At 44.8% G+C, this 67,281-nt stretch overlaps 1 protein-coding gene across 1 annotated transcript; it reads left to right on the forward strand.

Moving 5' to 3' along the window:
* Positions 1-55,375: 55,375 nt before the first annotated feature.
* MYORG (myogenesis regulating glycosidase) lies at positions 55,376-60,674 on the forward strand. Its single transcript, XM_069745848.1, has 2 exons — positions 55,376-55,483; positions 57,867-60,674. Exon 2 carries the CDS (start codon positions 57,917-57,919, stop codon positions 59,936-59,938), a length of 2,022 nt encoding a protein of 673 aa, XP_069601949.1. The 5' UTR covers positions 55,376-55,483; positions 57,867-57,916; the 3' UTR covers positions 59,939-60,674.
* The last annotated feature ends 6,607 nt before the right edge of the window (positions 60,675-67,281 follow it).

Genomic DNA, 67,281 nt, shown 5'->3' on the forward strand with positions numbered 1-67,281 from the left:
AAATAGATGTAATGAGATAGATAGATAGATAAATAGATAGATGTAATGAGATAGATATAAGGAAACAGATGGAATGAGATAAAATAAATAATTGATATTGAATGAGATAGAAGAAATCAGAAAGATACATAGATAGAAAAAAGGCTTCAGATAGATAGATATAGAATGAAAAAAAATGTAAAACATAGAATGAATCTTAGAGATAGATGGATAGATAGAAGGAATGTTCGGGTATGTTTTTCACCGTACGTAATAAAGGCACTTTGGACGGAGGGGAAAACTTGATCCGCCAAAAGCGCCGGCACCTTATGTACACGCGCTGATTCAGGATGTATTCATTGGTCGCGGCCTCTGTCTGTCAAGGAAATCCAAGTCGCTGATTGGTCGCGTCAAAACAGCCACGACCAATCAGCGACTGGCACAGTCCGGAAGGAAATGGCCGCTCCTTACTCCCAGCAGTCAGTGCCCGGCGCCCGCATAATCCCGTCCAGCCACCGCTAACACAGGGTTAATGCCAGCGGTAACGGACCGCGTTATGCCACGGGGAACGCACTCCGTTACCGCCGCTATTAACCCTGTGTCCCCAACTTTTTACTATTGATGATGCCTATGCGGCATCAATAGTAAAAAAATGTAATGTTAACAATAATTTCAGCTGGTGATCTGACTTTCCGTGGCTTTTCGCACCTCTCTTCATGTGTTTAGTCCTTTGTCCGCGCCATTGATTGATTGCATTAGTCATGACTTCACCTCTGCAGCCAGTAAACAAAGACTGGAGCAGCGGCAGAGAGGCAGCACTGGACCTGTGAGGGCAAGTAGAGCGGTCTGCAGTGCTAGGGGGAAATAATGTTCAAGGGGCTGCCTGAGATTTCGTTTTAAGGTTTATGAATAATGTTGACCACAACTGTCCTATATCATGTGTGACGACAGATAAACCATACCAGACTGAACGATTGGACGCATAATATTATGACAGGGAACAAGAAAAAATTAGAGGACAAAAAAAGGATATAAAAATTTTCTGATATATTCTTCGTCTTTTTTTTCCGTAGGATTCCAAATGGGTAGAAGAGAAGCAGCATCTTCTGAGGAAAAACCAAGAATTGTGTGATAAGGTATTGCCTTATCTTCTGTAACACTGATGTAGTGCTCAGTATAGTTAAAGGGGTATTCCCATCTTTCCATGCAGGTTTTCATTTTCTCCCCCGATTTCTTCCATTTCCCTGACAAGAAAAGAACCACTAGGCCCAAGAGCAATATAAATGGAAATAACCAATGAGCTCTGCTCTAACATGCAGCAAAGGCGAGACCTCAGCAGGAAAACTTCCAGTAGCAGAATCCTCTGAGGAACCGTCAGAAACATCTCAAGCTCAGCCCTGAAGCTATCACACCTTGGCCTAGTGCTTCTGCTGCAGTTCAGCTTCCCATGAAGTCACCAAGGACAAGTACGGCATCGATGGGTAACGCTTCTGTGCCCATAGAGGATGAGCTGGATGAGATGAGATGGGAAATTTATGATGATGATGATGAGCTTGATACAGAGTTGGGTCTGGATTCAAATAAAGATGAAGATGCTCTTCTTCTGGAACTGTCCAAGATGATTGACAGCTGATCCTGCAGTGATTTTGGATCTAAGCAATGTAAACCGTATATGATGTATTAAATGTACAACTGCCACGGTTTTGCACAGCGAATTGCTTGCTCAGTTTTAATCCTGAACCATTTGAAGCATCAGACTGAGGGCGTGATATATTACGCAACATGCCCGTGTGACCTTCTTTACGTTGGTCTTACCTCACGACAACTTTGCGTGAGCGTTGGAGAGCATGTCCGTGACATTAAAGGCGCCTTGGAATCATCAGCTGATGACATTTTGAAGCCTATTCCTAGGCAGTTCATGGAAAAGCATGGATGTAACAGCAGTTTACTACGGGTACGAGGTATCGACCGTGTCCTGATGGACAGACGTGGAGGTGACATTAAAAAGAGACTTGCGCAACTGGAAACACGGTGGATTATTCGCAAGCAAGTGTGCGAAACGTACGTTGGGGTCTCTCTTTCCGCACTCAGGTACAGGATGACTCTTTATAGCTCTTTTGTATTACTATTTGAATACATTGCCTATTATGTTAGGTGACATTAAAAAGAGACTTGCGCAACTGGAAACACAGTGGATTATTCGCATTGACTGTATTCGCCCTAAGGGTCTAAATGAGGTCCTTAGCTTTGTCCCATTTCTGTAATATTTTTATTATGTTGTGTTCCTGACTTTTTATGCTTTTATATTTGTGTTTCATGTTTGTACTTATTCTCACTTTTTCTTTCTTTCTTTCTGCAGGCTTGTTTATTATTATCCCTTTTATCTTTACTTCACATTGAGATTCTAGGATGTGTGGATGGACCTCCGGGATTGATATGACTTCACATGAAGAATAGATTGCACAAATTGAATCTAGTACACCTTTGGATACATATTTTATGCCTTCATGTGTATTTCTTATATTCATGTATTTCTGTCATTATTATTTATCTTTATTGCTGTTTTTGTTCAGCCTTATCCCACTTTCTTGGATCAATTCATCATTCTCTTTTGCACACATCACTATACATATATGTTTAGTCACATTAATGTGTATTTACAGTCCGGCATGTGTTTGTATGTCCATAGTGTATGTGTGAATATATGTAGTCCAGTACCAACTATGTGCTTATGCACATATATTTATATGTATTTATCCATTTTTTATCCTTTATTTATCTCTTTAATTATATTCACTATTTTCCTTACCTTTTATTGATCTATTTTTCCTTCACTCTTATATTGTCTTTAATACTCGCTTTTCCCTTTTCTTTTTATTTTATATACAGTGGGGCAAAAAAGTATTTAGTCAGTCAGCAATAGTGCAAGTTCCACCACTTAAAAAGATGAGAGGCGTCTGTAATTTACATCATAGGTAGACCTCAACTATGGGAGACAAACTGAGAAAAAAAAATCCAGAAAATCACATTGTCTGTTTTTTTAACATTTTATTTGCATATTATGGTGGAAAATAAGTATTTGGTCAGAAACAAAATTTAATCTCAATACTTTGTAATATATCCTTTGTTGGCAATGACAGAGGTCAAACGTTTTCTGTAAGTCTTCACAAGGTTGCCACACACTGTTGTTGGTATGTTGGCCCATTCCTCCATGCAGATCTCCTCTAGAGCAGTGATGTTTTTGGCTTTTCGCTTGGCAACACGGACTTTCAACTCCCTCCAAAGGTTTTCTATAGGGTTGAGAACTGGAGACTGGCTAGGCCACTCCAGGACCTTGAAATGCTTCTTACGAAGCCACTCCTTCGTTGCCCTGGTGGTGTGCATTGGATCACTGTCATGTTGAAAGACCCAGCCACGTTTCATCTTCAATGCCCTTGCTGATGGAAGGAGGTTTGCACTCAAAATCTCACGATACATAGCCCCATTCATTCTTTCATGTACCCGGATCAGTCGTCCTGGCCCCTTTGCAGAGAAACAGCCCCAAAGCATGATGTTTCCACCACCATGCTTTACAGTAGGTATGGTGTTTGATGGATGCAACTCAGTATTCTTTTTCCTCCAAACACGAAAAGTTGTGTTTCTACCAAACAGTTCCAGTTTGGTTTCACCAGACCATAGGACATTCTCCCAAAACTCCTCTGGATCATCCAAATGCTCTCTAGCAAACTTCAGATGGGCCCGGACATGTACTGGCTTAAGCAGTGGGACACGTCTGGCACTGCAGGATCTGAGTCCATGGTGGCGTAGTGTGTTACTTATGGTAGGCCTTGTTACATTGATCCCAGCTCTCTGCAGTTCATTCACTAGGTGCCCCCGCATGGTTCTGGGATTTTTGCTCACCGTTCTGGTTATCATTCTGACCCCACGGGGTGGGATTTTGCGTGGAGCCCCAGATCGAGGGAGATTATCAGTTGTCTTGTATGTCTTCCATTTTCTAATTATTGCTCCCACTGTTGATTTCTTCACTCCAAGCTGGTTGGCTATTGCAGATTCAGTCTTCCCAGCCTGGTGCAGGGCTACAATTTTGTTTCTGGTGTCCTTTGACAGCTCTTTGGTCTTCACCATAGTGGAGTTTGGAGTCAGACTGTTTGAGGGTGTGCACAGGTGTCTTTTTATACTGATAACAAGTTTAAACAGGTGCCATTACTACAGGTAATAAGTGGAGGAAAGAGGAGACTCTTAAAGAAGAAGTTACAGGTCTGTGAGAGCCAGAAATCTTGATTGTTTGTTTCTGACCAAATACTTATTTTCCACCATAAAATGCAAAAAAAATGATAAAAAAACAGACAATGTGATTTTCTGTTTTTTTTTTTCTCAGTTTGTCTCCCATAGTTGAGGTCTACCTATGATGTAAATTACAGACGCCTCTCATCTTTTTAAGTGGTGGAACTTGCACTATTGCTGACTGACTAAATACTTTTTTGCCCCACTGTATATACTATCTATTTCTTTTTATTTTAGTCACTTGGTGTCACAGCCCCATTCACTTCTTTAACCCTCTGCACGTATTCAGGTATGAGCACTCGCACCGTTCTTTCAATATGAGGAGTTCATGTTCCTTGATGTTCATTGGTCCTCCTACTTTGGCATCTTTGTGTATTTTAGCGGCGTGCGCTCCTGGTGGCTGTCGTGCCCTGGCTGCCTTGGACACGCGTCCCTGCAGCGTCGCACTCCAAGCCCTTCCGCTGACGCGTCAGTGATGGGCGGGGGCCTGTGACGTTGCACCCACAGCTCCTTCCATATGCAGCTTAGGGTATTTAAACCGGCCATTTCACGCCCGAGGAAGCAAGTGTGCGAAACGTACGTTGGGGTCTCTCTTTCCTCACTCTTTATATCTCTTTTGTATTACTATTTGAATACAGTGCCTATTATGTTAGGTAACCTTACTTCACTGTGTCTCCACTTTAACGGATTTGTCATGATCCCAATGGCAGGGGATCACAAAAGGACAAGATCTCTATTCCTGGCTGGTTACCCCTCTGCACCCCTGTGCACTTACTCTGGTGAGTCCATGTTGGTAGGGCATTATTATATTATCCTATTTACATGCAGAGGTAGCCCATTTGGGCTCTGCCTTATTGCAGATAGATCTATTACTCTGCCCTACCCTGGTCCTGCCGTGCCTTTATAGCGCTGCTGGGGAGTACATGGTGTACTTTACCCACTACATGTGGAATTCCCCCTGCAGCATTTTTCAGGGGTTATTTGGAGTAACTGTCCCCCTTCTCTTGCTGTTCATTGGTAAATATATATACTGTGATTTATTACTGACTTTGAATGATTTTTATGCACTAATAAAGATTTAATATTATATATATTGTCCATGGTATGCTCCTTTTTTCTCCTATTTTTGACGTATACATATATATATATATATACATACATATATATATATGTATATATATATATATATATATATTGGTCTATTGGGCACTCTTCTTAGCTCTTTACGTTGGGTCTTATTTCCACTTGGGATATGATTCTGCTTATATATTTTTGCACAGTTACTGATAGGTCATGCTAATTTTGTATTGTACTATGCACTTTAGATACCCTTATGGGATTATCTGAGTCTTGACTGGGTAATAATGTATATTGTATCTTCCATAGACATGTATTGAGCTTTATAGGTATTGACTTGTTTGATTACTGTATATTCCTCCAGTGGTCACCATTTTTGTGCAATATCCTGTCTCCATTTTTGTGGAACTAGTTTGTTGTCTTATCTCTTCTTAAATCGTTACATTAATTAATATTTTTATGCTGTTCTTTTACTAAAAATTTTGTAGAATAAAAATTATTTCTATTTATATTGCTCTTGGGCCTTGTCGGTATATTGAATTCTCTGTGTTGTTTTGCAGCACTTTTTTGGGCTATGGATCTTAAAGCACGGGATCAATCCTGGCTGGCTAATATTGACGCAATTTTCAAAAGTGAGGCGACATCTTGTGGCGATATTGAGAATGGGACTACTTTGGAAATTAAAAATTCTTTGAAATTTCTTTAAAAAAAAACGAATGCGGATTTGGTGGAACAAGGCCTCATTGGAAAGTTACTTATCTAACAACATGATTCCTAGAGGTTTGCGAGTAAAAATTGTGCCATCTTTTCCTGTTGAGGATCCTTTTTTTTCGTACGAGGTGGGAAGAGGCATGCAATCTTTGTTCCCGGTCCTTAATCGAGCTTCAAGTTGGCTTGAATAAGAAGAGCTTGGAAACCATGGAGGGTGAGATTGAGACAGTACAGAAAAAACTTATGGATTCACTAAGTACAGCAGATGTGGATGTTTTAAAAAAAGATTTGGATAAGCAGTTTGTATCTTGGAGAAAAAGAAATCCAAGAGGTAAAAACAAAAAATTTTTTACGTGATGTACAAGATTTCAAGACAAACTCTGTATATAAGTGGTATAAACCACGTACATCAGTGAGGTCATCATCCATCTCCTCCCTCTCTTCAGTTGAAAGTACATCTGTAAGCGAAGACAATCAGCGCTTCTCCAATGGTAGGAATAATCGTAAGGGAACTAATTACAATCGCAAATACAACTCATCCAAACGCACCTATATGGGCACTTCTGGATCGGCTAAATTACAGGCAGTGAATCTTTCATCAATAGTCTTGACTGATGTACAGAAGGAGGTGTTGAGCCTTGGGCTCTCTTTCTCCCCCCTCCTCATCATTTAATTTTTTTTACAGCAGTAAAAGACCTCCATTTATTTGCGAAGAAGTTGGTTTTACATAAACGACATCAAAAGAAGAATTCTGTGGACCCCCAGTGGACCACTGAGGAACAAGAGGCAATTGCAATCTTAAACGAACTGTGTGGTGAATCTGAATATGTGGCATCTAAGGTTAAGTTTACGTTACCCAAACCTAAACGGTTTCCCCCCTTGAATTTGTTTCCGTAAAAGTAAGTATGGGGTCATTACTGGGAGCTAAACACCAAACATAGGACATAAATACCATAGTATCAAATGCAGTCTCCACCATCCCATGGTTAGAAGTCATTGTGCTTTTGGCTTCAGAAGCCGCTGGTGATAACAGCCCATATCTGCGTATCTGTGGCCGGTCATGCATTTTTCATTCTGCCTACACTGTAGGGGAGATGTAGTATTACATGCCAGACATAGCCAGACATTCTTAATTCCGCTCCGATTTATAGAAAGTAGCGCTGAGCAGAAGACCTTCCCCACTATGGCAGTCATATGTCCTATTGGGCCAATTAGTCCATGTTCTTCTAGTGAGACAACCCCCTTTATACTATGTTTTCTTGTAATTTACATGTTTTTCTTCTTCGAAACAGGCAGAAAGAATCTGTCCGTGTATTTGACTATGACGCTATTACCATCTTGTCATCCTCGTCCCCACTCAACAATGGGAATGTTGACTTCAAGGCTCAAATATTTCCACATGGTTTTTCTGTAATACTTCTCCTATGTAATCTATGTTTCATGGATCCCAATTATGTTGCCCATGGGCCCTGTTATGATCCGGTGACCTTGGAGCTGCATGAGAACTTTCACTGGAGAAAGTGGCCACTATACTGACCGCAAACCTGAACTTAACACCGCAACTAGAAGTAGCCGTGGAGTGTACCTAACACCTAGACACCTCGTCACAGCCGGAGGACTAAATACCCCTAAAGATGGAAATCGGAATACTATCTTGCCTCAGAGAAAATCCCCAAAGGATAGACAGCCCCCCACAAATATTGGCGGTGAGTCGGAGAGGAAAAAACATACACAGGCAGAAAAAACAGGATTTAGCACAGGAGGCCACTCTAGCTGGATAGGACAGGATAGGACAGAGTTCTGTGCGGTCAGTATAAAACCCTTCAAAAATCCACAGCAGAATATACAAAAAACTTCCTACATCTAACTAAAGATGTAGGAGCATATATCTGCAACTCCAGTGAAACCAACCAGACTGAGAAAACACAGACACAGTCTAATCTGGACAAAAGACAAACAAACGAACAGTACTGAAAATAAGCACACTGCATGTGTGCCACAGGAAAAGAAACAGACACTTATCTTTGCTGAACTGGCAGATAAGCAGGAGAGGCCAGGCAGAGATCCAATAATTCCAAAGAAACATTGAAAACTGGCAAGGGCTAAAGGATCCTGCACACCTAAATATCCCAGTCAGAATTGTAATTATCCGATACACCTGGCCAGGACTGCGAGTCAGAGACAACTGCATTCCCACCAACAACCACTGGAGGGAACCCAAGAGCAGAATTCACAACAGGGCCCATACTGTACCTCTATTTCCCTAATTTTGTAGTTTTTTTTTATTGATTCTGTGAGATACGTTGTAGCGTCCAATAACCTCCATCAATAACCTCCATCATCATAAGGCGACATCGTCTCCTATAGTAGAATATCACTCATCAGTGATGCACCACATGGCGGCACACGGGGCCTTTACTGCTCTAGATCAGTGACACATCTAATGCCCCTCAGATGGGATTGTGTACATTATATAAGACTTATTCTGCCCTATTATGATATAATAGCAGATTATCAGGACTAGAACGGTTCCCTGAAAAATGCCCACAGGAAAATTGCCCACATGAAAATTGCCCACACGGAAAATTGCCCACACGGAAGATTGCCCACACGGAAAAATGCCCACATGGAAAATTGCCCACACGGAAAATTGTCCACATGGAAAATTGCCAATTGCAGTATCACACAGTTTCAGATCTATGATATTTGAGGTGAAAGGTGAGGATGTTCACATGATGTGTGATCAACTTGTAATTTACATCTGACCTAGTGCAAAACTGCAAACATGCTGAAGATCTGTGGTTTGTAGCAGTTTGCCACTATCAGCAATAGATAGATCTAGTCTGCTCTCATCTCTCACTGATTCTGCCTTACTCCTACCACCAGTCCAGAACAGCAGCACATGCAGAAACAGCAGCAGTATGATCCAGAGGAGCCATCTCTGCTATCAGTACCCATAAAAGAATCACTGTATTATCTGTGGAGTTACATGGGACTGCAGGTCAGATCTAATACATTATCATCTCAGTGGGAGCCCACAAAAAGCAGTGTGCTTCTGGCAGAGATGGATGGTCCTGGAAGCCCAGAAGGCACCGCAGAAAGGCGAGATTCTGTCAGAATCTGTCAGAGGAGCGAAAGTGCCATAGCAGCTCCGCTCTCCCATTGACTTCAGTGGCAATGAATCTGGGGCCTGCACTTCCTTCCCTGTCCACTTATGGCTACCAAGAGTAAGAGTGAACAGACCCTACCTAGTTATGTATCATACACATATACTGCAGGTGCAGGCAGGCATAGGATGAAAGGAAATGCAGAGTGGATTTGAATAAGGGTCTCTAGGCCCAGACACACCACAATGAGAGTGGAATAAGGGTCTCTAGGCCCAGACACACCACAATGAGAGTGGAATAAGGGTCTCTAGGCCCAGACACACCGCACTGAGAGGGGAATAAGGGTCTCTAGGCCCAGACACACCACAATGAGAGTGTAATAAGGGTCTCTAGGCCCAGACACACCACAATGAGAGTGTAATAAGGGTCTCTAGGCCCAGACCCACCACAATGAGAGTGGAATAAGGGTCTCTAGACCCAGACACACCACAATGAGAGTGGAATAAGGGTCTCTAGGCCCAGACACAACACAATGAGAGTGGAATAAGGGTCTCTAGGTCCAGACACACCACAATGAGAGTGGAATAAGGGTCTCTAGGCCCAGACACAACACAATGAGAGTGGAATAAGGGTCTCTAGGTCCAGACACACCACAATGAGAGTGGAATAAGGGTCTCTAGGCCCAGACACACCACAATGAGAGTGGAATAAGGGTCTCTAGGCCCAGACACACCACAATGAGAGTGGAATAAGGGTCTCTAGGCCCAGACACACCACAATGAGAGTGGAATAAGGGTCTCTAGGCCCAGACATACCACAATGAGAGTGGAATAAGGGTCTCTAGACCCAGACACACCACAATGAGAGTGGAATAAGGGTCTCTAGGCCCAGACACACCACAATGAGAGTGGAATAAGGGTCTCTAGGCCCAGACACACCACAATGAGAGTAGAATTATTGTTAGCACAGTGGAATGACAACTCCTAAGAACAGAATCCGTACTCTGGGACTAGTGATGAGTGACCTGAACCTGTAGAAGTAAACTGGGCCAGAGACCTTTGTTGAAATCCATTCTGCATTTTCTTTGCTGCCTGTGTTGTGCTGTATTGTATTTCAATGGAGCCCATGGAAGTCAAGGACAATCACCCGGCAGCTAATTATTTGCAGGTGTGCAATGATTGTTTAATAAACTTAAGTTATTGTTGTTATTAGAACTCCTCAATAAACTGTTCTTAATAAACTTGTCGGTAGTTTTTTATGTGGGCAATTTTCGCCGACATTATTCTGTGCTGCAGAGCATCTCACCTAAAATAATATACTATTCTCTGTTCTGCAGAGCATCTCACGTATACCTGCAAACTATCCCCATGTACTGCAGAGCATTTAACCTATCGATATTTGCTATTCTCAGACTATTCTCAGGTGCAGACTTTTCTAATATGGAAAAACATCTGGTCTCAGAGGATGAGAAGGGCATAAGTGAGGACAATGAGAGCCTTGTCTTCAAAAATTTTACATCATCTTCTGAAAGGCTTTCTAAAGTAAGTATGTGTTAATAAATCCAAAATATATATATATATATATATATATATATATATATATATATATATATATAGATTATAAAAGACCTATGAAGGTAGACATACAATTTCATATCTTATTGCTTCCGCATCTAGCTCTGTACCACCGTTAAAAGGATGAAGATTAATGACAATCCCAAGACTTCTCCAGATCGTACCCAAGAATTCAGCATAAATATCTAAAAACTGTGAGTAGATTATGGGGTCATTATTGGTAGGTCTAGAATGATATATGTGCACAAAACCAAATATAGGACATAAATACCATAATATCAAATGCAGCATCCACTATCCCATGGTTAGAGGTCACTGTGCTTTTGGCCTTAGTAACCGCTGGTGATAACAGCCCATAATTGTGGATGTTTATGCTTTTTTAGTGCTACTGTCACTATAGAAGAGAAGTAGTATAACATGCCGGAAATTCTTTGTAGTTGTTTTCCACTCTGCTCTATAGAAGTTAGTTTTGAGCAGAAGACCTTCCCCACTATGGCAGTCATATGTCCTATTAGGCCTTATAGTTGGTGTTCTTATAGTGAGGCAAACACTTTCATACTGTTTATTTGTGATTTATGTGTTTATCTTTGTCCAAACAGGCAAAAAGAATGTGTTTCTGTAGCTGACAGAGACGATGCTATTAGCATCTTACCATCCTCATCCCCACTGTCAGATATGTCCATGTCTACAGCACCCACAATGTGAATGTTGACTTCAAGGCTCAAATATATCCACATGGCTTTTCTGTAATGTAATATGTAATATGTTTTCCATGTTTCATGTATGAATCGTGAATGTGTTATACTGACAACCTGTAATATAAATTCATTACCTATGTCTTGTAGATCATTCTGAGATAAAGAAACATCTGGACTCAGAGGATGAGGAGGATCCCAAGTCCCCTCCAGAGTGTGCACCAAAATCCAGCACAAACGTCTCAGAAAAGTAAGTAGATTATGGGGTCATTACTGGAAGCTCAACACCAAACATAGGACATAAATACCATAGTATCAAATGCAGCCTCCACCATCCCATGGTTAGAGGTCATTGTGCTTTTGGCTTCAGAAGCCGCTGGTGATAACAGCCCATATCTGCGTATCTGTGGCCAGTCATGCATTTTTCGTGCTGCCTACACTGTAGGGCAGATGTAGTATTACATGCCAGTCATTCTTAATTCCGCTCCGATCTATAGAAAGTAGCGCTGAGCAGAAGACCTTCCCCACTATGGCAGTCATATGTCCTACTAGGCCAATTAGTCCATGTTCTTCTAGTGAGTCAACCCCCTTTATACTGTTTTTTTGTCATTTACATGTTTTTCTTCTTCGAAACAGGCAGAAAGAATCTGTCCGTGTATCTGACTATGACGCTATTACCATCTTGTCATCCTCGTCCCCACTCTCAGGTATGTCCATGTCTACAGCACCAACAATGGGAATGTTGACTCCAAGGCTCAAATATTTCCACATGGTTTTTCTGTAATACTTCTGCTATGTAATCTATGTTGCCCATGGGCCCATACTGTACCTCTATTTACCTAATTTTGTAGTTTTTTTTATTGATTCTATGAGATACGTTGTAGCGTCCAATAACCTCCATCATAAGGCAACATGGTCTCCTATAGTAGAATATCGCTCATCAGTGATGCACCACATGGCGGCACACAGGGCGCTGACTGCTCTAGATCAGTGACACATCTAATGCCCCTCAAATGGGACTATGTACATTATATAGGACTTATTCTGCCCTACTATGATATAATAGCAGATTATCAGGACTATAGGAGACAGGACTAGAACAACCCTACTATATACAGGAGACAAAGCAGATCCCATTAGGAGATGTCATTACTGAAGGTGTTTTTTTTTTACTTTCTAATTAGAATTTCCAGCTCAGGAGGAAAGAAAATCTCCCAATAAATCTGAGTGAAGAAGAAAAATCAGAAAATGGAAAAAAGGGGAAAAAGAGACGAGGTAAGTGTGAGAATCAGCTCCATGTTGTGTGATGTCAGTGAGAATAATTCATGAGGCGCAGATGTCACCTCGCAAGACAGCTACGTCATTATCTCGCGAGACCGCAATGCATGGACTGGTCACCGGAGCGTCGCGAGGAGCGGGAAAGGCGCCGGAAGGTGAGTATATAATGATTTTTTTTATTATTATTATTATTTTTAACATTAGATGTTTTTTTACTATTGATGCTGCATAGGAAGCATCAATAGTAAAAAGTTGGTCACACAGGGTTAATAACAGCGTTATTACCTATGGGCTAATAACACTTCATTACCTATGTCTTGCAGACCATTCTAATATGGAAAAACATCTGGTCTCAGAGGATGAGAAGAGCGTAAGTGAGGACAATGAGAGCTTTGTCTTCAAAAATTTTACATCATCTTCTGAAAGGCTTTCTAAAGTAAGTATGTGTTAATAAATCCGAAATATATATAAAAGACCTATGAAGGTAGACATACAATTATTTCATATCTTATTGCTTCCGCATGCAGTTCTGTACCACCGTTACCAGGATGAAGATTACTGAGAATCCCAAGTCTTCTCCAGATCATACCCAAGAATCCAGCAAATGTGAGTAGATTATGGGGTCATTACTGGGAGCTCTAGGCTGATATATGTGCACAACACCAAATTTAGGACATAAATACCATAATATCAAATACCACAACACAAGTCCCAAAGCCAGATTCTATCCTGGATTACAATCGGTGCATGGGGGGGGGGGGGGGGTACATCTCTCAGATCAGGTCCTCCAACCGTACAGTGCCATGTGAATAGCCAAAGTATGGGACAAAAAATTGGCCGTGCACTTTGTACAGATGGCACTGTACAATGCTTTTGTGGTGTTCAGATCTGCAGGCAATACGGGGACCTTCCTTCAGGTTCAGGAAGATGTCATCAAAGCCCTAATGTTTGGCACTCGGGGAGGTGAGGGCCCCAGTACTTCTGAATCTGGAAGAAGTCATCAAGGCCCTAATGTCTGGCACTCGGGGAGGTGAGGGCCCCAGTACTTCTGAATCTGGAAGAAGTCATCAAGGCCCTAATGTTTGGCACTCGGGGAGGTGAGGGCCCCAGTACTTCTGAATCTGGAAGAAGTCATCAAGGCCCTAATGTCTGGCACTCGGGGAGGTGAGGGCCCCAGTACTTCTGAATCTGATAGTGCCCGTAATGTCCCAGGTCAACATTTCCCAGGACAGGTTCCCCAAGCAGCGAGGACAGGACGATCACAAAAACAATGCAGAGTATGCTCAAAGAGGGGAATCCGAAAAGACACAACTTACCGTTGTGAAACCTGCCCTGAGAAATCTGGCCTCTGCATTAAGGATTGTTTCAAAGCGTACCACACTTCCACAAATTAATAAAATTTGTTTATACCCTGTTGACACAGCACACTTTTATAAATCTGATGTACCCCGCACATCTTACATATAGCACCACATTATAAATTCATACACTAGTAAAACAAAAAGCATTATAATCAATACTATAAAACTATGCCTCTAGATAAATTCCTTCAGGGGTGTAGATTCCAAAATGGGGTCACTTGTGAGGTGTTTCCACTGTTTAGGAACATCAGGGGCTCTGCAAAAGATGACGCCTGCAGACCATTCCATCAAAATCTGCAATCCAAAACGTCACTCCTTCCATTCCGAGCCCTGCCGTGCGCCCAAACAGTGGTTTTCCCCCACATATGGGGTATCGGCGTACTCAGGAGAAATTGCAAAACAACTTTTGTGGTCCATTTTCTCCTTTTACACTTGTAAAAATAAAAAAAATTGTTGCTGAAAAATCATTTTTGTGGAAAAAAATGTCATTTTTTTATTTTCACGGCTCAACGTTCTAAACTTTTGTGAAGCACCTGGGGGTTCAAAGTACTCACCGCACAGCTAGATAAGTTCCTTGAAGGGTCTAGTTTCTAAAATTGGGTCACCTGGTGGGGTTTTCCAATGGTTAGGCACATTAGGGGTTCTTTAAAAGCAACAATAGCGTCCGCTATCAATTCCAACGTGTATTTTTTTAAATGCAAAATAGTGCTGTATATAAATAGTCACAGACAGCAATAACAGTGTCAAAGCGGCCTAAAATTCCCAAACTTGGAGCACGCAGATATATGAGGCCTGTCCGGAAAAAACCACACTGTCAAATATGTGGCCTGTGTTTTTTTAAATTCAAAAAAGTGCTGTATATAACTAGAGGAACAGACAGAAAAAACTGTGTAAAAGCGGCCTAAAATGCACAAACTTGGAGCACACAGATATATGAGGCACGCAGATATATAATTTTCTTGATACTTTGGTGATGATGAAAGAGGGTGGGACACTAGACATTGATCTCTACACTAAACCTACAGACAGAAATAGTCTATTATATTTCTCCAGTTGTCATCCGGTTCATGTTAAACGATCATTACCGAAATCACAAATTGAACGTGTCAAACGTATTGTGACTACTCCTGACGTGAGGAAACAGCGTATTTCCGAGATGCAGACAAAATTTAGAGATCGCGGTTATCCATCTACCATCCTTGAGAGAGCCACTGTACAATCGGGTGTTCGGTCCCATAAGTCAAAGAGAGTAGCCTTTGTAACTACTTATCATCCTACTTATCATCCTTACACCAACTTTTTCAAGAGTTGCATTCTAGAACACTGGCCATTATTGGGTAAAGCCTATCCGGCCATTCCAGAGTTCTCAATACCCCCCCTTACTTTGTTATAAGAGACCACAGAATATCAAAAATATATTAGTAAGAGCAGATATTGGCTCAACTAGAAGGAAATTGAGACAGGCTACATTGACCACACAGAGACAGGGAACATTCCCTTATTTGCACTGCCCGCAATGCTCTAACGTCACCAAGGGGGAGACTTTTTCTCATCCACGATCAGGCAAACTTTTTCGGATAAAAATTTTTTTCACGTGTGACTCTACCTATGTGATCTATTTAATCAAGTGTCCTTGCGGTCTCGGATATGTGGGAGAAACTACCCAACATATCCAAGACCGCATATACGATACGATACGATACACTTTATTGATCCCGTGGGAAATTATGGATCCAAACATAAGTCCACGATTCGCTGTAGACGCACGCTATTACCGGTCCCCGCACACTTTATATCAGCAGGACACTCAGTATCTCAACTGAGGTTTCAGGTTTTGGAGAGTATCCCTCCACTGAGACGTGGTGGTAACAGGGTCAAGAGGTTAAAAGAGAGGGAGGCCTTTTGGATTTGTACACTTCAAACACTACACCCTCGTGGTATGAATAGGGAATATGAAGCTTTTCAAAATTAATGTGGAATTGATGTACGATGAATACTACGATGAATACTATTGTAATCATATTTTTCTGGTTCTCTTTTTAGATGCTAACTTGATTAGAACATTCTTCATCAAGTCCTTTTTCTTGCTGGGTGACACCCCTTTCTACTCTGTTCACTGGTGTTAGTATAAGTGGTTTATTATATTATTTCTTTCATCATTTATGGATATTACCCATATGGATTGTGTTATCTCATTGGATCCACTGTTCCGGTATTGTTTATCCATTCCCTTTTTTTCTTTCTTTTCTTTCCCCTCCTTTTTTCTTCTTTCCCACACATTTTATAATATACTTCTTTTTACTTATTTATCCCCTACCTTATACAGTACCCGTTCTCTTCCTGAATTCGTATGGCACTGGTGACACAGACGTTATTCTACTCCATCTCCTTTCCTCTCACTATTCGGCTCGGAAGGTGGGTACTAGATTGCGCATGCGCATATTTTTTCTACGTGCTCTCCTGTATTAGATACGAGCCTCGTAGCAGACATGATGCAGGCGCTGTTTTTTCTTTACACTCGGCTCGGAAGGCTGACACTGCATTGCACATGCGCGCACTTTCATTTTCGGCACTCTCCATATCTGACACGAGTCTCGGAGGGGACATGACGTCACGATCTTTTCAGCATTTATACCTGGCTTTCGGCACTGTTTTTCACATCATTACCTCAGGTCATTGAACGCACACCGGCACCACGCGGATACAGGTAATTTCCCACCAAACAGACATATTACCATCTTTAATCACTTGGCTACTTACTTGAGATTGTCCTTCCTATTCCAGCGCTACCTTAGGATATACTATACACTGCATTTTGCAGCATTATCTTGATACAGGTATTTTTATATTATCTAGTTGGATTACTACCTACATCTCTTTCTTTCTTTCTCTATAGGGTACTGAGCATATCTATATGTATTTCTTATATTTGGATTACACTATATATTCCTTACGGGTAATATTCTTGTGAAACATTTGGTTTCTTTTCTCTGAGCCCCTTTTTGATCTATATGGTATCATTAGTAGTATCTAGATCTATAAATGATCTGTTTGTCTGGATATCTCATATACTATCACTTTATATAGGTTCTTTTTGGTTTATATACACAATTTTTCTGGTGGTGTTCCATTTTAGGGATTTACACTATCACATTATATCTCGAAAATAATGGAGAGATTATAAACTTGAGATATCATATTATATGTTATGTTATATATTGATTTATTGTTATATGATTGTTTATTTACTATTCACTATAGACTTCCTTGAGAAAGGCAGGAAATGCTGAAACGTCGGATTATGTCTGTTAGTCTATGAATGTGACCGGTAGTGAATAAATTCGTTACTTCAAAGAAAACAATGTTGTGAATATTTTTTTTTGAGTGCCAGGGGTTATATATTTTTCCCATATATGAGGCCTGTCACGGAAATACCAAACTGCCAAATATGTGGCTTGCATTTTTTTTCCAATGCGAAATAGTGCTGTATATAGGTAGAAAAACCACACTGCTTCTTCCTGCCTATTGGGGAATATGCATCTTTCCCCATGTGTGCTGCTATCCTCGCTCTGCATGTCCTCCTGCCAGGTTGGGTCACTGTCATCCACCACCTTGCCTTCCACATCCGCACCCTGCTCTTCCTTCTGACTTTCTGGCAATTGTGTCTCATCTTCGTCTACCTCTTGTGACACTTTCCCACCATCGCCTTTGTGTGACCGTGGCTGGGCATCACTACATGTGATCTCATCTGGCCCCAATTCAAGTAAACCGGCCGAGTGTCCGGAATCTTGAAAGGGAAAACTGAACAGCTCTTCGGAGTGTCCAAGTGTGGGATCAGTTGTCTCAGGGCAATCGGCATGGTAGGAGGGAGGATCAGGGTGAGGAATATCCAGTTCACACTCACGGCTACTCAGACTTGACCGTGTGGAAGACGTGGTGGTGGTGGCTAAGTAACTGGAAGCATTATCAGTTATCCCACCAACAACCGATTCACACAGCTCTGGCTTCAATAGTGGTGTGCTGCGGTCACCTAGAAACTGGGACAGGAAGGTCGAGCGAGAAGATGTGGGTCTTTGTTGTGGCCCACTTTCAGTTTGGCCAAAGCCTTGTCCTCAGCATGCACCATCAGCATCACGTCCACTTCCCAGTTCCTTGCCCATTTTAAATGGACTACTGAACTATTTCAAAAGCTCAACACAAATGTATTTATTTGGAGCTAAATTATTTCTGATTAGTATGCCTTCAAAGCTACGATTTTTCCACCACAGATACAACAGGCCCCAGACAACAGAGTATAATTTTTTTTTTTCTCTTGTATGTGATATTTGGCAAAACATAAAAAATGAGTACAACAAAGCTAGCAGACAGAACTATGAAACTTATGCCTGCGAAGCTACGATTTTTCCACCACAGATACAACAGACCTCAGCCTGACATGACAGACTGTATTACATTTTTGGGGGGGGGGGTTGTAGAATTTTTAAAATAAAAAGAGTGGAACAAGGCTAGCATACAGAGCTATGAAACTTATGCCTGTGAAGATACGATTTTTCCATCACATATACAACAGGACTCAGCCTGACATAACAGACTGCATTAAATTTTTGGGGGGTTTTGGAGAATTTTTAAACTAAAAAAAAAAAGAACAAGACTAGCATATAGGACAATGAAAATTATGCTTGTGAAGCTACGATTTTTCCACCACAGATACAACACACCTCAGCCTGACATAACAGACAGTATTACATTTTTGGGGGGTTTTGGAGAATTTTTAAAATAAAAAAGAGTGGAACAAGGCTAGCAGATAGAACTATGAAACTTATGCCTATGATTTTTCCACCACAGATACAACAGGCCTCAGCCTGACATAACAGATTGTTTTAAATTTTGGGGGACGGAGGGTTGCAGAATTTAAAAAAAAAAAAATAGGCTTGTAGATAGAACTATGAAACTTATGCCTGCAAAGCTACGATTTTACCACCACAGATACACCTGCCGTCAGCCTCAGACAACAGACTGATATAAATGTGGCCTTGACTTTTTGGGGGGGCACAACTAAATTGTGTCAAGAAGTTGGCTATGACACACACAAAAAAAGATTTTTTTTGGTGCACTCACATCTGGTGTCTGGGACAAAAAAAAAGGTAGATTTGCACGTTCTTAGATTTAAATAACCTGGCTGTAGTAGGCAGCGTGAACAAGCAAAAAAATGTTAAAATAAGGGGGCTATGGAGGTATCAGGTAAGAAAAAAAAATGTCACAGAAAACTGCAGCTAGATATATATTAAGTAATGGAGCTTTTGGAGGGATGCAGTGAGAGCCATGTACTCACATACAGTGCCTGCAGGCCTTGCACTGATGTGGATATGAGCACATCGACTCCCCTGCCTACCTAGCGCTGCAATCTCTGGACCCCCGAATTAGCCCTAAAAAGGACTGTTCGTGTCTCAGGAGTTGTGGACTGAACAGTTGCAGACCTGCACTAACTCTTAAAAGCACGATTCTGTACCTATCTCAGCAGCAGCTCTCCCTACTCTCGCTATGTGCGGAGCAGAATGCGGCGAGCAGGGCGGCGCCAGGTCTCTTATAGACCTGATGACACAGTGCATGGCTGACAAGCCCTGCTCTTTAGAGCGCCAGAATTGCAGGGCAGAGACCCGAGCTCCCGCCGAATAATCCCAGAAATACTCGGTGCTCGCCGAGTACACTGAGCATAGTGATACTCGGGTGAGTATTGAGTAGTACGCGAGAACGTTTGCTCATCACTAGTAGTTAGTCCCTCCTGATTCCTCAGTGTGATTCTGATATGCCCTTTTAATGTGTTATAAATTAATCTGAAGAGAGATTCATTTCTTAGCACAATGAACAAAGGTTCAACCACAAGCCCTCAAAAAATAGTGGCCCTTTCTGACCACAGATTCAATGCTCAAACAATACGTTACAGATCAACCAGCAATTACGTATAGGAGAGCAAAGAATCTGAAGGACAACCTGGTCAAAAGACATTACACAGGAACAACTATGAACAATGCGCTTGGTTCCAAGGGGCCTAGGTGGCATGTCTGTACATGGAAAGAGATCATGTGTTATAGAAACAAACGTGTTATATCATGCAATATAAAATCATCCAATACGGAAAGCTGCCCGCACAATCTCATCTACGTGGGCCTAACATGCAGGAGAATACGACTGTGGACTAGGGAACATATTCTAGACATTGAGAATGCCAAAAAAAAGTCATTGAATTAACATCACTGAAACATGTCCCCAGGCACTTCAAGACATCACATGACTGAAACATAAGAAATCCATTTCCGAAAATGTTGGAACGATTCTACAGTGACTCATCATCCCCAATGGACCAAAAATATTCTGTTCCTAACGTCTATGATTTTGTTATTCAAAAATGAACATCCCGTACGGAGAAATATCACATGCAAACAAATTCAAATGGTCGAATGATCTTGGGACATAATCCATGGCTGTCGGTTTCACCCTATTGATGACTCCATTCATGGGAAAATTGGCTTTATTACAATAGAAATTATGCGTACTCATTTATTTTTATGGAATACATTATGTATTGCACTGTGCTGCAGGTTTGATATGCTCTTGTGAACATGCTGCACCAGCCGTCTGCCCTTTACAGCAACAGACTCTATGAGGATCTTTTTGCTTCACAATAAAATCACTTGCTTTTCACCTGTTTATAATTGTGGTTTATTTCACTGTCATCCATCATATTTTTTTTTAGCATTTTTAATATTCATTTATTCGCACACGGTAGCATTCACTTCATTTATCCTTTCTGTATTTTACACTGTCCACTCCACTTGACCATGTATTTGTTTTGTGTTCATTAACACATGTGCACTTCACCTTCACTGTCCTCTTTTTAAGTCTTCTTTTTCCTTCTTTTCTTTAATATAGGTCCCCTTTATTACTCCTTTTCATTTACCACTTTTACACAAATTTTATTTTTTTAAATTTTGCGACAATTCAATTTTTTTTGGGGGGGTATTTTGGGTTATTCACATTTTCATATAATTTTTACGCATAAAACTTTCTCCTCTTTTCTTATTTTGCACCTTCTTTCAGAATTTTTTTTTGCCTCATTTGGTCAACAATATTGTGAGATATGTGGGCCCGCACGTCTCCTTATGACCAAATGAAACTAGGTGCTTCTACTTATCGGTTTCTCTGACTTCTGAGATAGGCCATTTTACATTGTCCGTCAATTTCATTACTTATTCTTATCCTACTCCTTTTACCTCAAATTAATCTTTAGTTTGACCCATATAAGTGTCCTTGTCCTAAACCGTCATGAAATGATGGAGCAGACTACAACACAGGATAACTACGCGATCCTGCAGTGATCTCTCTTATCATTAATATCCCCGGGACGCGCCAGTGCGGGAGGCATGCCCTCGTGACGCATTCGCGGTCTCCTTCGTGACGCGTTTTCGGGAGGTAACGCCCTTATCATTCGAGCATGGGGGGGAGCAAGATGGTCACCACAGCACTTTCGGTAAGAGGTACACATGTGGCGTTCAGCTACAGTCATTTTGCCTCAGGTGGGTGTATAATGAGTGCTCACCCTACATTGCTATTGTGGGCTCGGTCATTGCTATTTGTGAACTATATCTAAAATGGGGTCTGCCGGTCACAATCATTAGATTCCTTACTCTTATACAAGGCTTTCCCCATCTAGACAAACTTAAAATCTCCCATTTGTGTGGCATGTACTTATGATAATTTTCAATCCTCTCAGAAGTTGCTTTTTTTCATAAATACTCTATTGCCATCTTGTACAGTCTCGTTTACATCTGACTCTCTACTCCAATATGATACTGGTAGTATAAGCTTTTTGGACACACTGGTTTGTAAGGATGGAGAGGGCAACCTTTCTATTGATCTTTTTTTCTAAAACTACAGACAGAAACAGTCTGATATTTTATACCAGTTTTCACCCTCGGCTGTTAAAAAATCAATTCCCAAATCACAATTCCGGAGAGTAGAGAGAATTGTCAATAAAGAGGGTATCAAACAACAAAGACTGGAGGAGATGGAGACTAAATTTATCTCCAGGGGTTACCCCGCCAGACTCTTAACGTCGATTAAACGTGACGTTGCCACCCCAAGAACAAGGGGACCAATAAACAGATACCTTCCGTCCATACCTATCACCCCTATACCAATATAGTACATGCTACTATTCGTAGGCACTGGAACATTTTGGGTAAAAGTTACTCTAACATCCCAGAGTTTCGAAATCCTTTCCTCCCTTGCTTTCACCGCCCGACTAATCTGAAGGACAGGTTGGTGAGGGATGATAGGGGTCCTAAGACAATTGTACCTAAACAGACATCCCTAAAAACACATAAAGACTATTACCCCACGGTAGAGTATAAATTTATTACTTCCCATAGTATACATTATATTTTTTCTAACCCTATTTTTCCATTCTTCATTAATACAGTATGAGTATCAGCTCACACAGAGAAGGAATAGACGTGCACTCTAGCTTATGGAGGTGCAGATTGAACGTGGAGGTTTTCCACTAAGGTATAGTCTCGAGCATAAACAGTCGCACTCAAAATATCTTTAGAGTTCTTCCAAAACAAGTTGTTTTTTTTTATTTTCAAAACACCAAAATAATTCACCGCAGTGTTGTAAGGTAACGTTTCGACCCGCTGGGTCTTTTTCAAACCTTACTGAAAAAAACAAAAGAATTTACATAGAATTTACTTCTTTTCATTTACATTCTTTGCATTATTTTCAGTCTATTCCCACACATATGTATTTTACTTGACTTATAATATCTCTCACACCCATTCATCCAGCCATTCTAACTCCCAGCCAATAACAGTCACCTGCTCTTATCCCCCTCTCTGACAGCCTTCCCAGCACAAATCAATGCTGGCACACTCTTCCCTGCTTCATCTCTATACCAGCGCCGTCACCGCGCCTGCGCACAATACAAGCGAAGCGCTCCCTTCCCTCACACATCCAGCGCTCACATAGCGCCTGCGCACAACACAATCCTAGGAAGCGCTCCCTTCCCTCACACATCCAGCGCAGAGGTCTCTTCCATCCCTATGCGCCCAAAGCCTCCTTTTACCCCCCGCAACTGCGCATGCGCACACGGCGCTTTCTGCCTCCTTACTTCCGGTTGCCCTGCATATCAAGGCACCGAGCAACATGCTTCCACACACCACCATCGCAAATGCCTGATGCTGCACACGTATAGGTCGGTATTACCGCTTCTATTTACTCCTCAGCTCCAACTTGCTTTCACCCTATACTGTGCTTTATACTCATCCCTGTGGCTTTCCTCCCCACAGCCAATAACGGGACTCCAGCACCTCTCCTGGGAATATGCCCTCTTCCTATTTTCTTTACTATAAGGTCAGTACCAACTGCCGTATAACTGCATTGTATATCCACCACCAAGATACGTCACGTCCTACTCTCAGTATGACCTCTGTGATCCTTCAGGGCAACATTTGTATATTACTCTGACTTTATATACGTTTTTTCAGCTACCTCTGTGAATATGATTTAATATGCAGAAGACACACAGAAGTGTGCGAATTCACAGTATTTTTTCCAATCTCCTTTATATCGCTCATGCAATGATATGTATTTTTACCACTGCAACTTGTCATACCTGTAATATCTAGTACTTTCCCCAGTCTAATATCATTTATTGCATAGGGCCCTTAATATTGCTGTCTCATCTACCAGTGTATTTACATGTTTGTTCCCTATTTATTGGGCTATTGTATTTGTGCATTCGTGTATTTTATTCGTCCCCTTATATGAGATTGACACTATGTAAATTTTTTTGTTTCTTCAGTAAGGTTTGAAAAAGACCCAGCGGGTCAAAACATTACCTTACAACACTGCGGTGAATTATTTTGGTGTTTTGAAAATAAAAAACCACTTGTTTTGGAAGAACTCTAAAGACATTTTGAGTGCGACTGTTTATGCTCGAGACTATACCTTAGTGGAAAACCTCCACGTTCAGTCTGCACCACCATAATCTAGAGTGCACGTCTATTCCTTCTCTACGATACTCAAGTGGACGCCTGCACCAGCTCCCTCAATGTCGACTAACACCTTTGCAATTGATGAGACGACAGCATCCAGGATCCTATCAGGAGTAACTACATCAGGAGACTTCCTCAGAACTCCTGTTCAGGAAATTCACACCAGAGACTATGAGAGAGAACGGAAACGCCTAACTTCATATGACCTACATGCAACCACCTTGGCTGAGTACCATAAACTTAGCAGAATCCCACGAGGCTTGAGGTACCATTTGAGACCTACCGTACCTTATTCTCAGATAAACCTGAGTTTTGTGAAAAATTCAAACAAATATTCAATAAGTGCTCCCTGGACATTATTTTATTAACCGTTGAATCCCTCCAAACAGCTATCACCGAAACAGCACAGAAAATTACCTCAATTGAGGAACAATTGACTTCAACTCTTTCCAGCACAGAGTGGCAGAATTTGAAAACTAAAACAGACACACCATTGAGGAACATCGCAAGGCTCTACAAGACAAGAAAAGAGTGAAATTCCAGAGAGATTCCGACGACTACACCCAAGATCAAGTGTACAAATGGAAAGATTCAACCAATACGGACTATTGGCGAAGAAACCACAACCCCAGATATACAGGTTCATACAATACAGACAGTGACAGCTCTACTGGCACTTCTTCTCAGAACCGTTTTTTACAGAAACGTCAACCAACCAGAGGACACGGCCGATATACAGGAGGAGACTGACAAGGAGGGCCGCCCGTAAACAAAACAGACCGGATGACGACAAGATCGCAGGTAAACCCTCCAACTCCATCCTCAACATATCTTCATACACGCTCAGTCCAGCAGAACTAGCCATCCTCCAGCGGGGGCTATCCTTCTGCCCTAACCCCTCATGGGATAAATTTCAATTGTCCCAAGACCTTCAACATTTTTATAGAAACATTCGTCTGAAGACATAGTTTGGACTTGAACTTGAAACTACAAGGAACAGAGTCCCTCCATCAGGAGGGAACCCTGCTCCTGAAATGTCTATATCAAATCTGGGCTTACGTAGTCCTAGCAATTTCCACACTCCACGTTCCTTCAATGCTACTGAGGCCTTCATTGATCTCGTACACAGAGACATCAGCCAAATTCTAGACCAACACCATAAAGGTTTATTACCTACACGTAGTAACATTACCTCCATTGAAAAACAGGCTATTGAGTCCCTCACAAATAACAAACATATTGTAATAAAACACGCTGACAAAGGTTTTGCTATTGTTATTCAAGACTCCACAGACTACACCAATGAAATTCTTCGCCAACTCTCTGACACTACAACATATCAACCGATTCCTCATGATCCGGTTCTACTAATTAGGTCTAAAATACAACACGTTTTGACGAAACACTTAGTCCTGAATACCATTGACTCCAAAACATCTACATTTCTAATGAACCAGAACCCTGTCACCCCGGTCTTCTACACCTTACCTAAGGTTCACAAATCCCTGATGAATCCTCCCGGTCGCCCAATAGTGGCTTCTACAGATTCCATCTTAGCCCCAATTTCTATCTTTCATGAAAAGATACTTACACCACTAACCAAAAAAACCCAATCATTCATTCTGGACACTGGCCATTTCCTCCATTCCATTAGCCAATTCACGAACATATCTTCCGATTGTTTTTTAGTAACCTTTGACGTAAAGAGCCTGTACACTTCCATTGAACACGACCTGGGTATTACCGCAGTGAGGAAGCTCCTTCAATCTTCAAATCTCAACACCAACTCCACCCAACTATGCCTTGACCTCTTATCCATAGTGTTAAGGGAAAACTATTTTCTGTTTGGAGATCAGTTTTATTCACAGATATGCGGGACTGCCATGGGCGCTAATGTGGCGCCCGCGTATGCTAATGCATATTTAGACGATTTTGAGCAATCACACGTCTACAGTAACACCCTCTTTCAACAATACAGCAAATGTTGGTTCCGATTTATAGATGACATCTTTTGTCTTTGGATGGGTACCCCTGAGGACTTATTGTCCTTCACGGATTTCCTCATCTCTATCAGACCACAATTACAATTCACACTGAATCGGCAATGGCGCAAATCTCCTTCTTGGACACCTTGGTGATCAAGAATGAGAAGGGTACACTGTCTACTGACATCTTCACCAAACCAACCGATACCAATAACCTTCTCCATTTTACCAGCTGCCACCCTTCGTTCACTGAAAACAGTCTACCACGCTCCCAATTTACACGCATCACGAGGATAGTATCCGACACAGACCTCATCCCTATTTGCCTGGAAGAGATGGCTGATAAATTCAAAAACAGACAATATCCCCAACAACTCCTTTTAAGAGAAAGTGCAAGAGCCGTGGAACCCCGGTCCACACCACCCACCCTCCCTACTAAGGAACGAGTCACATTCGTTCACACACATCATCCTGTAATGCCTAAAATATACAATGTTATTCATAAACATAGGTCCCTCTTAACCAAATCTTACCCCAACATCGAAGCCTTTCATACTCCAGCACTTATGTGAAAGCGACGTCCAAAAAACATCAGGGATAGCTTGGTTAGAGCTGACATAGGGAGTTTCTCCAGAGTACCCAAACGGACTTTCCTAGGCACAGAACGTAAAGGTACATTCCCCTGCCTCAATTGCGCCTGTTGCTCCAATGTGATCAAGGGGAGCGAAATCACCCACCCACATACAGGTAAACGGTACAACATCAACGGCTTTTATACGTGTGACACCAACTACGTTGTATATCTCATAACATGCCCCTGCGGCCTACTGTATGTGGGTGAAACCACCCAGCACTTACGTGAAAGGATCGCTAGTCATAATTCCACGATACGCTGTAAGAAAACGTGGCTCCCGATCCCTCACCACGTCACCAATTCTAACCACAGTGTTTCGCAATTGAGATTTCAAGTTATAGAGCAAATGGACCGGCCACGAAGGGGTGGAAATCATAATAGACTATAGAAAGAAAGGGAGGCCTACTGGATCTATACCCTTCAAACATTGGCCCCAAGAGGCCTCAGCAGGGAACTGGACCTCATTATAAAGTAATGGCACCCCCAGACCGCGTGGGGATTATCGGACTTATTTGTCATTATCAGATGTAATTCTTATACCTATATAGGGTGGTGGATATGCAGTTCTCGCTTCTTCCCCGTGACTAACTTGTGTCTTGTTTTTCAGACACACTAGTCCTTCGCCTTCCCCATAGGGTGAGTACTGTGTATAATTTTTACGCGTTTTTTAATTTTTATTTTATTTTTATTTTTACTTATTTTTCCCCATTTTATTTTAGTTTTGCTTTCCTTTTTTTCATTCTTTTTATTCATTTCAGTTATTTATATTTTTTCATTACTACTAATTTTTACTATTTTATTTTCCCGTTTCAGTTTACCTCCATTTTTTTCATTTTTTCCTTTTTCAAAAAAATATTTTTCCTTCTTTTTCCTTTTTTAATTTCCTTTTTTCCCTTTTTTTTCTTTCTTTTTCACAATTTTCATTCATTCTTATTACTTCTCTTTTCATTTACATTCTTTGCATTATTTTCAGTCTATTCCCACACATATGTATTTTACTTGACTTATAATATCTCTCACACCCATTCATCCAGCCATTCTAACTCCCAGCCAATAACAGTCACCTGCTCTTATCCCCCTCTCTGACAGCCTTCCCAGCACAAATCAATGCTGGCACACTCTTCCCTGCTTCATCTCTATACCAGCGCCGTCACCGCGCCTGCGCACAATACAAGCGAAGCGCTCCCTTCCCTCACACATCCAGCGCTCACATAGCGCCTGCGCACAACACAATCCTAGGAAGCTCTCGCTTCCCTCACAAGGCACCTGCACAGAGGTCTCTTCCTTCCCTATGCGCCCCAAGCCTCCTTTTACCACCCGCAACTGCGCATGCGCACACGGCGCTTTCTGCCTCCTTACTTTTGGTTACCCTGCATATCAAGGCACCGAGCAACATGCTTCCACACACCATCGCAAATGCCTGATGCTGCACACGTATAGTTTGGTATTACCGCTTCTATTTACTCCTCAGCTCCAACTTGCTTTCACCCTATACTGTGCTTTATACTCATCCCTGTGGCTTTCCTCCCCACAGCCAATAACGGAACTCCAGCACCTCTCCTGGGAATATGCCCTCTTCCTATTTTCTTTACTATAAGGTCAGTACCAACTGCCGTTTAACTGCATTGTATATCCACCACCAAGATACGTCACGTCCTACTCTCAGTATGACCTCTGTGATCCTTCAGGGCAACATTTGTATATTACTCTGACTTTATATACGTTTTTTCAGCTACCTCTGTGAATATGGTTTAATATGCAGAAGACACACAGAAGTGTGCGAATTCACAGTATTTTTTCCAATCTCCTTTATATCGCTCATGCAATGATATGTATTTTTACCACTGCAACTTGTCATACCTGTAATATCTAGTACTTTCCCCAGTCTAATATTATCATTTATTGCATAGGGCCCTTAATATTGCTGTCTCATCTACCAGTGTATTTACATGTTTGTTCCCTATTTATTGGGCTATTGTATTTGTGCATTCGTGTATTTTATTCGTCCCCTTATATGAGATTGACACTATGAAAATTCTTTTGTTTTTTCAGTAAGGTTTGAAAAAGACCCAGCGGATCGAAACGTTACCTTACAACACTGTGGTGAATTATTTTGGTGTTTTGAAAATAAAAAAACACTTGTTTTGGAAGAACTCTAAAGACATTTTGAGTGCGACTGTTTATGCTCGAGACTATACCAACTCACATAAGTCACTAACAATATTTAGCATATGTCCTGTTACAATGCCGTTTATCATGGGTTAATCCCGCCTGATAAGGCTCAAATTGTACTTTATTCATCCGACAACATAGGTTACACTGCGCAACTGCAGGATTCTGCTACGCAGTTACACACGTGACCACTACGACGACACGGCACCAGGTCAGGTGAGCACTTCTGGTTTTTAGAGTCTTTATACCCGGAAGTGTTCAAAGGTCTAACAGCGCTCATCCACAGCGCCGGTGGTCGCATACCCCAGACGCGCTGCTCCACATAGGTCATGAACGTCATTAAGCTGCGGAGGCTATCGCCACTCTCATATCAATTTTGACATATAAGGGCATCATTGCGGCGGACCAACATATTCAATACATGTTTGTGGCATAATTCTGGCTAGTCTGAGCCAGAGCAAGGAGGCCTGTGAGATACCTCCGGAGTGGACGGTCTGACAACAGGTCCTGCCTCCGCCCACCCGGAGCTCGTTAAAATCACTGCGCACCTGTGAACGACAGCCTCCTGACACCTGCACACATATCTGACAACCAATGGGAATGCTCGGTTACTTGACGATGGGGAGCAGAGAGCACATTGCGGTCTGTGTCAGAACCCTGAAGAGCTGCAGGGACAGTACCGCAGACAGAACACTCGGTCTTCACTAACCCCACAAGTCCTCACCTTAGTCACATGACAGCAGGATGAAGAGGAAGGACAGTCACAGCCACGGCTGCTCCGTACAGGTAAAGCAACAAGGACAGTCACAGCCACGGCTGCTCCGTACAGGTAAAGCAACAATGTCTGGAGCGACCGCCGAATCCCGGAGAAAGGAACGTCACCGTGCAAGACCTACCCCCGGAGCTGGTGCAACACATTTTCTCCTTCCTCTCGGTCCGGGACGTGATGCTCCTTGGGGAGACGTGTCACTTTCTGCACCAGGTGTGTAACAGCTGGAGATCCTGGAGGAGCCTGTACCAGAAGATCCGACCGTGCAAGACGGAGGCCGCAGACTGGAGGAGACGGGTCATCCTGCACTACACAAAGGGGATGTTCTTCCATCATTTTTCCAGTCGCCAGCGCCTGTGTGGTCGGATCGTTTCACCCATCAGCCCCTGTGGCTTCCAGCGCTTCCTTGCGATAGTGAACAAACTGTTTGTCCTGTACTACACGGGGGCCCTCTACCACCTCCGCCACACATTGAGGAACGCCAGCTACACCGTCACCAGTGGACACTACCTGCAGCACTTGCCACTGTGCCAGGACGTAAAAGATTTCACCTGTGACTCGAAGAGCGATGCCTTCTACAACAGGTATCTGTACATCCTCGCCTCTCGAGAGGTTCTTGACAACGAGGAGGTCTCCAGACGGTGTGACTGCGTGGAGATCTACACCCAGTCCTCCAGAAAGCCAGTCTGCTAGATGACCTTTCACTTATCTATGAACTTGAAGATCTCACTGATGGGCGTGGAGGCGGAGAAGCAGATATTGCTGCTGACAGAGATGGGGAAGGTTTTCAGCATCACCATCAATGAACTTTCCCTGGCCCAGCGTTGATCCTACACCACCCAGACGACCCTGAGAGAAATATCCAGCCACCTGGCCTGCGGCCCATCACCCAGATGCACAGCCACCAGAGCAGAGCCCTGTACATCACAGATGACGATGCCGCATTCCTGGAGGTTCACTCTCTGGCTGTCTACAGGGATTTTTTGGAACCATTTGTGGGTTTAACTTTCTGGAAATGCAGACCGATAACTCTGCCCAGCAAGATCCCAGGGCAACAGCCTGGTTTCTAGAATCGAGTAATTTGGATAAATCGTTGATTGGTTTCATCATTGATCTACTGGAATTTATATTAAAACATAACTGTTTTATATTTAACAATCAAGTGTATCTCCAGCTCCAAGGAACCGCTATGGGGGCCACTTGTGCCCCCTCATATGCCAACTTGTTCCTTGGAGCTTGGGAACAAGATATATTCCAGTGTAACCCTCCCAGATATATCGATAAAATACGCCATTGGATTCGTTATATTGACGATATATGGTTTATCTGGGAGGGTTCCATGGATGAGTTGAAGTGTTTGATGGATGATTTAAACAACAACGATTTAAACATCAAATTGACTTATACACACGGTCATTTGAATTTTTTGGATGTCGACATTCAGGTGACTGCAGCGGGCATCTTGAATACAGATGTGTATCGAAAACCGACTGCCACAAATACCTTACTCCATGCTCAATCATCTCATCTCCAATCAACGATTCGGGGAATCCCTATCGGTCAACATCTCAGAATTAAACGTATATGCTCGACAGAAGAAAACTTTCAGAAATAGGCAAGAGAACTTTATTCTAGGTTCCGTGAAAGAGGATATAGTCACAGAACAATCCGCCATGGTTATCATAGAGCAAGAGGTGCCTCTAGGAATGCATTACTATACAAGCCACCAATACAACAGAGTGGAGAGCCCCAACAGGTTAGGCTGATTACAGCGTACAATAGCCAATGGAATCAATTTACAGACATTGTGAACAAACAATGGAAAGTGTTGGAAACAGATCCTATTTTACTCAAATTTATTCCAACAAAACCACTGATCACAGCTAAAAGGAGTAAAAACTTACGGGATTTTCTAGTGGAAAAACATTATGCCCCTAACCCTAAGCAAATTAATCCTGCGGCCCCGGTGTTCTCTCAAGGCTTTTTTCCGTGCGGATTATGCAAGGCATGTAGAAATTTAACAAAATGTAGAGATTTTTGCAACTCAGATGGGACACGTACTTTCAGGACTTTTCATAGACTTACCTGCTCATCTACTGGGGTGATATACTATGCCCAGTGTCCGTGTATGAAAATATACATAGGCATGACTACGAGGGAGTTCAAGATTAGGGTTAGGGAGCATATTAGAGACATTGATAAATCTAAAAATTCGTGCCGCGACGAACCTTTAAAAACCCTGCCCAAACATTTTAAAGAATTTCACAACTCGGATTCCAGTAAGCTCATTTTGAGGGCCATCGACCAGGTTTCGATGGGTCAAAGAGGTGAGAACCTATTTAAAAGGCTTGCACAAATAGAAAGTCGGTGGATCTACCGTCTGCAAACAGTTGCCCCTCTGGGTCTTAATGAGAACTTTGGGTTTAGTTCATTTCTCTGAATTGGTATCTTTGTATTAGGGTAGGGGAGGGTGGGCTCTGTGTAGGGTATGTTTAGCATTGTTTTTATCTGTTTATGTTTTTTCTGTTATTAATACGTGTTATCTATTTTAGCTTACATCATTATCCTTACTACTAGTGATGCTATGAGTTTAAGGCTTGGCTCATCTGTGGGGTGTTCGGAAATACCATCTTTTCTAGCCTGCTCTTCACGTGTGACTACTTTCAAGTGTGAACAGACTCAATGGACATATAATTCTGCGATGTAAGGAAATGGGACTATGTACTCCATGAGAAGGATAATGAGCACATATATATGTGCTGTATGTAATATGGATAATGGTGTTCCTATTATGGTGCATTATGGTTTTCTAGTTTTTTGTATTTTTTGAATTTATATAAAGTTAGTATATTGTTAGGTTTTTTTTTGTTATTTATATTAATATATATATTTCTCAAAGCACATTGCACTTTACTGTGCAGCATTTCACGTAGGATTTTAATATGTGGCCTTAGAGTATTTGTATAATGCCGTTTTTGGCAATGGCCAGTCTTTTATGAATGCATTGTATGTACATAACTGCACAACTTTGTACTCTGTGTTGTTCTCATTATTATGGAGGCACATATACACTTTATTTGTGTCACCAAGTTTTATATTATACGTGGTTGCTCTCATTATCATGGAGGCACATATACACTTTACAAATGTCACCAAGTCTTTTATTTTATATTATATGTAATGCACGTACAATACCATTATTTTTCATAGTTACCTTTATACTTAACATTTCCTTCGGTGTGTTCCTACTCAGCGCTTGCGAAGGCTGACCCGCTCTCCGACGCATATACTGGTGGCCATTGGGAGACTTGCGCATGCGCCGTCTTTCAGACGGCCCATGTTAGCTTGCGCTCCACGGCCGCTGGTCTATGCGTCTCAGTGACGAGCGCCGTCGGCCGCGCATGCGCAATTGGAGTCCGGAACTTGCGTATTAGCTACCTCACGTCAGCTGTTAACATTTACACACACCTTCCCAATGCTCACAGCGGATTGGCCAGTCACACATTATAATCAGCCTCACCCCTCCCCAACACACGCCTCCTGACGAAGAAGCGAAACGTGCGTTGGGGCGGCGGGGACGCCACATACCGAGACACCATTTTCATGTAAGTGCCGCTTGGTAAATATTCACCCATTGTTGTCCTATTATACCGCTACTACTGTTAGTTATAAGGCGTTATGCCTGCACAGTGTGTATATTTAAGGACTTATGGTATTTTGGCTAATTTAAATAGGCATTAGCATAGAACAATATTGACCTGTGTACGTGTGGTTGCCCCCGCTTCTTAGCGGTTCATCCTTGTTTAAACTACTGTGTTTTTAATTTTTTGTTATTTAATAAAAGTTATTTTTATGGTATACTGGCACTTTATACTGGTTCCTTTTTTGAGTTTATAGGTAAAGCAACAATGTCTGGAGCGACCGCCGAATCCCGGAGAAAGGAACGTCACCGTGCAAGACCTCCCCCCGGAGCTGGTGCAACACATTATCTCCTTCCTCTCGGTCCGGGACGTGATGCTCCTTGGGGAGACGTGTCACTTTCTGCACCAGGTGTGTAACAGCTGGAGATCCTGGAGGAGCCTGTACCAGAAGATCCGACCGTGCGAGACGGAGGCCGCAGACTGGAGGAGACAGGTCATCCTGCACTACACAAAGGGGATGTTCTTCCATCATTTTTCCAGTCGCCAGCGCCTGTGTGGTCGGATCGTGTCACCCATCAGCCCCTGTGGCTTCCAGCGCTTCCTCGCGATGGTGGACAAACTGTTTGTCCTGTACTACACGGGGGCCCTCTACCACCTCCACCGTCACCAGTGGACACTACCTGCAGCACTTGCCGCTGTGCCAGGACGTAAAAGATTTCACATATAACTCGAAGAGCGATGCCTTCTACAACAGGTATCTGTACATCCTCGCCTCTCGAGAGGTTCTTGACAACGAGGAGGTCTCCAGACGGTGTGACTGCGTGGAGATATACACCCAGTCCTCCAGAAAGCCAGTCTGCAAGATGACCTTTCACTTATCTATGAACTTGAAGATCTCACTGATGGGCGTGGAGGCGGAGAAGCAGATATTGCTGCTGACAGAGATGGGGAAGGTTTTCAGTATCACCATCAATGAACTTTCCCTGGCCCAGCGTCGATCCTACACCACCCAGACGACCCTGAGAAAAATATCCAGCCACCTGGCCCGCGGCCCATCACCCAGATGCACAGCCACCAGAGCAGAGCCCTGTACATCACAGACGACGGTGCCGCATTCCTGGAGGTTCACTCTCTGGCTGTCTACAGGGATTTTTTTGGAACCATTTGTGGGTTTAACTTTCTGGAAATGCAGACGCCGCGACCGATAACTCTGCCCAGCAAGATCCCATATTACTCCCTCACGTGATCTCCGGTCCTCCCAAGACCTCCTTCTCTCCTCCACACTCGCTCATCCAACCGCCTCCAAGACTTCTCCCGAATATCCCCCATCTTCTGGAATTCTTTGCCCCAACACGTCCGACTATCAAACACATTTGGATCCTTCAGATGGAACCTGAAAACCCCCCTCTTCAGGAAAGCCTACAGCTTGCACTGACCCCGCTGCCTCCTCATCACTACCGAAGCTACCCCCTCACCAACATCGGAGCTTCTGCAACTCTCAACCTATTGTCTCCTTCCCCATAATCCTGTAGAATGTACAGTTAGGTCCATATATATTTGGACAGAGACAACATTTTTCTAATTTTGGTTATAGACATTACCACAATGAATTTTAAACAAAACAATTCAGATGCAGTTGAAATTCAGACTTTCAGCTTTCATTTGAGGGTATCCACATTAAAATTGGATGAAGGGTTTAGGCGTTTCAGCTCCTTAACATGTGCCACCCTGTTTTGAAAGGGACCAAAAGCAAATTGGACAGATTCAATAATTTTAAATAAAATGTTCATTTTTAGTACTTGGTTGAAAACCCTTTGCTGGCAATGACTGCCTGAAGTCTTGAACTCATGGACATCACCAGACGCTGTGTTTCCTCCTTTTTGATGCTCTGCCAGGCCTTCACTGCGGTGGTTTTCAGTTGCTGTTTGTTTGTGGGCATTTCTGTCTGAAGTTTAGTTTTTAACAAGTGAAATGCTGCTCAATTGGGTTGAGATCAGGTGACTGACTTGACCATTCAAGAATATTCCACTTCTTTGCTTTAATAAACTCCTGGGTTGCTTTGGCTTTATGTTTTGGGTCATTGTCCATCTGTAGTATGAAACGACGACCAATCAGTTTGGCTGCATTTGGCTGGATCTCAGCACACAGTATGTCTCTGAATACCTCAGAAGTCATTCGGCTGCTTCTGTCCTGTGTCACTTCATCAATAAACACTAGTGACACAGTGCCACTGGCAGCCATGCATGCCCGCGCCATCACACTGCCTCCGCTGTGTTTTACAGATGATGTGGTATGCTTTGGATCCTGAGCTGTACCGCGCCTTCGCCATACTTTTCTCTTTCCATCATTCTGGTAGAGGTTGATCTTGGTTTAATCTGTCCAAATAATGTTCTTCCCGAACTGTGATGGCTTTTTTGGATGTTTTTTAGCAAAGTCCAGTCTAGCCATTTTATTCTTGATGCTTATGAGTGGCTGCACCGTGCAGTGAACCCTCTGTATTTACTTTCCTGCAGTCTTCTCTTTATGGTAGATTTGGATATTGATACGCCGACCTCCTGGAGAGTGTTGTTCACTTGGTTGGCTGTTGTGAAGGGGTTTCTCTTCACCATGGAGATTATTCTGCGATCATCCACCATTTGTTAGGTCTCGAGTTCCCACTTCTGCACAGGGGGAATCTCGGGCCGTCTCCGCTGCGGTCTCCCATTCCTATCCAGCCGCAGTGGAGTCTGCTCAGCAGGGACGTCAGTCCCAGCGTCTTGCTCGGTCTCGCTCTGTACAGAGAGTTACTGCTGCTTCTTCAGCTCCTGCCATTAAAGTCAGTGCTGGTCAGCAACGAGCGGACTTCTCTGGGACTAAGTCCTTATTTGCGCACACTGAGCATGCCCAGGGCAAGATCTCCCGTTGGAGATCGAGGGTCATGTGCTCAGGCTCTGCAGCGCATTCCATTGGTCCTCTTGGCAGGTCTTGGAAGGGCAAAGTTTCTGTGGCCACTTCCTGTCCTGCAATTATATAAACTGCGCATGACCGCACGGCCATGCGCTAGTGTACAATTATTATGTGTGTGTGTAGATGGATGTATGTTGATGGATGAAAGCTACTAAGTATCCCTCCCTAGAGTTGTTGACTGCTCGCGGATGATGGTAGCTCTCTAGCGCCCGACTATCCATCTGTATGTTACACACATCACGTCGTCCTATAGCTGTGCCTGCCAGTACGGCGCCGTGCGGTTGCCTTGCGCTTTCCATACCCAAGCCTGGGTGGTTAGTGGCGTCCGTCAGTGCGGCATCGCACGCACTCTTGTGCTCATTTATTACTAATAAGGTTCATTACACACCCAGTTGCGGTGTTGTGCCAGCAAGGGTCTAATCGGACTTCAATCCCTTTCGGGGTTAAGTTCGCTGACTACTTGCTCGCACTCTATGTGCGGTACCGCGCTCTATGTGCGGTACCGCGTTCCTGTGACTTAACAGGATCGCTTTCTTCACGTTGGGTGAGGTTTAACCCACGTGTTTATACTTTTAGTACCGCCATATAGTCTGTCATTCACTAGCAGCGGGTTTCGCCTGCACGGTGGACCCCGGACTGCGAACGCATCTATATCATCTTACTTGGTGCGTTCCGCCAGTCCTAACACCATTGTTGTCTTCCGTGGGCGCCCAGGTCTTTTTGCATTGATGAGTTCACCAGTGCTTTCTCTCTTTCTCAGGATGCACCAAACTGTAGATTTTGCCACTCCTAATAATGTAGCAATTTCTCGGATGAGTTTTTTTCTGTTTTTGCAGCTTAAGGATGGCTTGTTTCACCTGCATGGAGAGCTCCTTTGACCGCATGTTTACTTCACAGCAAAACCTTCCAAATGCAGCACCGCACCTCAAATCAACTCCAAACCTTTTATCTGCTTAATCGAGAATGACATAATGAAGGGATTGCCCACACCCGTCCATGAAATAGCCTTGGAGTCAATTGTCCAATTACTTTTGGTCCCTTTAAAAACAGGATGGCGCATGCTAAGGAGCTGAAACTCCTAAACCCTTCATCCAATTTTAATGTGGATACCCTCAAATGAAAGCTGAAAGTCTGAACATCAACTGAATCTAAATTGCTTTGTTTAAAATTTATTGTGGTAATGTCTATAACCAAAATTAGAAAAATGTTGTCTCTGTCCAAATTGTAAGTCTGCAAGGGCAGGGTCCTCGCCCCTCTGTACCAGTCTGTCATTGTTAGTTTGTAAGTGATATCTGTAACTTGTATGTAACCCCTTCTCATGTAAAGCACCATGGAATCAATGGTGCTACATAAATAATAATAAAAATTGAACATACAGATGGCCACAAAACCATTATTAGGTATCCCTCTATACCAATTCTAATGAAAGAAAGTACCTTATGGCATAATCTGGGGGTTTACTCCATCATGCCTAATTATAACTTGGATTTACAAGCCACACTGTATTTCATCATATATCCCAATTTTTCTTCATTTCCTACCATGAAATACTTGGCATCATGTACGAAATTGTGATGTATCTCAAGTACCACCATATGGACAGTTTTTACTATTCTTACATAATGTGCAGCTGAACAATATGTTGTGAAACTAATTGGTATACAATTCTAACTCCTTAGGCGTCCAATTTCATGGAAGTGTCACTACAGAGTGGAATATAGAATCCTCCTGTGAATATTTCCCTGAACCAGGTCTTACTGGACTCTCTGTACCTCTCTAAGCGTCTCACCCACGGTGCACGTATAGTCTTTACAAATGATATATTTAGCGATATATTCAGCTTTATCTCCTGATTTCCTTATTGCCACATCATTAATCGAATAAATGTAATTTTATTTCACAGATAAAGTTTCTGTACAGATCACCCAGCTGGGTGATCTCGTCCTTGAATATGGTTTCCATGTCACCAGCCAATTTTTGTAATGTACTTTGACATGTTTGAAGTATACAGAAACGTGTTCTCATTTTCTTTTTGCAGCATCTAATTGCAGCATCTAATATCTTTTTTCTTTAGTTTTTCTTTTTATATTTGTATATGTTTACCACCATCTGGACCAAATATAGTTCTGATGAAGGTCCATTCAGGGACCGAAAACGTTTAACAAATATGTTTCCTGGATGTCAATAAATGGACTTTTTTTTCTTCCCAAAAATTTTTTTTTACTGCCAAGTTCTCTACCGACTCTCTACTCCGGTTACCTGAATCTCCCATTGGTGCTCTGAGCATATTTATGCCTTAGGCCGGGATCACACTACAGCGAGATACGGCCGAGTCTCGCAGGTTAAAACCAAGCTCTGGCACCGACACTCCGGAGCGAAGCGTGCGGCTCTATGTATTGCTATGCGGCTGCACGCTCCGCTCCGGAGTGCCGCTGCCCAGCTTAATAATAATAAGAATCTTTATTTTTTTATATAGCGCTAACATATTCCGCAGCGCTTTACAGTTTTGCACACATTATCATCGCTGTCCCCGAAGGGGCTCACAATCTAGAATCCCTATCAGTATGTCTTTGGAATGTGGGAGGAAACCGGAGTGCCAGGAGGAAACCCACGCAAACACGGAGAGAACATACAAACTCTTTGCAGATGTTGTCCTGGGTGGGATTAGAACCTAGGACCCCAGCGCTGCAAGGCTGCAGTGCTAACCACTGCGCCACCATGCTTGGTTTTAACCTGCGAGACTCGGCCGTATTTCGCTGTAGTGTTATCCCGGCCTTACACTTAGATTTTCTCACCACTTTATACGGTATATATTAATACAATTTATATACAGATTTTTTTTCCCTGAGCAGTGTTTTAATAATCTTTATTTTTGCACTGTGATATTGGATATTATTTTCTAAACTGTATCTTGGTTCATTTCAGTGTCCTTTTTTGTTCTCCATCTGGGTATTCGGCATATATTGATTTTATAAGTTTTCTTATGTCTTTATCAAATAAAAATGGCTTATTTTTGAGTTTAGTTGTTGGAAACCCTTTTTTTCACCACAGGTTGTTGTCGTTACGGACCTTCCCATTATCTGGAGAGCTTACTCGCCGCTTTTCCAAATCGCTTGACCCCATCCCCTCCCACCTGCTTCCCAACCTCACTAACATGCTCATTCCAGCCCTAACCCATCTCTTCAACCTATCGCTATCTTCTGGCACCTTCCCCTCTGCCTTCAAACATGCTACCATCACACCCATCCTCAAAAAAACTAACATTGACCCAACTGCTATGCCCAGCTACCGCCCCATATCACTGCTCCCATTTGCTTCAAAACTCCTTGATGCAACAAGGACGAAGATTGTTTATAGCGAAACGTGCGTTGGGTGTGGTGGGTCCCTGGCTCCTGGTATGTATTTGGTAGGCACTTGCTAAATATTCATTATATGTGGACTCTGCTCGCTATTTCTATTGGGTACGGCGGGCAGCCGAACTCAGGTGTATGATATTTTATGTCTTAGCATTATATAATTTACGTAATTACTACATGAATGCACTTTATATTTATATATTGCCTGATGGCCGCTGCCCGCTTTTCCCATATTTATCTCTATCTCTTTTTCTCTATATGTATAGATATATCTTTATAGATTTTTTATTATTGAGTGACTTTATGCTTAGTCCACTGTTTTCCTAGTAGCCATACCCACCAGGTTTTTTCTCCTGTACTTTACCCATTTCTTTATGTATGTGGTTTTATCAGTCGTTTATGTGATAATAATAAAGTTTGTTATATTGTAACCAGCATTGTGGGCAGTTGTTTTTCGGTGGATATCTATGATTTGCCTTACGTTGGTATATACCATTAGGTTCACTTATTAGTGTAAAAACTCCTTGAGCAGCATGTCCACGCTCAACTTTCCTCCCACCTCTCATCTCTCTCCTTGACAACCTCCAATCTGGCTTCCGACCCCACCACTCCACCGAAACTGCCCTGACAAAAATTACTAATGACTTACTCACAGCCAAAGCTAACAGACAGTTCTCCATCCTCCTCCTTCTTGACCTGTCCTCTGCTTTCGACACAGTCGATCACTGCCTACTGCTACAGATTCTTTCTTCCCTTGGCATCAAAGACCTTGCCCTGTCCTGGATCGCCTCATACCTTTCCGACCGCACATTTAGTGTTTCCCACTCCCACACCACCTCCTCATCCCGCCCTCTCTCTGTTGGAGTCCCTCAAGGCTCTGTCCTAGGGCCCCTACTTTTTTCCATCTATACTCTTGGCCTAGGACAACTCATAAAGTCCCATGGCTTCCAGTACCACCTGTATGCGGACGACACTCAGATCTACCTCTCTGGCCCAGATGTCACCTCTCTGCTGTCCAGAATCCCGAAGTGTCTGTCAGCCATATCCTCCTTCTTCACCTCTCGCTTCCTAAAACTCAATGTAGACAAAACCGAACTCATCATCTTTCCCCCATCTTATGTATCCCCCGCTACCTGACCTATCTATTATGGTAAACGGCATCACGCTCTCTCCCGCACCTGAAATCCGCTGCCTCGGTGTAACTCTCGACTCTGCCCTGTCCTTCAAACCGCACATCGAAACTCTTGCCACCTCCTGTCGCCTCCAACTCAAAAATATTGTTAGAATCCATTCCTTCCTCAGCCCACAATCTACCAAAACTCTTGTGCATGCCCTCATCATCTCCCGCCTCGACTACTGCAACACCCTCCTCTGTGGCCTCCCCGCTAACTCTCTTGCACCACTCCAGTCTGTCCTCAACTCTGCTGCCCGGCTAATCCACCTCTCTCCTCGCTACTCCCCTGCTTCTTCCCTCTGAAAATCCCTCCATTGGCTCCCAATTCCCCAACGAATCAAGTTCATAATACTAACACTGATCTACAAAGCCATCCACAACCCTCCCTATATCTCTGAACTAATCTCCCAATATCTTCCCTCACGTAATCTCCGATCCTCCCAAGATCTCAAACTCTCCTCCACACTTATTCGTTCCTCACACAACCGCCTCCAAGATTTCTTCCGAATATCCCCATCCTCTGAAATTCCATGCCTCAACACGTCCGACTATCCACCTGCTATGTAGCAGAGCCGATCCAGTTGTGCCAGCTTCTAGCCTCCCATGGAGGCTATTGAAGCATGGCAAAAGTTTAAAAAAATGTTTTAAAAAATATGGAAAAAATAAAAAAAATATAAAAGTTTAAATCACCCCCCTTTCAAAATAAAACAATTACAATTAAAAAAAAAATCAAACCTACACATATTTGGTATCGCCGCGTTCAGAAGCGCCCGATCAATAAAAAAAGGATTAACCTGATCGCTAAACAGCGTAGCGAGAGAAAAAATTTGAAACGCCAGAATTAGGAGATTTGGGCGGTTAATAAGTGGCTCAAGAATTGGTGTAGGAAGGAGGGGTTTGGGTTCCTGCAGAACTAGGCCAACTTCTCAGTTGGCTACAGGTTCTACGCTATGGACGTGCTGTGCTGGGGGAGAAAATGGCTAGAAGGTTGGAGGAGTGTTTAAACTAGGGATTGGGGGGAAGGTATTCATTTTATAGGAGGGGAAGATAGTGCAGATAGAGACCTGGGCACAAATAAGGAAGATGGAGGTGGCATTGGAGGTGGGGTTAGAACAGTTAATAATTTAAGAAAGAATAGAGGTACAGAGAGATACATAAAATGTATGTATACTGATGCCTGAAACCTCGCCAACAAAATGGACGAATTAGAATGTGTTGTTGGAGCATAAATATGGCATGGTGGGGATATCTGAAACGTGGCTGGATGAGAGCCATGCCGGCGCGATAATATAGGTGAATCTAATGAAAATGTAGAGTCCCTGTGGGTGGAGATAAGGGGAGGGGAAAAAAAAATAAATTACTGATAGGGGTTTGTTATAAATCTCCCAAAATAATGGAAGAAATGGAGAATATCCTCATAAAGCAAATAGATGAAGCTGCGACTCAAGAAGTCATTATTATGGGGGACTTCAACTACCCGGAAATAGATTGGGGAACAGAAACCTGCAGTTCCAGGAAAGGTAATCGGTGTCTGACAACTATGAGAGACAATTACCTTTCACAACTGGTTCAGGACCCAACAAGAAGGGGGGCACTGCTAGACCTAATATTAACCAACAGACCAGACCGCATAGCAAATATAAGGGTTGGGGGTCACTTGGGGAATAGTGATCACAAAATAATAAGTTTTCATGTATTCTTTAATAAGATGTGTAGTAGATTGGCCGATCTAATGTGTCTCGCTCGTCCTCACTTTCATCCATATCCTCAAACTCATAAGCGTCTATACAATCTTCGCAAAACCAATTATAGAAGGAGGAACGATACTCCTAGAAAATATGGGAGGCACAATGGAGGCCCTTCAACCTCTAAGCTACAGGTGATTAATTTATCTAACTGTGAACTAACGGTAGCACAATTAGAAGTCCTAAGCCTAGGTCTGTCTTTTCCTCCCGCCTCACACTTCAATCTTTTTTAGCAATAAAAGATCTGCAACTTTTTGCTCGCAAGCTGGTGCTCAAAAAATTGCATGATAAACCAGCGGGAGAAGATTGGACTGATGCTCATTTACGAACTATAGCCATTCTGGAAGAATTAGAGGGTGAACAGCAACCACCAAATGATAAAGCAAATGCAGGTAAATTTCCTCTCCCCATTCCAAAAAAGTTCCCGCCCCTCAATCTCTATTCCGATATAGAAATGTTTGTCAGATTGGTTACTAAAGAATTTGAGAAAATTGGGGTATCCACCTCCAGTCACAACCTATCCAGGACCCATAGGACAGCATTAAAGGAGCTTAAAAATATAAAGGCGGTTGTAATTAAGCCCGCTGATAAAGGGGGGAATGTAGTGGTCTGGCCAACCCACATGTATGAGAGGGAAGCCTTTAGGCAGTTGCGGGATGAAACGTGCTATAAGAGATTAACATTCAATCCCTCATCTAAATATCAGCAAGAATTACAAAGCATCTTAGATGAAGCATTCTATAAGGGCCTAATTACCAAGGACCTCCAAAATCATCCAATTCCACAATATCCCAGAATGTCTTGTATCTAATTCATCCCTAAAATTCCCAAGAACCCACACTGTTCCACCCAGGCAACCAATCGTCTCAGGCAACGGCAACCTTTGTGAAACCGTATCTAAATTTTTGGACTTCCATTTGAAACCGTTGGTATCAGATCTCCCCTCGTATGCCAAAGACACGAGTGACGTCCTGAGAAAAATTGAAGGGATCTCATGGGATGAAGACATGTGGTTTATGTCGATGGATGTGGAATCATTATATACGTCAATCCACCATCGGGATGGTATACGGGCGGTGAGGACTTTTTTGGCCGTGACTGAACATGAACCGGATTTCATAGATTTTCTCATCTCCCTGTTAACGTTTGCCTTGGAACATAACTTCTTTATTTGTAAGGAAAGCATATATTTACAAAAGCAAGGCACCGCGATGGGGGCGGCCTTTGCATCATCATATGCAAACTTATTTTTGGGCATGTGGGAAAGGAGTATTTTCTTTTCCAAACCAGTAGCACACATTGAGGGGGTCCTGTTCTGGACCCGCTACATAGATGACATCTTGGTCATCTGGCAGGGTCCAGAGCGGGACCTCCTGGATTTTGTGAGGATTCTAAATGACAATATCAAATATCAAACTAACCTGTAAGCATAGTCAGACCAGTATTGACTTGTTAGACATTCAGATTACAGGAGGAAAAGGAAGAACTCAACAAACTGATGTACACCGAAAGGAGACAGCTGTGAATACCCTCCTTCATGCCACATCATCGCACCCCAGGCCTGTCATAAATGGAATCCCTACGGGGCAATTCTTGAGAGCAAGAAGAATTTGCTCAGATGACGTGTCCTTCCAAAAACAGTCTGAAGATCTTACAACCAGGTTTGAGGAGCGAGGCTATTCCAAAGAAGCATAAAAAGGGGATTTAGGAAGGCCAAGGAGGCTAAGCATTCAGATTTGTTGCAGCCGCGTAAAAAAAGCCACAGCGGAATCTAATGTGAGATTCATCTCTGCATCCAATGGCAAATGGTTTAAGATGAAAGAGATCTTGCAAAAATATTGGCCTATTCTCACAACTGACCGTACCCTCGTCAAGTATCTTCCTCCACAACCATCAATCACCTTTCGCCGATCACCTAACAGAAAGGACCAACTCGTCCATAGTTATTATCAAGGCGCACAATTGGGAAGAACCTTCACCTCCAAAGGTCCCAAATGGGGCTGTTACCCCTGTGGTGAATGTATAGCCTGTCCAAATATGCGACGGGCAACCAAATTTGAATCTAGTGACGGTAAGAAAACATTCACCATCACACAGCACATTACGTGCAACACCATAGGGGTAGTCTACCTAGCGTCCTGCACATGTCCCAAACTATATGTGGGTCTCACATCTAGGCCCCTTAAAGTTAGGGCGAGGGAGCACTTTCGAGACATACAAAACGCACTCAATGAGGATGATGTATCATTATTAACCCCTTAGTGACAGAGCCAATTTGGTACTTAATGACCGAGCCAATTTTTGCAATTCTGACCACTGTCACTTTATGAGGTTATAACTCTGGAACGCTTCAACGGATCCCGCTGATTCTGAGACTGTTTTTTCGTGACATATTGTACTTTATGTTAGTGGTAACATTTCTTCGATATTCCTTGTGATTATTTATTAAAAAAATGGAAATATGGCGAAAATTTTTAAAATGTTGCAATTTTCAAACTTTGTATTTTTATGCCCTTAAATCAGAGAGATATGTCACGAAAAATAGTTAATAAATAACATTTCCCACATGTCTACTTTACATCAGCACAATTTTGGAAACAAAATTTTTTTGTTAGGGAGTTATAAGGGTTAAAAGTTGACCAGCAATTTCTCATTTTTACAACACCTTTTTTTTTTAGGGACCACATCTCATTTGAAGTCATTTTGAGGGGTCTATATGATAGAAAATAACGAAGTGTGACACCATTCTAAAAACTACACCCATCAAGGTTCTCAAAACCACATTCAAGAAGTTTATTAACCCTTTACGTGCTTCACAGGAACTGAAACAATGTGGAAGGAAAAAATGAACATTTAACTTTTTTTTGCAAACATTTTAATTCAGAACCATTTTTTTTATTTTCACAAGTGTAAAAACAAAAATGTAACCATAAATTTTGTTATGCAATTTCTCCTGAATACGCCAAAACCCCATATGTGGGGGTAAACCACTTTTTGGGCGCACCGCAGAACTTGGAAGTGAAGGAGCGCCGTTTGACTTTTTCAATGCAGAATTGGCTGGAATTGAGATCGGACGCCATGTCACGTTTAGAGAGCCCCTAATGTACCTAAACAGTGGAAACCCCCCACAAGTGACACCATTTTGTAAACTAGACCCCTTAAGGAACTTATCTAGATGTGCGGTGAGCACTTTGAACCCCCAAGAGCTTCACAGAAGTTTATAACGTAGAGCCGTGAAAATAAAAAATCGCATGTTTACACAAAAATGATATTTTCGCCCACAAATTCTTATTTTCACAAGGGTAACAGGAGAAATTAGACAACAAAAGTTGTTGGGCGATTTCTCCTGAATACGCCAATACCCCATATGTGGGGGTAAACCACTGTTTGGAGCTTGGAAGTGAAGGAGCGCCATTATACTTTTTCAATGTAGAATTGGCAGGAATTGAGATTGGACGGCATGTCGCGTTTGGGCATTCTAAGGGATGCTATACTGGAGTATCTGAAGAGGAATAACCTCATGACCCAGTATCAGCACGGGTTTACTAGGGACCGTTCATGTCAGACTAATTTGATCAGCTGTGAAGAGGTAAGTTCCGGACTGGACCAAAGAAACCCAGTGGATGTAGTGTATATGGACTTTTCAAAAGCTTTTGATACGGTGCCACACAAAAGGTTGATACATAAAATGAGAATAATGGGGATAGGGGAAAATATGTGTAAGTGGGTTGAGAGCTGGCTCAGGGATAGGAAACAAAGGGTGGTTATTAATGGAGCACACTCGGACTGGGTAGCGGTTAGCAGTGGGGTACCACAGGGGTCAGTATTGGGCCCTCTTCTTTTTAACATATTTATTAATGATCTTGTAGGGGGCATACAGAGCAGAATTTCAATATTTGCAGATGACACTAAACTCTGCAGGGTAACCAATACAGAGGAGGACAATTTTATATTACAGGATGATTTATGTAAACTAGAAGCTTGGGCTGATAAATGGCAAATGAGCTTTAATGGGGATAAACAAAAGGTTGTGCACTTGGGTAGAAGTAATAATATGTATAACTACGTGCTTAATTCTAAAACTCTGGGCAAAACCATCAATGAAAAAGACCTGGGTGTATGGGTGGATGACAAACTCATATTCAGTGGTCAGTGTCAGGCAGCTGCTACAAAGGCAAATAAAATAATGGGATGCATTAAAAGAGGCATAGATGCTCATGAGGAGAATATAATTTTACCTCTATACAAGTCACTAGTTCGACTACACTTAGAATACTGTGCACAGTTCTGGTCTCCGGTGTATAAGAAAGACATAGCTGAACTGGAGCGGGTGCAGAGAAGAGCGACCAAGGTTATTAGAGGACTGGGGGGTCTGCAATACCAAGATAGGTTATTACACTGGGGGCTATTTAGTTTGGAAAAACGAAGACTAAGGGGTGATCTAATTTTAATGTATAAATACATGAGGGGACAGTACAAGGACCTTTCTGATGATCTTTTTAATCATAGACCTGAGACAGGGACATGGGGGCATCCTCTACGTCTGGAGGAAAGAAGGTTTAAGCATAATAACAGACGCGGATTCTTTACTGTAAGAGCAGTGAGACTATGGAACTTTCTGCCGTATGATGTTGTAATGAGTGATTCATTACTTAAATTTAAGAGGGGATTGGATGCCTTAGGGTGTTGATCCAGGAAACTAGTCTGATTGCCGTATGTGGAGTCATTTTTCCCCAATGTGGAGCTTATTCTTTGCCACATGGGGTTTTTTTTGCCTTCCTCTGGATCAACATGTTAGGGCATGTTAGGTTAGGCTACGGGTTGAACTAGATGGACTTAAAAACGCCAGCTCGGCACACAAAAAATAAGCCCTCACCCCACCCCAGATCATGAAAAATGGAGATGCTACGGGTATTGGAAAATGGCGCATTTTTTTGTTTTAGCAAAGTTTGGAATTTTTTTTTACCACTTAGATAAAACGTAACCTAGACATGTTTGGTGTCTATGAACTCGTACTGACCTGGAGAATCATAATGGCAGGTCAGTTTTAGCATTTAGTGAACCTAGCAAAATAAGCCAAACAAAAAAAATCAAGTGTGGGATTGCACTTTTTTTTGCAATTTCACCGCACTTGGAATTTTTTTTTCCCATTTTCTAGCACACGACACACTAAAACCAATGATGTCATTGAAAAAGTGCAACTTGTCCCGCAAATAAAACAAGCAGTCACATGGCCATATTGACGGAAAAATAAAAAAAAAGTTATGGCTCTGGGAAGGAGGGGAGCGAAAAACGAAAACGCAAAAGGGCAAGGTGAAATCCCAAGAAACAATGAAAACCCTATATTAAGGGTCACCAATCTAACCCAAGAAGAGGTGCGAAACCGGCTAAATAAGATTAAAATAGATAAATCTCCGGGTCCGGATGGCATACACCCACGAGTACTAAGAGAACTAAGTAATGTAATAGATAAACCATTATTTCTTATTTTTAGGGACTCTATAGCGACAGGGTCTGTTCCGCAGGACTGGCGCATAGCAAATGTGGTGCCAATATTCAAAAAGGGCTCTAAAAGTGAACCTGGAAATTATAGGCCAGTAAGTCTAACCTCTATTGTTGGTAAAATATTTGAAGGGTTTCTGAGGGATGTTATTCTGGATTATCTCAATGAGAATAACTGTTTCACTCCATATCAGCATGGGTTTATGAGAAATCGCTCCTGTCAAACCAATCTAATCAGTTTTTATGAAGAGGTAAGCCATAGGCTGGACCACGGTGAGTTATTGGACGTGGTATATCTCGATTTTTCCAAAGCGTTTGATACCGTGCCGCACAAGAGGTTGGTACACAAAATGAGAATGCTTGGTCTGGGGGAAAATGTGTGTAAATGGGTTAGTAACTGGCTTAGTGATAGAAAGCAGAGGGTGGTTATAAATGGTATAGTCTCTAACTGGGTCGCTGTGACCAGTGGGGTACCGCAGGGGTCGGTATTGGGACCTGTTCTCTTCAACATATTCATTAATGATCTGGTAGAAGGTTTACACAGTAAAATATCGATATTTGCAGATGATACAAAACTATGTAAAGCAGTTAATACAAGAGAAGATAGTATTCTGCTACAGATGGATCTGGATAAGTTGGAAACTTGGGCTGAAAGGTGGCAGATGAGGTTTAACAATGATAAATGTAAGGTTATACACATGGGAAGAAGGAATCAATATCACCATTACACACTGAATGGGAAACCACTGGGTAAATCTGACAGGGAGAAGGACTTGGGGATCCTAGTTAATGATAAACTTACCTGGAGCAGCCAGTGCCAGGCAGCAGCTGCCAAGGCAAACAGGATCATGGGGTGCATTAAAAGAGGTCTGGATACACATGATGAGAGCATTATACTGCCTCTGTACAAATCCCTAGTTAGACCGCACATGGAGTACTGTGTCCAGTTTTGGGCACCGGTGCTCATGAAGGATATAATGGAACTAGAGAGAGTACAAAGGAGGGCAACAAAATTAATAAAGGGGATGGGAGAACTACAATACCCAGATAGATTAGCGAAATTAGGATTATTTAGTCTAGAAAAAAGACGACTGAGGGGCGATCTAATAACCATGTATAAGTATATAAGGGGACAATACAAATATCTCGCTGAGGATCTGTTTATACCAAGGAAGGTGACGGGCACAAGGGGGCATTCTTTGCGTCTGGAGGAGACAAGGTTTTTCCACCAACATAGAAGAGGATTCTTTACTGTTAGGGCAGTGAGAATCTGGAATTGCTTGCCTGAGGAGGTGGTGATGGCGAACTCAGTCAAGGGGTTCAAGAGAGGCCTGGATGTCTTCCTGGAGCAGAACAATATTGTATCATACAATTATTAGGTTCTGTAGAAGGACGTAGATCTGGGGATTTATTATGATGGAATATAGGCTGAACTGGATGGACAAATGTCTTTTTTCGGCCTTACTATGTTACTATGTTAAGGTGGTGAAGGGGTTAAAGAAATGGCGAGAAAATGCATTTCTGCGGTGTTTCTTAGGGTTTTGATCTCATGGTGTTTGTTTTTTTTGGGGGGGGTAAAAATGACCTGAAAACGTGACTTTCCAGGTAAATGTAATTACAGCGAGGGCAAACATGTGAAAATTTGTTGTTATTATTATATTTATTTATATAGCACCATTAAGGCTACGTTCACATTTGCGGCTTTGGACGCAGCGTCGTGGACGCGACGCACGAAAGACGCAAGTAGAACGCATGCATTTTTTACGCATGCGTTCAACCCTTTTTTAATATATAGGGTCTTTTCAGTTTCTCTATTTTTAAAGTACAGAACGCATGCGTCCTACAACGCACAACAACGCAAGTACTTGCGTCTTCTGCGTTGCCAATACACTTCAATGGAGGATTTGAAGTTTCGACGACGCAAATACAACGCAAGTGCGACGCAAGCGTCTTTTAAAAATTTTGGACGCAGAAAAAATGCAACATGTTGCGTTTGAAACGCACTGCCAGGTGCGTCGAAAGGACGCATGCGTCGCAAAACGCACCGAAACGCATGAAAACAAACGCACATGCGTCCCCAATGTTAAAGATAAGGAAACATGACGCGTGCGTTGTTTTGCGGCGACGCCGCTGCGTCCAAAGCCGCAAATGTGAACGTAGACTAATTCCATGGTGCTGTACATGAGAAAGGGGTTACATACAGAGTTATAGATATTGTTTACAGTAAAAAAATTTACAGTGACAGACTGGTACAAAGGGGAGAGGACCCTGTCCTTGCGGACTTACATTCTATGGGATAATGGGGAAGAGACAGAAGGTCAGGGGTGCGGCAGCGGCTCTGGCGAGGCGGCGGCTCTGGCGATGGTGAGGCGGCAGAATGGTTATTGCAGGCTGTAGGCTTTCTTGAAGAGATGGGTTTTCAGGTTCCGTCTTAAGGATCCGAGGGTGGTGGATAATCGGACGTGTTGAGGCATGGAATTCCAGAGGATGGGGAATATTCAGGAGAAATCTTGGAGGCGGTTGTGTGAGGAACGAGTAAGTGTGGAGGAGAGTAGGAGGTCTTGGGAGGATCGGAGATTAGTTCCGAGATATAGGGGGGACAGGTTGTGGATGGCTTTGTAGATCAGTGTTAGTAGTTTGAACTGGATTCGTTGGGGAATTGGGAGCCAGTGGAGGGATTTGCAGAGGGGAGAAGCAGGAGAGTAGTGAGGAGAGATTAGCCGGGCAACAGAGTTGAGGACAGACTGGAGCGGTGCAAGAGAGTTAGCAGGGAGGCCACAGAGGAGGGTGTTGCGGTAGTCGAGGCGGGAGATGATGAGGGCATGCACAAGAGTTTACTCTTACAGAATACTCTTAACACCATTGTCCATATAAATCCTACAAGGTTGGTAGTTTTTTAAATACTGGCCCTGACTAATCTGGCACCGATGACTAATGTCTCATTCAAAGTGGCTGAGATCACACTTAATTTCATGCTGTAGCTGGCTCAAGTCTAATTTACATAAACACTGTGTTTAAAAAAAAAAAAAAAAGAAAATGCTGTGGTTCGTGTCGCCGTTTTCCAGGACTTTTTGCAGTGAGATGATGTCCTTATTGTTAAGTGGTTTTGGGACCTTGCGGCTTTTTTTCACATTTGTATGCTTTTGATTAGATGAGGTGATTTTCTATTTCGATAGTTCGTTATTTATAAAGGTGCGTTATATCAGGAGAGATGGGGCGATATTGTATAGTTGTGGTATTTTGGCGTCTGTTCGCGGATGTGAGCCTGCGATCGCCCCGATCGCTCGCGGCGACTACAGGACAGCGGACACCGTGCACATCGCCGCCTACTACGAAGCTCGGGGTGACGGAGGACAGAGATGGCGGCCCCACAAGGTGCAGCATTCTATCTCTATAGTCGGTGGTGAAGCCTCAGCTTCCCCTGCTCTGCAGCCATGATGGAGGCGGCACAGCTCCTCTGAGAAGTCTGTCATCACATGGTAACAATATGGCGGATTCTGTGCGAGGCCTCCATACACAGCGGGTATTATTCCCCCATCTACAGAGTCTGCCCTTAGCTAACATCCCCTCATGGCTTCTCTGGCCCTGAACACGGCTCTCTGTATTCTCTGGGCGGCAGGACGCTCTTCCCGCGCTTTCTAGTCAGCAACTAAGGACGACAGACAGTGGCTGCTCTATGCACATGCTGGACTGTGTGTGTGTGTGAGGGCTCCTTCCAGGTGTGACGTCATGTCCGGGGCGTGTCATACTGGGATGGGGGCGTGTCCTGACTTAGTAAGGGCAGGAGGAGGAGCCGCGGTTATACAGTTCTGTCAGCCCTGAGCCCCCCGGTGCCGGTGTAGGTAGGTGAGCACGGACCGCAGGTGGAGGGGTGCTGAGTGCAGCCAGGAGCAGGGTGTACAGGTGGAGGGGCGCGGAGTGCAGCCAGGAGCAGGGTGTACAGGTGGAGGGGTGCTGAGTGCAGCCAGGAGCAGTGTGTACAGGTGGAGGGGCGCTGAGTGCAGCCAGGAGCAGGGTGTACAGGTGGAGGGGCACTGAGTGCAGCCAGGAGCAGTGAGTGCAGCCAGGAGCAGTATGTACAGGTGGAGGGGTGCTGAGTGCAGCCAGGAGCAGGGTGTACAGGTGGAGGGGCGCGGAGTGCAGCCAGGAGCAGGGTGTACAGGTGGAGGGGTGCTGAGTGCAGCCAGGAGCAGTATGTACAGGTGGAGGGGTGCTGAGTGCAGCCAGGAGCAGGGTGTACAGGTGGAGGGGCGCGGAGTGCAGCCAGGAGCAGGGTGTACAGGTGGAGGGGCGCGGAGTGCAGCCAGGAGCAGGGTGTACAGGTGGAGGGGCGCTGAGTGCAGCCAGGAGCAGGGTGTACAGGTGGAGGGGCACTGAGTGCAGCCAGGAGCAGTGAGTGCAGCCAGGAGCAGTATGTACAGGTGGAGGGGCGCTGAGTGCAGCCAGGAGCAGGGTGTACAGGTGGAGGGGCACTGAGTGCAGCCAGGAGCAGTGAGTGCAGCCAGGAGCAGTATGTACAGGTGGAGGGGCGCTGAGTGCAGCCAGGAGCAGGGTGTACAGGTGGAGGGGCACTGAGTGCAGCCAGGAGCAGTGAGTGCAGCCAGGAGCAGTATGTACAGGTGGAGGGGTGCTGAGTGCAGCCAGGAGCAGGGTGTACAGGTGGAGGGGTGCTGAGTGCAGCCAGGAGCAGGGTGTACAGGTGGAGGGGTGCTGAGTGCAGCCAGGAGCAGGGTGTACAGGTGGAGGGGTGCTGAGTGCAGCCAGGAGCAGGGTGTACAGGTGGAGGGGCGCGGAGTGCAGCCAGGAGCAGGGTGTACAGGTGGAGGGGTGCTGAGTGCAGCCAGGAGCAGTGTGTACAGGTGGAGGGGCGCTGAGTGCAGCCAGGAGCAGGGTGTACAGGTGGAGGGGCACTGAGTGCAGCCAGGAGCAGTGAGTGCAGCCAGGAGCAGTATGTACAGGTGGAGGGGCGCTGAGTGCAGCCAGGAGCAGGGTGTACAGGTGGAGGGGTGCTGAGTGCAGCCAGGAGCAGGGTGTACAGGTGGAGGGGCACTGAGTGCAGCCAGGAGCAGTATGTACAGGTGGAGGGGTGCTGAGTGCAGCCAGGAGCAGGGTGTACAGGTGGAGGGGCGCTGAGTGCAGCCAGGAGCAGTGTGTACAGGTGGAGGGGCGCTGAGTGCAGCCAGGAGCAGTATGTACAGGTGGAGGGGTGCTGAGTGCAGCCAGGAGCAGGGTGTACAGGTGGAGGGGTGCTGAGTGCAGCCAGGAGCAGTGTGTACAGGTGGAGGGGTGCTGAGTGCAGCCAGGAGCAGTGAGTGCAGCCAGGAGCAGTATGTACAGGTGGAGGGGTGCTGAGTGCAGCCAGGAGCAGGGTGTACAGGTGGAGGGGTGCTGAGTGCAGCCAGGAGCAGGGTGTACAGGTGGAGGGGCACTGAGTGCAGCCAGGAGCAGTGAGTGCAGCCAGGAGCAGTGTGTACAGGTGGAGGGGCACTGAGTGCAGCTAGGAGCAGTGTGTACAGGTGGAGGGGCACTGAGTGCAGCCAGGAGCAGTGAGTGCAGCCAGGAGCAGTGTGTACAGGTGGAGGGGCACTGAGTGCAGCCAGGAGCAGTGTGTACAGGTGGAGGGGCGCTGAGTGCAGCCAGGAGCAGTATGTACAGGTGGAGGGGTGCTGAGTGCAGCCAGGAGCAGGGTGTACAGGTGGAGGGGTGCTGAGTGCAGCCAGGAGCAGTGTGTACAGGTGGAGGGGTGCTGAGTGCAGCCAGGAGCAGTGAGTGCAGCCAGGAGCAGTATGTACAGGTGGAGGGGTGCTGAGTGCAGCCAGGAGCAGGGTGTACAGGTGGAGGGGTGCTGAGTGCAGCCAGGAGCAGGGTGTACAGGTGGAGGGGCACTGAGTGCAGCCAGGAGCAGTGAGTGCAGCCAGGAGCAGTGTGTACAGGTGGAGGGGCACTGAGTGCAGCTAGGAGCAGTGTGTACAGGTGGAGGGGCACTGAGTGCAGCCAGGAGCAGTGAGTGCAGCCAGGAGCAGTGTGTACAGGTGGAGGGGCGCTGAGTGCAGCCAGGAGCAGGGTGTACAGGTGGAGGGGCGCTGAGTGCAGCCAGGAGCAGTGTGTACAAGTGGAGGAGTGCTGAGTGCAGCCAGGAGCAGTGTGTACAGGTGGAGGGGTGCTGAGTGCAGCCAGGAGCAGTGTGTACAGGTGGAGGGGTGCTGAGTGCAGCCAGGAGCAGGGTGTACAGGTGGAGGGGCGCTGAGTGCAGCCAGGAGCAGTGTGTACAGGTGGAGGGGTGCTGAGTGCAGCCAGGAGCAGTGTGTACAGGTGGAGGGGTGCTGAGTGCAGCCAGGAGCAGTGTGTACAGGTGGAGGGGTGCTGAGTGCAGCCAGGAGCAGTGTGTACAGGTGGAGGGGTGCTGAGTGCAGCCAGGAGCAGTGTGTACAGGTGGAGGGGTGCTGAGTGCAGCCAGGAGCAGTGTGTACAGGTGGAGGGGTGCTGAGTGCAGCCAGGAGCAGGGTGTACAGGTGGAGGGGCGCTGAGTGCAGCCAGGAGCAGTATGTACAGGTGGAGGGGCGCTGAGTGCAGCCAGGAGCAGGGTGTACAGGTGGAGGGGCGCTGAGTGCAGCCAGGAGCAGTGTGTACAGGTGGAGGGGCACTGAGTGCAGCCAGGAGCAGTATGTACAGGTGGAGGGGTGCTGAGTGCAGCCAGGAGCAGTGTGTACAGGTGGAGGGGCGCTGAGTGCAGCCAGGAGCAGGGTGTACAGGTGGAGGGGCACTGAGTGCAGCCAGGAGCAGTGAGTGCAGCCAGGAGCAGTATGTACAGGTGGAGGGGTGCTGAGTGCAGCCAGGAGCAGTGTGTACAGGTGGAGGGGCACTGAGTGCAGCTAGGAGCAGTGTGTACAGGTGGAGGGGTGCTGAGTGCAGCCAGGAGCAGGGTGTACAGGTGGAGGGGCGCTGAGTGCAGCCAGGAGCAGGGTGTACAGGTGGAGGGGCACTGAGTGCAGCCAGGAGCAGTGAGTGCAGCCAGGAGCAGTATGTACAGGTGGAGGGGTGCTGAGTGCAGCCAGGAGCAGTGTGTACAGGTGGAGGGGCACTGAGTGCAGCTAGGAGCAGTGTGTACAGGTGGAGGGGTGCTGAGTGCAGCCAGGAGCAGGGTGTACAGGTGGAGGGGCGCTGAGTGCAGCCAGGAGCCGTGTGTACAGGTGGAGGGGCGCTGAGTGCAGCCGGGAGCAGGGTGTACAGGTGGAGGGGCACTGAGTGATGTGAAGTTATTCATGACTTCAGTGATAGAGTGATATAAGTTAGTGCACCCCTGCCTGTGGATTGTTGTCCTCCCTCCCCCGGGGTCAGGGTGCAGCAGGAGTCTTGTGACTTGGGTGTTGTTTTCTCCCTTCCCCCTCAGTGTCCGGACTCTGCTCCCTCCTCGGTTATTTCTGGCTGCTGTTTGGTTGCTGTAAGTAATGTCTGCTCTGTTGTCTCTGCGGCTTCTCCTCATGTTGGGCAGAGTCTTCTCTGCATCTTCTCTCCCTTTTTCCTCATAGTCCTTATGTTCCTTCTGTTGTAGTTTGTGTTCTGTCTCTTTAAGAAAGTTGCCACCTTGTGTAAATAGAACACTGAGCTGTAATGTTGTATCTGTGTCATTAACCCCTCGCTGTCTGGCAGCTGCTGATTCTGCCCCCTAGACTCAGCGTCTACCCTAATACCACAATCTGGGGTAGTTTGTCCTGATCTGGGGGGCTGGCTGCTCGGGGCGACGTTCCGCGTCGGGGCGGCTGGCTGCTCGGGGCGGCTGGCTGCTCGGGGCGACGTTCTGCGTCGGGGCGACTGGCTGCTCGGGGCGACGTTCTGCGTCGCGGCGGCTGGCTGCTCGGGGCGACGTTCTGCGTCGCGGCGGCTGGCTGCTCGGGGCGACGTTCTGCGTCGCGGCGGCTGGCTGCTCGGGGCGACGTTCTGCGTCGCGGCGGCTGGCTGCTCGGGGCGACGTTCTGCGTCGCGGCGGCTGGCTGCTCGGGGCGACGTTCTGCGTCGCGGCGGCTGGCTGCTCGGGGCGACGTTCTGCGTCGGGGGGGGGGCTGGCTGCTCGGGGCGACGTTCTGCGTCGGGGGGGGGCTGGCTGCTCGGGGCGACGTTCTGCGTTGGGGGGGGGGCTGGCTGCTCGGGGCGACGTTCTGCGTTGGGGGGGGGGCTGGCTGCTCGGGGCGACGTTCTGCGTTGGGGGGGGGGGGGCTGGCTGCTCGGGGCGACGTTCTGCGTCGGGGGGGGGCTGGCTGCTCGGGGCGACGTTCTGCGTCGGGGGGGGGCTGGCTGCTTGGGGCGACGTTCTGCGTCGGGGGGGGGGGGCTGGCTGCTCGGGGCGACGTTCTGCGTCGGTGGGGCTGGCTGCTCGGGGCGACGTTCTGCGCCGGGGGCAGGTAAGGCCCTGGCTCAGTTTCCGGGGGAGAGGGGCTAGATTGGGCCGGTCGGCATCTCATCTGCCTGATCTCTTCCTCTGGAGGATAAGGGGCATCACAGCTGTCAGCAGCAGCTTATCTCTCTCCATACACAGTTCCCATATCTCTGTATCCAGCACAGGTCTAGGAGGGGTACTGTATATAGGGGGTTCTGTATATAGGGGACATGTTCTTCAATATCTCTGCTTGCTGTCAGTGAGAAAGCAATATCCTGAATATCCCTGTGTGTCTCCCAGGAAGCGGAGAATCTATTCATGAACCCGCTACCTCCGCGTGATTAATGTGGCGCTGAAAATAAAACGGAAAAACAAAGCAACTTTTAAAAAAAAAAAACTTTTAAAATGGTGTTTGATGAATCGGACGTCTCAGAAAGTTGCAGAACTTTAAAGTTTAGATTCGAGGATGAGGTTTCAGGTGCAGGAGAGGGGACCGTCCCTTTAAGCTGCCCTCCTATAATACAAGGGGTGGGGGATGGTGTGAGATGAGCGGTGCCGCCCGCGGTATACATAGCCCCGGTGACTGGCGCACTGTCACGCTTTTCACAGATGACTTTCCTGGCAGTGGCGCCCAGCTCGCGTCAGATGGAATTAACCCTCGGGTGACCCACCGGATGAGCTGCTGTCCTCCGTTATCAGCAGCACAGAAGAATAAAACGCGGAAAAGATCAGATTCTGGGGCAAAGATTTGTGACTTTTTTCTAGTTTACACTACATCGATTTGTGCCGACATTTTATGAGATCTGTGACTTTTATTCAGCTTTTATAGAACGTCATCTTTGCTTTTTTGGTTTTTTTTAATAGTTAATTGGGGGAAAAGTTCCATTTGAATTTAATTTTTTGTTACTTTGTGTTCTCTTGTGCTAAATGTATATCTGAATGATTGCAAAAGTTTACATATCCTCCCTCCAAGCTTCACTGAAAAATATTCTAATTACCATGAAAAAACAAAGGTTCAGTGGAGGGGATGCAGAGATGTCACTGATGGGGTGATCATCCCCCGAGATGGAGTCTAGTGTGGTCGTCAGCAGGATCTGAGTTCATACAATTTTACAAGTTTCTTTAAAAGTTTTCAATAATTCTTAGTTTGGTTCTTAGACATTATTGCATGAACTCGACCGGTGGTCCCTAACTTGTGAGTCTCCAGCTATTGTGAAGCCATGACTGTTGTCTGTCTGTGCATGTTGGGAGTCATAGTTTTGTAATGACTGCATGGGTTGGAGACCACCAGACCTTCCATGGTAGTGGAGATCCCTTTGCAGTTGATCCCGGAGCTTCGTTCCCTGTAGGGTATTGACCACAAGAAAAGTCCTTTCGTAACAAGATGCAATGTTCTTCTTTTCCTTCAGAGATTTTCCTATTAATTCTGATGTTCTCATTTAATTTTCAGGCATGAAGGAGCATCCGTAGGAGAGAGAATAGACCCAACGACCGTCCGCCATGTACACCTTCCTGCCCGAGAACATCACTCCAGTCAAGCAGAAGGTTCCTAAAGAGCAGAAGCCATTGATTGGCGCCGTCTTGCTTGGCATCTTCCTGGTGATCTCTGCTGTGGTTTCTTGGTGCTTCTACTCAGTCTCCTTGCGTAAGGCCGATCGTCTCAAGACAGAGCTGCTGTTCCTAAAGAAAGATGGATTCGTCATACTCAATCACCAGGAAAAGGTGGTCTTCCGAATGGCCTTCCAGTCCGGTGTCCTGGACTTAGATTCCTGTGCAAAATACGGGGCGATCTTATCCTGTACCAGATCGGACAAGGGGCCATTGAAATTTTTCGTTCAGACAGTCATCAAGGACAAAGCCACCGTCATGTGCTACCGTGTGCGCTGGGAAGAGTTTGTGGCCGACACGTCCATCATGCATACTATGTACTGGGATAACGCGTACTGGTACGGAGGAGCTGAGATGCGAACCCAGCACTGGCCCATTAAATTATCTGGATACCAAGAACCCAAACCTTTTGTCACCGGTGACGTTTACTCTTTCAAGGAAGGTTTTGGTGGAATCTTAGAAAGCTACTGGCTCTCTTCCAATGCTACAGCCATTAAGATTAATGCATCCGTCCCCTTCCATCTCGGGTGGAACAGCACAGAAAAGGCATTTTTCTTCGAGGCAAGGTATAAGGATTCTCCTTATAAGCCCCCTCCCGGCAAACCTCCCTTCCCCGAGCTCAGCTATCGGGTGTGCGTAGGGTCAGACGTCACCTCCATCCACAAGTACATGGTACGGAGATACTTCAACAAGCCGAGCAGGATCCCGTCAGAAAGTGCCTTCAAGTTCCCGATCTGGTCCACGTGGGCTCTCTACAAGGCCAACATCAACCAGGAGAAACTTCTGAACTTCACAGAGAGCATCAAGAAATACCAGTTTAACTACAGCCACATAGAGATTGACGACATGTACTCCGAGTATTATGGAGACTTTGACTTTGATCCCGTGAAGTTTCCCGATGCACCGGCCATGTTCAAAAAGTTGAAAGAAGATGGCTTCAAGGTGACCCTGTGGATTCATCCTTTCGTCAATTATAACTCTTCAAACTTCGGTGTTGGCATTGAGCGTGGGCTCTTTGTGAAGGAGCCCAGTGGACGGCTGCCAGCCATGGTCCAGTGGTGGAACGGGATTGGGGCTCTCCTGGATTTTACAAATCCCAGTACCAAGGAGTGGTTCCAGAACAATCTAAGGCAGCTCAGGACAAAGTATGGAATTTCCTCATTTAAATTTGACGCTGGAGAGACCAGTTACCTCCCCAACCAGTTTAGCACGTACCAGTCCTTGTCTGATCCTAACATGTACAGCAGGAGGTACACGGAAATGGCCGACCAGTTTTATGACCTTGCCGAGCTCAGAGTTGGATATCAATCTCAAAACATATCATGTTTTTTTCGAATCATCGACCGGGATTCCCATTGGGGATACGAGCTGGGGCTAAAGTCTCTGATCCCCACCGTCCTGACCGTCAGCATGCTGGGCTACCCCTTTATCCTGCCAGATATGATTGGTGGCAATGACTACACCTTCACGAGAGACATGAAGGAGCTTTATATCCGTTGGCTGGAGCTCTCGGCCTTCATGCCCTCCATGCAGTTCTCCATTCCCCCTTGGCTCTTTGATAAAGAGGTCATTGAAATCGCTCAGAAATTCACCAGAATCCACGAGTCTCTGGTTGCTCCTCTCTTATTGGAACTTGCTGGAGAAGTCACCGACACTGGAGATCCCATCATTCGGCCAATTTGGTGGATTTCTCCGAACGATGAAGCGGCTCATAAAATTGACTCTCAGTTTTTGATAGGAGACACCTTAATGGTGGCCCCAGTGCTGGAACCAGGAAAGCAGGAACGTGACGTCTACCTTCCTGTCGGCAAGTGGCGCAGCTACAAAGGCGAACTTTACCAGAGGACTCCCATACTCCTCACCGACTATCCCGTAGACTTGGATGAAGTGGCTTACTTCACTTGGGTGTCTTAATGGACTTCTTCTGCCGTGCTAACATCGCAGCTTCTCAGCTTCGCACCAGCAAATCGAGTGCTAACCAGACTCGCCCTCCGAGAAGACCAACGTCTTCCAGCTTGTCTCTGCTTATAACGTCATCTCATAGTCTCATTCAATACATCCTCCATTCATAATAACCCCGAGTAACGGCGTCTACTCCAGTCACCTCCAGAGCTTCAGTCACAAATCTGCCGCTTGTTCTTGGCTCCCTCAATGCACAGCTTGCTGATAACCAGAAAGTTGTAGCGGAATGCTGAATGCAGCTTCGGCTATGAGTGGAGAAAATGGCCGAATTTGACGTGGACGGTGTGATGTTATAGAATCGTTCTTCTGAGATGGAGTCTTCCTTTATGGACTTTCCTGTTTGCACAATTCTGCTTTTTTTTTTTGTTTTTTTGTTTTTTTTTTTTTGTTCGGCCAATTCCTCGGAGAAGGGTGTGAGGTGATGCACTGGTCTGCGGTAAATAGGGACAGATACTCCAAGCACTTTGTCAAGCTAAGAAGGGAATAATCCCGAATCCCCCTGCCTTTTTTCAGCTGAGTCCTCCCCACACTCCCTTCCCTGCCCACGGGGGGGGCGCTGGTGCTGTGTTGTAGAAATAGATACAGGACATTAAGGGAAATGTGGACGGACGGCGAGATAAGGGTTGGAACACTGAAAATATAAGCCATAGTAACTGATCGCTCCACTCCTCCAATAACTGAAAGCTTTAACTGTTTTTGTTTTTCTTTATTACTGATATTGCAGTGCGACGCGCGTCGGGGCGTCGGTGTGTAGTGACTTCATCGTCTCGTTGTCTTTCAGAATATGGCATTCTCCTTCCGAGGCTTGTCAGCCTTATGTATATGATGTTTTACGTGACGTGATGCCGCTAGCGCCATTCATGTTGAGTATAGCAACAAATCTAAACACTTAAAGGGGAACTCCAGCCATACAGGAATGCTCCGCCATAGCGTGGTATGAAGGACCTCTCCTTCACTCAGTAAAGTCTTTCCCCCCCTTGTAGAATCTGTTACCATGTAACAGTTTATGCATCCTCTCCTTGTGGTACGATTGTTCCCGGGGCACAGATATCATTAGCCGGGTGCCCACAGTCATGTGACAGCTAAGCTCCGGCCAGGGGCGGTGAAGGCAGATGTGATGAAGTGTGGGGGATTGTAGACTTCTCATACTGTGGTGGGATGAGGTGTTCTGTAGAGACTGAAGGAAAATCTGAACCATGTGTAGATCTGGGCTCTTATAACCCGAGAGCGAGAAAGAAATATTGGATTTGATAGGTCACTGACGAGGTGATTGACATGTTTTTGTTTTTTTTGTTTTTTTCTTATTGAAGGTGGGTAATTGGACCCTTCTGATTTTCGACTCTTCATTATCGGTGAGCGCTCCTCTGTATGAGCTCCCCCTATTCTGTATCTCCCAAAAATGGAGCATGACCCATTATGATGTACAGCGCCTTGCAAAAGGCTTCATAGCCCGTGAATTTGTCAAATTTTTATACGTTTCACCCACAAAATTACATCTATTTTATTGGGGATTTTCTGTGACACCAACACAAAGTAACAAATATTAAAGGAAACTATACAAGGATTATGGTATCATAAATGTATAAATATAAATCTGAGAATTGTCATGCATTAGTATTCAGCCCCCTGAGTCAGTACTTTGTAGGACCACCTTTCTCTGCAGTGTTTTGGGGGTCTGTCTCTCCAGCTTTGCACATCTAGGGGTGACATTTTGCCGTTTCTTCTCTGCCCCCTCGCTCTTACTCAGTGACATTGGATGGAGACGTCTGTGATCAGTAATTTTCTCGTCTTGTCACAGATTCTCTGGGATTTGAGTGTGGACTGTGACTGTGCACATGAATGTGCTCTGATCTAAAACCTCCATTGTAGCTCTGGCAAGACGTTTAGGGGCATTGTCCTGCTGGAAGCTGAACCTACGCTCCAGTCTCTAGTCTTCTGCAGCGTCTAACAGGTGTTCCTCCAGGATTGTCTTGTATTTAGCTCTATCCATCTTCCTGTCACCTCTGACCAGATTCCCTGCCCTTGCTGAAAAGTCTCCCCACAGCATGATGCTGCCCACCACCATGTGTGATGGTGGGGATGGTGTTTTCAGGGTGATGTGCAGTGTTGGTTTTCTGCCTCACATAGCATTTTCCATTTAGTCCAAAAAATGTTAGCTTTGGTTTCATCTGAGCAGAGCACCTTCTTCCACTTGTTCACTGTGTCCCCTACAGTCATGGCCAGAAGTTTTAAGAATGACACCAAAATTATATTTTCACATGATCTGCTGCCCTCTGGTTTTTATTAGTGTTTGTCTGATGTTTATATCACATACAGAAATATAATTGCAATCATATTATGAGTACCAATAGGTTATATTGACAGTTAGAATGAGTTAATGCAGCAAGTCAATATTTGCAGTGTTGACCCTTCTTCTTCAAGACCTCTGCAATTCTCCCTGGCATGCTCTCAATCAACTTCTGGACCAAATCCTGACTGATAGCAGTCCATTCTTGCATAATCAATGCTTGCATTTTGCCAGAATTTGTTGTTTTTTGTTTGTCCACCCGTCTCTTGATGATTGACCCCAAGTTCTCAATGGGATTAAGATCTGGGGAGTTTCCAGGCCATAGACCCAAAATCTCTATGTTTTGTTCCATGAGCCATTTAGTTATCACCTTTGCTTTATGGCAAGGTGCTCCATCATGCTGGAAAAGGCATTGTTGGGCGCCAAACTGCTCTTGGACGGTTGGGAGAAGTTGCTCTTGGAGGACATTCTGGTACCATTCTTTATTCATGGCTGTGTTTTTAGGCAAGACTGTGAGTGAGCCGATTCCTTTGGCTGAGAAGCAACCCCACACATGAATGGTTTCAGGATGCTTTACAGTTGGCATGAGACAAGACTGGTGGGAGCGCTCACCTCTTCTTCTCCGAATAAGCTGTTTTCCAGATATCCGAAACATCATCGGGACCAGAGCATTCAGCTGCATAGAGATACATGCAGCCACACACTCTGGTCCCAAGTGCCGGCAGCAGTGCCGGGTATTGATGCGAGAGACTCGCGCAAGTTCCTTGCATGGCACTCGCAAGTGTTACCCCGGCCTAATAGATGTCCTCTGGGCAGACTCTCACCCCTGAGCTGTGCATCTCAGCAGCTCCTCCAGTGACCATGGGCCTCCTGTCTGCTTCTCTAATCAGTGCTCTCCTTGCAGTTTAGTTGGACGGTGCTCTGAGGTGTTCAGAGCTTGGGCTTTTTTTTTATATAACCTAACCCTGTTTTCCTCTTCTCCACAACTTTATCCCTGACCTGTCTGGTGGGCTCCTTGGTTTTCATGATGCTGTTTGATCCCTAATAATCTTACACAAACCTCTGAAGCCTTCACAGACCAGCGGTAGTTATACTGAGAAGAAATCGCACCCAGGTGGACTCTGTGTACAGATTTATATTTTTAAAATATTTTAGTAAACCTCATATCATTTCCTTTATACTTCACAAATATTTGTTACTTTGTGTTGGTATCACATAAAATCCCAATAAAATACTTTCTAGTATGTGGGTGTAATGTGAAAAATGCAGAAAAGTTCACGGAGTATGAAGACTTTTTTTTCAAGGCACTGTAAATCAATGTATGTTAGAGCTCAGCAGTGAAACGCGTCAGGGTGGGACCATGCAGCTGCTTCCCCGGTGGTTGAAAACTGCAACAACTGATCTTTTGACATAAACGACGGCCGGATGCAGACTGCGCTTCTGCTCATACCCTCTGAAGGTAAACTGTGGTCAGGACATGAAATCCATGTAACCTAAGGTGACATTATTGGCTCTTGCCGACCGTGATTGTCCTGATTTCAGCTTTCCCTTACTCGTCTCTTGCGGTCTCCCATGTCTGCTGCTTGCTGTCTAAGTGAAGTGCCTTCTTGCTTACATTTGCACCCTCCTCCTCTCTGCATGTTCTGCAAATCTTCTGGTTGTGCAGCTGTGTGCCCCTCATGTATAGATACGGATACAGCTTTAAAGATGGAGGCCTTACTTTGGGCACCAGACTGCAGCTGTCGTGCAGCACGAGGTTGTTCAGTTGGGTTGGTGGAACTGTGGAGATTATCCTGAGGTTCCATGAGCAACAGGGACACTCGTTGTGAGGTCCTGGGAAGGGCACAGTAATAAGTTGTTGGCGCGGCGCGTTGAGGTCACAGGGCTCAATAAGAGATCTTGAGGAAGGAGAGTTATGATGGCACAGGGTTGGCTGAATAAGATGTCCTGAGGATGGAGAGTTGAGGGCATGGAGTGTCTCAATGAAAGGTCGTGGGGATGGAGAGTTATGAGGTCATGGGGTGGCTCAAGGAGAGGTCGTGATGGCACAGGGTTGGCTCAATATGAGGATGGAGAACTGTGAGGTCACAGTGCCGCAGCAAAAGGTTGCTGAATGTTTTTATTTTTTGCATGGTTGTATTTTTCTGTGGTGGGAAGTCTTGTATGTGACTTGTTGTTCAGAGGTTGAACCTCTTTGGAACTTTTGGAATTTACTTTTTGTGTAATTTGTGTTTAGCTTTGTGCCAAATAGATCCATGCGGGAGAGAATTGTGTCCTCCTCTGCGCATGATGCTTGGATATACAGTCATAGCTTATAGATGAACTCTGCCATAACATCCTTACACATAAGCTTCCGGGGCTGCCCATGGGTTTTCGGTACCCTGTAATCCTCACAGATGGTTTATGTCGGCTGACTGCTTCTTGAGAAATTCCCAATAGGAAGGCTCCACCACCTGCCGATATGTAGCCATGAAGTAGCAGTTTTGTGGTGCCCCATACAGTGAGGCTCTGTCTTCTGCACTTTCCTGGGCAGTATAATGCTAGCGCCACGTCGTCTCTGCAACATCAGAGAGAACTTATCAGAGATCCAGAAAGGATATCCCCTCCTCACCGATCTTTGACATTCACAAACTCATGTAGCGGCCCTGCCCGATTCTTCACCAGCCACAAGTTAGTGCCTGGTGTGTCTCCTGATGGACACCATGGCCACCTGACGGACCTCATTGACTGACAGTGACTGGCTACAAGTTAGTGCTTGGTGTGTCTCATGATGGACACCACAGCCAACTGTCGGACCTCGTTGACTGACAGCGGCTAGGCAGAAGTTAGTGCCTGGTGTGTCTCCTGATGGACACCATGGCCACCTGACGGACCTCCTTGACTGACAGCGACTGGCCACAAGTTAGTGCTTGGTGTGTCTCATGATGGACACCACGGCCACCTGATGGACCTCATTGACTGACAGCGACACATGTTCTTACTTTTCAAATCCGATATGACAATCTGTGACCGCCTGTAGGTGAAGACTTCGGCGCACAGGTGAGCATAGCCTTGTGCCAGGCTTGGGCATGGGTTATCTGCTTTTTAGATGTCCTCTTGGAGAATTCTGAGTTGATGGACCCAGGACCCCACATTCAGCTCTAGATTACAGGACCCATCATGTCCATGCTTGTACAAGAAGCACAGGCAAGTTGGCGCTGTGTGGCCTCCTTTGACCCTCGTATAGGGAGAGACACAGGATGGGGGACCCTGTAACGCTGTGGTCACCTGAATGTTTAGAAAACATACGGCTGGAGATGTTAGGCTACTTTCACACATCAGGATTTTTGTTTCAGGCACAATCTGGCAACTTTTTTAAAAAACGGATCCTTTTTTTTTTTACGCCGGATTCGTTTTTTTCCCCCATAGAGTTGTATTACCGCCAGATTGTGCCTGATGGGCAGACGTTTCATCCGTTTTTTGTTTTTTTTCCGGATCTGTCCAAATAGTCCACTGCAACATTGTTTGTCGAAAAAAACGCACAGTGACGGAACTGGCCAAAAACACATGAAACGGAGGTGTGAAACAATGAATCCGCTGCCCGGATCCGGTTTTCAAAGCATTTTCCATACAAATCATGCAGATTTTCCGTTCTCTTGCTCGCTCTCTCATCCCAGAAACAGAAAACCAAAAATCCATGCGAATTAAAGATGGCTGGATCCAGCTAAATAATGGATCCAGCGCATCAGTTTTTCACAATTTGCGCCGGATCTGTTTTTTTTTTTTTTACAAATTGGCCGGATTTAGCCTGAAGACAAAAAACTGATGTGTGAAACTAGCCTTAGAGATTTATTAAAGGGTTTGGACCAGGATGTAAAGAAACTCTAGAACAGTCAATAACTTCCTGATTTGTTGGTGGTCCATCTGCTCGGACCACCACTAATCCCAAGAATGGGAGTTTGAAACCCACTAGTGTAAATAGACCGGAGATTGAGAATGAATGCATGCTCAATGTGAGCAGTGGCGATTGGGCCTACTATCTCTGAAGGCATCCGTTAACCCTTAGCCTGCAATTTGACCTACTACTACATCATGCAGGTGCCCTTCTTGGATGCAGGAGCTGAGCCTACATCATACCCGGCAGATGATGGCCGTCTTATTCAGCCATCACCTGCTTCTAACCGCATAGAAAGGAGCGGAGTTCTGCTCTTCGTTATTCTACTAAATGTACAATCTATGCGGTGCCGCTCCGTACCCTCATCAGCCCCTTAGAGATGTGATTACAGGCAGCCGATGGGTTGTTACGGCATTGGGGAGTCTCCTGAAAACCCTGATGGCGCCACTATGTGGCTGTGTCTGGGGCTTATAGGAAACCATGATTTTTAACTGCATATTGGAAAGTGTTTCTTTACAGTGTACGGCGTAAGTGATCGAACGGGCGCAGGTGCAAGTCCCCTCAGGGGGACTAAGAAAAGTAAAAGAAAAGTTTGCATCCATAATATCCGGTCTATCAAAATATTAAATTAATCCAATCGCTAAATTCCATAAACAGAAAAAAAAACTTGAAACACCAGAATTGTGATGAATTTATTTTTATCTTTCCGTCACTGTAAATGCAAAACAGTGATCAAAACTGTCTATCCCCAACTGGTGTCATTGAAAACCACTGCTCCCCGTGCAAAGAAGCGATCCCTCACCCCGCTCCAGCGCCTGAAAAATGAAAACAGCTGGCCCTGGAAAGGGAAAAAAACGTATAAATGGTGTGGAAGGGGTTAAGAAGGGAGTGGCGGTGCACATGTTGGACCTCAGCTTTGTTCCCAAGGGGCTTTGCAGAGCTTTATTCTCGAGAGTGGTGGGGGTCCCAACAAATGGACCACCAGTGAGCAGGAAGTTATCCCCTCTCCTATGGTACAAATCCTTTTAAGGTAAATTTGCCAAAATTGTGACTTAATTTGCACAAAAAAAACTGTCATTCATATCTCGTGACAGATTTATTATTTGGAGCCTTTTTTATGACTTGAAAAGTTTT

This window comes from Ranitomeya imitator, chromosome 1, assembly GCF_032444005.1.
Source record: "Ranitomeya imitator isolate aRanImi1 chromosome 1, aRanImi1.pri, whole genome shotgun sequence".
In the NCBI taxonomy this organism is placed as follows: domain Eukaryota; kingdom Metazoa; phylum Chordata; class Amphibia; order Anura; family Dendrobatidae; genus Ranitomeya; species Ranitomeya imitator.

Excerpts from the sequence above, each read along its gene's own strand:
- MYORG (XM_069745848.1), top strand. The coding sequence starts at position 57,917 with ATGTACACCTTCCTGCCCGAGAACATCACTCCAGTCAAGCAGAAGGTT.